Raw genomic sequence first — 72,089 nt, forward strand, 5'->3', positions numbered from 1 at the left:
CGACAACAACACTTTTCCGGACACGTTCGTGGGATCTTTCTTCCTCCTTTTGCAATCAGGAATTCGTCCCCGCAGATCGTCGGTTTTATTAATGTTCATCCTGTATATCAAACTTTCACAGTTCGACAGTCAGGCTTATGACTTCTCATTGTATGTGAAAAAACTTGAGGTTCTATAATGAATTGATAGAAACTAATTAATTAATATGTGATGCAGACAGCCTTGTAGGTGGGGCAACCATAGCTGTTAGTGTTCATCTTGGATATCAATAATCGCTTCAGCTGTATTTTGGTCCTTTATTACTGTACCACTACCGTTTTCGTAGCGTTGAAGCCACATCTTCAGGTCATATGTAACGGTATAAAAAATTTTTCGTATTCAGTATTCGTAGATGTTTGTATCAGCGTCGAATATTTTACGTGGAGCTTTCCTGATGATAGAAGTCGCCAACAGAGTATAGTAAGTTTGGCAGTCCTCATAAATCATAATGTAATTAGCTACACACTACAGTTTCATTAATATTGCTTTCAGTTGCGTAAGGTTTCGCTCTATATCTCATATGATATTCTTTGAAGTTTCTTTGGTGACTGAGGGTCAATGTCGATAGTTTACAACAGCATATTTTGATATCGTTATTTGCGCATTTAGTCGACCCGCCAGGATAGCCGAGAGCGCCAGTGCACTGCTTCCTTGACTCGGGTAGGCGCTCCGGTCCCACATCGAATCCGTCCTCCGGATTAACGACGAGGGCCGGTGTGCTGGCCAGCCTGGATGTGGTTTTTAGGCAGTTTTCCACATCCTACTAGGTGAATGCCGGGTAGGTCCCCACGTTCCGCCTCAGTTACATGACTCGCCGACATCTGAACACGTTCGAACTATTCCATGAATTACACTAAACGCAGACAGCTGGGGTACACTAATTCTATCCCAGGGGATGGCGTCAGGAAGGGCATCCGGCCAGCCCTTCATCCTAATATTGGCAAATCCGTTTCTAACAATGCCGACCCTGCGTCAGTGCGGGACATGACACCAGCGAAAGAAAGAAATTTGCGCATTTAGTCGAAGTTTTACTGATTTATATAAGAGAAATGCCGGATTACGTGTGCAAATAACTTAGAGATGCAGAATGACTGCACGACACGTGTTACAGCACTCTTCACGGCAGTGGAATAAACTCAAAATATTTACAATCAATAAAAAGTCATTGCAACATATAAAATAAAGATTACCTTCTAAGGCCTATTAATGACGATGACAGACGTGAAATAGAATTGACATGCTAATGAGTTAGCGATTAGGCGCTTGTGCATCACTATGAGCTGGGTGCAGGATTTTCTAATTTTCTGTCAGTTTTGTTGAATACTGAAGCAGTCCATAACAGATTAACTGAAAAAAAAATTTTTAGTATCTAACAGGGTGATGCAACTATTGTTTTGGAATATTGCGTTAATCCCCTGAAGGAATTCATTTGCTTCGCAGATTTTTGCGGAAAAAGTGGCTCATGTCTTACAGGTATAATGTTAAAAACCTGCTGAAAAATTCAAGCGGGGATTTTACACATGTCGAAGGAGAATTGTTACAAATGCATTCATGGCCGATTTTTATTGAACGCGATGTTGGATTTGTTGCAGGTTGTCTCTGTGCACCAAGCTGTTATAGGAATGTGCAGTTACTATCTGCAGGTCGTTGTATCAAAATAATGCTACTCTTTTCTCAATATGTGTTCAAATATTCTTATATTAACGCTGTAAAATATTTGACTTAGGGAAGCATGATAGCCTCAGTCTGATGAATGCATAATTACATCTCTCATTTTTACTTTCATTTAGACACATGTAAGATTTGTCCAACACCTACTGATCGATAGAGTTGGAAATGATATACAGGAGAGGTTTAAAAGCATTTCTTAGATTCGTAATATAATGGGGTCGGCTTGCTTCTGGGGGAGGATAGAATTTACATTTAATATAAGAAAAGCTTTTGACGTTTTTTATTTCGAGTTGTCATTTGTAGACTCAGAATGAAACTGCGTGGACGACGAATAACGAAATCACAATTTGATTGAATACTGTTTAACAAATGTTGACTATATTACTTGGTTACCTAACCAGCTATTGTTTCAACTACAGATAAATAATAGGAATAGATGCAATAGAAATAGAAAACTAATATGAAGCTATGGCCCTCAGCTTAGAGAAACTAATATAACCATCTTCGTATTGTCATCCCAGCTTCCTTTCTCTTTAAGTATTCACCATATAAGTAATTATTTTGGTGCTATAACCATTTAAAAATAATTCATGGCATTTCAGGATTTAATAAATTTAATAATACTTATTAGAAATGTTTGTGGAACTGTAGTTTGATGAAAGTGTGTTGTCATTCTAATAGAATATGGAAGACATATTTACTTTAGGAATTACATTACTTTACGAAGTTTCATTATACTTCTCAGTGTGATGTCGGTGAATCAGTAAATAATAACTTAAAAATTGTACTTCCGAGTCAATAACTACTGTTAACAATAGCTAAAGTCAACAATAACCACAAGATTAAATCCCTTTCGAACAGGTCTCGGAAGGCCCAACGGTACCGACCGACCACCGTGTCTTCCTCACCCGGTAGGCGTTACTGGATGCTGATATGGAGGAACATGTGGCCAGCACACCGTTCTCCTGGCCGTTGTCAGTTTTCATGACGTGAGCCTCAACTTTTCTATCAAGTAGCTCCTAAATTGGCCCTACAAGGGCTGAGTGACCCTCCTTGACAACAGCGCTCGGTAGACCTAGATGATCATCCGTCCAAGCGGTAGCCAAGCCGACAAAGCTTAAATTTAGTGGTGTGATGGAAATCGGTGTTACAACTACGGCAAGTCCGTTGACTCAGTGAAAAACACCAAATTATTATTCCAGTGTGTTGCATTGTACGATCACAGAAGGATGCTTGAGATGAAGTGAGTGTCTTCTGCACTTCCTCAGTTCCTTCACAAGTTGATATTTCCATCTCTTTGAACCTACTACAATCAAACCCATCCGTAAGCCGTTTTACTTCTTCTAAATACGGTTACCTGTTTCTGAATACAGTTACAGTCTCTCTTCAATGGTAAGTTAATCATATCTGGATGCCTTTCAACACTTGCCACTTACTATGGTAGAGACGGCATAAGTTCATCCCAAACAGCTCGTAGTCCACAGAACTGTGACAACACTGAGGTGGTGCCATAGAGAAGTTAACAAAATCATGTTACGTTATTGGCTGATGCAGGCGCGCAGGGCTGCCGCTCCCAGCCCATTGCAATTATCAGGTACCAACTTACACCGACTTACAGACGCCTTTCCAAGCATATCGACTGTTCTCTACACTTCTGTCCTCTTCATACTTCCAGTTTCGAAAGAAATGCCCAGCTCCAGAGCAAGCGTGCAAATAGCTTCGATCCATACCATGTGTCACTTCATCAGTCATCGGATTTAGACAAATAGCGGAATTCTGTTCCTTGGTTCTGATCCGACATCAGGCCAGTAGGTTCTTTCTTCAAAGAACTCTTATTACCAATGACAAATACCTTTGCAAATGATAGATAAGTGGATGTAAGTAATATGAGTTATTTGGTCGCTAGAGAATCTGTTGTAGCTGTAGCAGTTTGAACATCAGAGATGCGAGATTATTAGAGTGTACGTGATTCATCCTTGCTACACTGAAGAAACCTTAACAGGTAAAAGATACGCTCTGTTTCTTGTCGCAGTTCTACCAGCTCTCCTTCAGGTATTTCCACATGAAATTCGTGGATATATGTAACACCAAGGTGATTGGTACCAAGATCACTAGTCTCTTGCGAGCAGGAAATCGCTAAACCAGCTCTTTCCTGAGCGCTGGATAACACACTGTTTGCCTGTACATTTTCCGTATTTGACGCCACTGTTTTTTTTTCTTTCTCTGGGCCAAACTCTATACATGTGCTTGGACGACCCAAGAGGATTTAAAACATCGCACTGCTGCAGAGTGTGCTATGATATCGAAGGAATCTCTTTAGTCTGTCCAACAACTACAAACGTGTACTGCAATAGACGCTGAGCGTTCCGAGCACTTGATAAAATGAATGGAACTTTAATGAATTGTTAATGGCGAGATTCGGCTGTGATTTCTTTTTCGTTACTCCTTTGGATGAAATTTTGCGGTGTAAATATATATATACCGGCATTAAACATTGATGCGGACTTATTTAACAATCTTTGTATATCTATGTGTAGCGTCTTTGATTAATAACCGAAACGTTCCAGCTTGAAACGCAGATTTTCGGAATAGGAAGTCACCAACACTCAGCCAACGGCCTTGACAAAGAAGGGGGAGGAGCTGGCAGAGGTTCAGGGGCCTTGGGTGGAAACCTGCCTCTGGAGCTGGAGAAAAGCAATGATCAACGTCATGAGAATGCAAATGGCAATGGAAATCACTGCATTAAGAACGTATCTCGTCTATCCGCAGGACGTGTGCCCTGTAATTGTAAAAGTAGCATGATGATCTTTCCACTGGCAAAATGTTTCGGTCTTGTCCCCCGTTCGGATCTCCAGGAGGGGACTGCCAATGGGGAGGTGACCATGAAAAAAAGATTGAATAATCAGTGAAAGAGTGTAACGTTTCACGAGTCTGGGTGTGGAATGTCAGAAGTCTGAATGTGGTAGGGAAGCTATAAAATATGAAAATGGAAATAATAATTCTCAGTCTAGACATAGTTGGGAAAGAAATGGAAATAAGAGAAGTGATTTTAGATCAGATGAGTTTAGGGCAATGTTTACAGCAGCAGAAAATGGTGTAACAGGAGTAGGATTCGTTATGAATAGGAAACTAGGGCAGAGAGTGAGTACTGTGACCAGTTCAGTGACCGGGCTGCTCTCATCAGAAAAGGCAGGAAACCAGTACCGACAAGCATAGCTCAGATACACATGCCGACGACGCAGTCATGAGGTGAAGAGAAATAGAATGAGGATATTGAACGAGTAGTTCAGTATGAAAAGAGAGAGAGAAGTCTAATAGTCATAGGGCTTTGGAATGCAGCTGTAGGGGTAGGAATATAAGAAAGGATTACTGGAGAATATGGGCTTGGGACGAGGAATGAGAGAGGAGACAGACTAATTGAGTTCTGTAAAAAATTTCAGTTATTAAAAGCGAATACTCTGTTCTCACAAGAGGAGGGTGTATACTTACAAAAGACCGGGTGATGCGGAAGACTTCAGTTAGATTACATAATGGTCAGACAGAGATTCCGAAATCAGATATTGGACTGTAAGACGTACCTAGGAGCAGGTATGGACTCAGATCACAGTGTAGTAGTGATGAAGAGTAGGCTGAAGTTCAAGAGATTAGACAGGAAGGATCAATATGGAAAGAAGTGGGATAGGAAAGACGAAAGTTCTAAGAATGAAGAAATACGCTTGACTTCTCTGAGGCTATAGATACTGCGCTACTGAACAGCTCACAAGGCAGTTCAGTTGAAGAGGAATAGATCTCGTAAAAGGGCTATCACAGAAATGGGAAGGAAAGACAGTTGTACATTCAGGGAAACACAGCAATACAGAAATAAAAGTAACTTAATAGTGAAACAAAGAGGAAGTGCAGGAAGACTAAAGCGAAAGGACTGCATTGAAAATGTGAAGAAATCGAATAATAACTGAATTCCGGAAGGACTGACTCAGCATATAGAGAAGTAAAAGCAACCTTCGGTGAAATTGAAAGCATGGGTGACAACACTAAGAGGGCGATGGAAATTCCACTGTTAACTACAGAAGAGAGTGTGGAAATATGAAAAGAGTACATTGCAGGTCTATGAGGCGGAAGACTTACCTGATGACGGAATAGAAGAAATAGGAGGCGACATAAAAGAGATCGGCGATCCTGTAATAGATTGAGGGCTTTGGAAGCCTTGAGCCGGCCGCGGTGGTCTCGCGGTTCTAGGCGCGCAGTCCGGAACCGTGTGACTGCTACGGTCGCAGGTTCGAATCCTGCCTCGGGCATGGATGTGTGTGATGTCCTTAGGTTAGTTAGGTTTAAGTAGTTCTAAGTACTAGGGGACTAATGACCACAGCAGTTGAGTCCCATAGTGCTCAGAGCCATTTGAACCATTTTGGAAGCCTTGAAATCGAAAAGGCAGTAAGGATAAATAACACTGTAGTGGAATTTCTAAAATAATTGGGAGAGAAAGCAACAACACGACTGTTCATGTTGGTGTGTAGAATGAATGAGTGTCGAAATACTATATTGCTTTAGGAAAAACATCCGCCACACGAGTTAGAAGACTGCACGAGCAGAAGTTTACGAGAGTTAACAGCTCATGCATCCAAGCTGCTGACAAAAATTATACACAGAAGAATAGAAAAGCAAAATGAATTTGTTACGGTTGATAATAGAAGCAAGACAAAAAAAAAACATACATACTTAGGATTTGTCGATCTGGAAAAAGCGTTCGACAATGTACAGTGATGTTCGAAATATGTTAGAAATTGTTAGAAAACTAGGGGTAAGCTATAGGGAGAGACAGGTAATATACAATATGTACAAGAGTCAAGAGGGTACAATAAGAATGGAACATCAAGAATGAAGTGCTAGAATTAGAAAGGGCGGAAATGTAGTTTTTCACCAGTTCTGTTCACCTGCACATAAAAGAAGCAATAACGGAAAGAAAAAGAAGGTCAAGACTATAACTGAAACTCAGGGTGAAAGAATATCGATGGTAAGATTCGCTGATGACATTTCTATCCTCATTGAGAGCGAAGGAAATTTACAGGATATGTTGAATGGAAGGAACCATCTAGTAAGTACAGAATATGGACTGATAGTAAATCGAAGAAACACAAATGTAATTATACGTAGCAGAAACGAGAGTAGCGAGAAGCTTAACATCAGGATTGGTGATCATGAAGTAGATAAATTCAGGAATTTTGCTAAGTAGGCAGCAAAATAATCCATGACGTACGGAGCAAGGACGGCAAAAAAGCAGAATAGTACTGCTAGAAACGGCATTCCTGGCCAAGAGAAGTCTGCTAGTATCAAATATAGAAAGAAAGTTCTGAGAATGTACATTTAGTGCACAGAATTGTATGGTAGTGGACTGTGGGAAAACCGGAACAAAAGAGAATCGAAATATAATGCTACAGAAGAAGGGTTCGTGGACTCATAAGGTAAGGAATGAGTAGTTTCTCCGCCGGCCGCGGTGGTCTCGTGGTTCTAGGTGCGCAGTCCGGAACCGTGCGACTGCTACGGTCGCAGGTTCGAATCCTGCTTCGGGCATGGATGTGTGTGATGTCCTTAGGTTAGTTAGGTTTAAGTAGTTCTAAGTCCTAGGGGACTAATGACCACAGCAGTTGAGTCCCATAGTGCTCAGAGCTATTTGAGTAGTTTCTCCGGAGAATCGGCGAGGAGAGGAATATATGGAAATACTAACAATGACAAACGACTGGATGGTAGGAATATGTTAAGACATCACGGAATAGCTTTCATGGAACTAGAGGGAACTGTATAGGGTAGAAAGTGTAGAGGAAGAGGTTGGCACAGGAGACGAATTCGTGGCGGGTCGTATGAGAAGATGCATGATTAAAAAGATAAAAAGAGAGAGAGTAAGAGAAAGAGAGAGAGAGAGAGAGAGAGAGAGAGAGAGAGAGAGAGAGAGAGAGAGAGAGAGAGTGAGGGAGGGAGGGAGTCCTCTTTAGGTACGCTATACTTTGCCTTCCAGTTGATGTATGTCCCAGTATGTATAACCTTGGGTGTTCAGTATCAATTTTAAATTTCAGGTACACTCTTAGTAGCGTCAAACTTGAGATCCACATAGGTTTAACCCGTCATTTGCCTATATCAGCAAGATATTTTGCAGAACACAACAATCGATCACATGTTCAAAGCAGATAAATCCTAAGTTATAAATCCTGTAATATTTGTGCTACGGCAGCAATGTCATTTGTAGAGTATGTAACTGAGCCACACCCTACAGAAACAACGCAGTCCTCATGAGTGGGGCAGTGCTGGAAAACCTTGCGACACTGTAACTAACGGTGGGTCTGTGAGACTGTACACCGCTGTTATTAGTCCCACTAAAGACTTGACTGCATCCTGTCTGATCACCTGCATCCTTTCATATCCATTGTGCATTCCGACGGACTTCGTCAATTCCAGCTGGAAAAAAAATTCTTCCAAAATTGCGACGTAACATTCACTACTGATTGTTTCTCGCATGAGAAAGGGCCAATAATACCTCTGCTATACATCGCAGCCCAAACAGTTACTTTGGGAGAATACAGTGATTTTGCTTCGCACAAACTTGGATTTTTGGAAATCCAGTATCGCCAGTTTTGTTTGCTGACGACTCTATCCAATTGGAAGTGTGGAATCAGATGCTGTCAACATCAAATCCTTCCTTATCAGTGATTGTGAGAATCCGTTCTGCGAAGCCAGCCTTCTGTCGCACAGCTAGTATGGGTATGACCTGGTGGCTTTGGAAACATGTTAGGCCCTGTCTCAGTATTTTATGAGTGCTGGAACGCTTCAAACCAGTAATGTTTTGTGCTGCAGCAACAATGTCACTTGTAGAGTATGTAATCGAGCCACAACCTATAGCAAATCACAGTCCTAAGTGTGTGTGAGTGCTGGAACGGCTTGGTGACCCTGTAAGTAACTGAGTGTGGAATCATACACCCCTGTTCTTAATCCCGATAAAGAATCCACTGACTCAGTCAGAGCAGCACACACAAGTAATAAATAATAAAACTTCATCTCCGTCAACATAAACAAAATATATGTGAAGGAAGGAAGTAGTTATAGTCTTCTGAATAAAATTCCGGAATTTGAGTGTTTCACCAATTCTTCAAAATTGAAACGAATGTTAGCATTAGAAAGTTCATTTAACAACAGGACCCTTCTCAGACTGAAGTGTGTACACAAGCGCTCTTGAAATTTGTTCACAATATTTGGATGCGTCAGTCTATTGAGAATGAGGAGGGGACCAAAGGATAGATACATGCGCGAGGCACACATGCTGATACAACTGGCAAGTTATATCAATCTGCTATGCAGTTAGCATAATTGTCTATTTTCAGAGCTATGCAATTTCTACCAGAATTTCTAGATAATGTAAGAGCACAGTAAATATCAGGTAGTCGCTAACCCTACTGTGCCTTTTTTACGCAGTCCTTACGAGCCTGGAAGCGATGTGCTCTTCTCTCTCTTTAACGAGAATCAGCGTCGCAGAATGGGGTGAACTGGTAAACAGCTCTGTTAACACTTGCTTCATAATTGACGTCCACGAGGCGTACGGCGTGCCGGTAATGCGTTTTGATACAAGACGGATTTCCACCCACCGTGTTTGTTTACTGCTGGGTGTCAGGAGGCAGAACTGCGCCGCCGTGCTGTCGCCCACAGCCATAAAGCACTGTCAGGCCGCTGCACTGTATTCATAAACCGAGAGTAGACCGACAGTTTGGTGAGCGACTACTACGAGAACTGCAGTACATCCACCGTTAATAAAACTTTTCGATCACTTTTCAATAGTGGCAACAAAGGTACTGCCGTACACAGATCATTACAATGATGATGATGATGTGTTCAGCCAATTAGGCAGGTCTGTTATTCAAATTCAACATTCTACTGTCTTCCTGGTTTTTCGCCATTCTTTTTGTAACTCCATATGATCCATATGTCTAGATGTTGTTAATTGACTTCTAACTCGCCTTCCTTTATTCTGTATGGAGTATCTCTGTATTGTCCCGTTACTTGTGTTTGTTCACCGTATACGCTGCTCTGGGAACTATTTACTCTTGTACTTACTTTGTGAAGATGAATTTTTGGCCCATGCTACCGGATTAACAGGGAAAAGTGGTAGGTTGCCATTATCTACATCTACATCTACATACATACTCCGCAATCCACCATACGCTGCGTGGCGGAGGGTACCTCGTACAACAACTAGCATCTTCTCTCCCTGTCCCACTCCCAAACAGTACGAGGGAAGAATGACTGCCTATATGCCTCTGTACGAGCCCTAATCTCTCTTCTCTTATCTTTGTGGTCTTTCAGCGAAATGTAAGTTGGCGGCAGTAAAATTGTACTGCAGTCAGCCTCAAATGCTGGTTCTCTAAATTTCCTCAGTAGCGATTCCCACCCGAGTTCCTGAAGCATTTCCGTGACACTCGCGTGATGATAAACCTACCAGCAACAAATGTAGCAGCCCGCCTGGGAATTGCTTCTATGTCCTCCCTCAATACGACCTGATAGTGGTCCCAAACGATCAAGCAGTACTCAAGAATAGGTCTTATTAGTGTTTTATAAGAGGTCTCCTTTACAGATGAACCGTAGCTTGCCAAAATTCTACAATGTCCCTAAGACGACTATCCGCCTTACTCACAACTGCCATTACTGCTTGTCCCACTTCATATCGGTCTGCAATGTTACGCCCAAATATTTAATCGACGTGACTGTGTCAAGCGCTACACTACCAATGGAGTATTCAATCATTACAAGATTCTTTTTCCTATTCATCTGCATTCATTTACATTTATCTATATTTAGAGTTAGCTGCCATTCTTTACACCAATCACAAATCCTGTCCAAGTCATCTTGTATCCTCCTACAGTCACTCAACGACGACACCTTCCCGTACACCACAGCATCATCAGCAAACAGCCGCACATTGCTATCCACCCTATCCAAAAGATCATTTATGTAGATAGAAAACAACAGCGGACCTACCACACTTCCCTGGGGCGCTCCAGACGATACCCACACCTCCGATGAACACTCACCATCGAGGACAACGTACTGGGTTCTATTACTTAAGAAGTCATCGAGCCACTCACATACTTGGGAATCAGTCCCATATGCTCGTACCGTAGTTAGGAGTCTGCAGTGGGGCACCGAGTCAAACGCTTTCTGGAAATCAAGGAATATGGCATCCATCTGATACCCTTCATCCATGGTTCGCAAGGTATCATGTGAAAAAAGGGCAAGTTGCGTTTCGCAGGAGCGATGCTTTCTAAAGCCGTGCTGATGCATGATCAGCAACTTCTCTTTCTCAAGGAAATTCCTTATATTCGAACTGAGGATATGTTCGAGAGTGCTGCAACAAACCGATGTTAAGGATATTGGTCTGTAGTTTTTAGGATCCGTTCTTCTACCCTTCTTATACACAGGCGTCATCTGCGCTTTTTTCCAGTCGCTCGGGACTTTACGTTAGGCAAGAGATTCGCGATAACTGCAAGATAAGTAACGAGCCAATGCAGTAGAGTACTCTCCATAAAACCCAATTGGAATCAAATCAGGACCTGGCCATTTATTTATTTTCAACCCATTCAGCTGCTTCATAACCCCAGGGACGTCTATCACTATGTCCTCCATACTGGAATCTGTACGAGACTCAAACGGCGGTATGTTTGTACGATCCTCCTTCGTGAAAGATTTATCAATGCTCAATTTAGAATTTCAGCTTTCATTTTGCTGTCTTCCCTTGCCAGGCCAGACTGATCAGTGAGTGACTGGATAGAAGCCTTCGACCCGCTTACCGATTTTACGGAAGATCAGAATTTCCTTGAGTTTTCAGCAAGATCTTTTGCTAAGGTATCCTGTTGGGGAAGGGAAATCATTTTATACTATATTTATGTATTTATTATAGGGTCACTGCACAGTTTCATGTATGTGAGATGCAGAAACAAGTGCATAAAGAAAAATGCAAAAATTATTTTAATTTGATGTTATGCTAAATAAGACACGAACAGTTGGGGATAACTTGTACTGAATTAATGTATATTTCAGCACGTAAATGAACAAATTAAATGAGTTTTAAATTCCGTTTTGGGCTGATTAACCAACAATGTTTAGCAATTTTCCGATACCTTGTCGAAGGGTTCGCAAGTTATCACAATCAAAGTCGCACAATTGGTAATTAGTTTTTCACACGCAAGACTGTTTACGTCTACTTGTCAAGCTAGTCACTTAGAGCTGAATGAAAGCAGCAAGGTTTTAATAAAATCACATTGAACCGTGAAGAGGTGAATGCTTTCGCCTTGTAGCACTTTGAACTACGCCTGCTACAGTTTACGGAATTTTTCTTCTTGGTTCCCCTTCAAACTTCTTATGGAAGGAAAGCCAGAGCTCTTTGATTAGTCCCTCTGCTCTCATCATGCCTGGCTCTCATCATTGTCGAGCGGTTCTAGGCGCTTCATTCTGGAACCGCGCGACCGCTACGGTCGCAGGTTCGAATCCTGCCTCGGGCATGGATGTGTGTGATGTCCTTAGGTTAGTTAGGTTTAAGTAGTTCTAAGTTCTAGGGGACAGATGACCCAGATGTTAAGTCCCATAGTGCTCAGAGCCATTTGAAGCATTTTTTTGCCCTCATTATCCATGCAGAGCGTGCCAACATTCGCATAGCGGTCACGTCTTCCTGGAATGGGTCCCCATTGGTCGTTGGACGGCCTCTGTGTTGCTCGCTACGAGATTAACGGTTCTTCAAACTACCATATTCAGCCTTCACATTTCGACCCCTGCGAAAATGAAATAGAAAGTCGCAATATCCAAACACTGAGCATATTCATCTGACACTCACACTAAACCTAGCTATGGCCGATGTGATAGGAGAATCACGACGAGATATAAAGCAGCATACAGTCCTGCCAAGTAGATCGTTTCTCAGGACGAATATCAGCGTCCTCTCCTGACGAAATTAAATCAACGGTAAAAAAACAAAACTTTTCCAGGTTATAGAGTCGTACCTTATATATTCAGTGATCTACTATCAAGTATCTACCTTCGTTAGGAAGCAAGATATGAATTTTAATGAAGGTCTTAAAAATGTATGTAATTAAAATATATTTTAATAATTAAATTATGAGTGCTACCTCTACCATTGTAGATCCACATAAATATAATACCACTCTTAATAACAGGTAAAAATTTCAGAACGTTAGCTTAAGCAGTTTTTGAGATAATGGGAAGACCGAAAAAAATAGTTTTTGAGAAATCGCGGTTGAAAGCTGTAATGAAGGAAAACTCAGTATGGAATGAAGAGACTGCATAAAACTCTCCAGCTTTGTATTCTTTATCTACTTGAGGATCAACCAACTGCATCTCTCTCTGTCACTCTCTGGGATATTCTGCATGTGTTGTATTTTTTATCACAGTTTCTGCTTTGAAGACTCGCTGCTCGCTGAGTATCCAGTTCTTGTAGGACTGCTTCTGCATTGTGGCCGGACTTTTGCATTTCCTTCACTGAAGTTCATCACGGCTTCATTGACACCAATCTTCAGTGTTTTCAAGCCCACAAATACATTTCTGGGCATCCTGGCCCATACAACATTGTTGAAACAGCCATTTACTTTTTTAGTTTTTCTTGTGGAGCATTTATTCGGAAGATCCAGATGTGCTAGATCTCTATAAATGGCCTTATTACTGCCCCAACAGCATCAGGGATGTTGTTTCTACGCATGTATTCCATTCCTGCTACATCAGCTTTGAGGTATTTTCACCAGTGAAATGAATATAAGTTGTCTAGTGATTTCTCATCACCTTACTTCTTGTGGAAAAACGTTGCCGGTACTGCTCTTGTCATTTCTTCCAGAGTGTTTGTGTTCTTTCTAATGACTTGGCCATACTATTCACTTACCTAACTGATCGTTTTGTCAGTCAAAACGTCCTCTAATCGTCTTTTCATCTTCAAGCTTGTTAGAAGCGTTTTGACTGGTACCCGTTCGTTTTTGCTCATGACAGACACATCCTAACTTTTGCGGTGTTAGATCATCATCGGGCCTGCAGCCAATCACGGACGTGAATGGAATGGAATCACCATCACCAATATAGCGAACACTGCGTTGTCCTTGAGAGCGCTGTAAGGTCATTCGTCCACTGGATCCCTCATGTGTTTCCTAATGGTTATGCAATAATTTCTATTTATTATTGGTACCCGCTTCTCTAAATCCCTGGCAGTGTTTTGAGAATATTTCAACATCAAACACCTTCCCAGTATCAGTACTTATGACAGCTGCACAAGAATTTTTAGATTGATGACCCTCTTTCCTGCCATGAGCCGTCAAATGCTACGAAAATGTCGTTGTTACCGTCATTTTCTTCAATTGCTTCCACTGGTTTGGATTTCATTCAGTCTTCTGTAATTACGTTTACTGTTTCCTCTAAATCGCCTTTGTATCTTGAAGAGGAAAAGAGCGATTCATAAGAGCACACTTTGTTTTTCCAGCCCTGGAGCCTTCATTGATCCATCTCATCCCAAATTCTTTGTTACTCTCAGAACTCGACTTCCACACTAAGAACTAAACGGTTTGTTTTAAAAAGACTGTCAGAAATTTTTATCTCTACACCACTCAAATTACAGCATGCAACTTGATTAAATATTGTTTCTAGTCAACTTTGCTGTTCCCAAGCTTCTTCTTGGAAACCCTTGCTGTTACTTGTCCGAACTCCATCTGTGGGTGCAGACTTCGTACGGGACATGTTCTGTAGAATTTATTTCCCTCATTCCTTTTCTTCTTGAATATTCTCTTTGGTGGAGTAATGTTGAAAAGAGAAATACGACTCAATGAGCAATAAGTCAAAACGGAAGGTATAATGAGCATCAAAAACGGTGATGACACCATGCATTGTACCATAAACAGGAAGTGATGCCATAGCAACCAATGTAGCCAACCTATGTAGCAGGATTTATACGATAAATCAACACAAATCACTGCCTTCTAAAACTAACAGTTCCCGAGATACACCATGTGATCAAAAGTATCCGGGCACGGTCAAAACAATACGTTGCTCATATTAAGTGCATTGTGCTGCCACCTACTGCCAGGTACTCCGTATCAGCGACCTTAGTAGTCATTAGACATTGTGAGAGAGCAGAATGGGGCGCTCCGCGGAACTCACAGACTTCGAACGTGGTCAGGTGTTTTGGGTGTCACTTGTGTCATACGTCTGTACGCGAGATTTCCACACTCCTAAACACCCGTAGGTCAACTGTTTCCGATGTGATAGTGAACTGGAAATGTGCAAAGGGACACGTACAGCACAAAAGCGTACAGCTTGGCGTTGTCTGTTGACTGACAGAGACCGCCGATAGTTGAAGAGGGTCGTAATGTGTACTCTATCCAGACCATCACACAGGAATTTGAAACTGCATCAGGATCCACTGCAAGTACTACGACAGTTAGGCAGGAGGTGGGAAAGCTTGGATTTAATTGTCGAGCTGCTGCTCATAAGCCACATTGTAACACCATGGCTCTAATGCTGTACTGATTTATTTAGCTTCTTACTTTGGTTTAATGTTACATCGTTGAGTTTCTGTAAATGTGTTTGATTGAATAGATAACCCAAAACTGTATACTTCTTTCGTAGTACAAACTTTGATGTCATGCTTTGATTCTATGCAAAGTAGTTATCTGTCATTTAAATTCTTTGTCCCATTTGGAGGGAACAAAACTTACTGTATATAATTGTAATTTCTGTGTGAATAATTTTTGGTAGAAATGTCAATATGTGCAAATATTCTGTTTTATTTAAAATGTTTGTTTGCTGTTATGTAAACTGCTGATCGTCACTTTGGGTTCTTAGTTAGTTTGTATGTAAATGGTGTAGTGGTTCCCCTGGGGAACGGAACTGTGTAGCGCGCGCAAAATGTGGTTGGGCTAGGTATAAAAGGTGGAACCAAGAGTCAGTCGGGGATGAGTTACCAAACTGTGCACTCCCTTGTAAAAGTTGTATATTGTGCTGGTTTCGAGAGAGGCTTTTTCTGCCACTTTCCAGTGCCTCTGATGGATGGATAAATAGCTGGAACGATTCTGGAATTGGTATCCATCATCGCCACCAAGATGGGACAGAGTCCAGCAATTCTGCCTGCAAATCCACCTACCAACATGCAGTTGCCACCACATTGCGCAACCACTGTAACGGAATACTATAAAAATGTACAGTGAAGGATCAGCTTATGGGATGTGTTAGTGTGTTCAAATATAAGGTAATTTATAACAGAATTTATATGCGTACTTTTGATTTTTTCCTTATCATAACACCTCTCGTGTTCCTCTCCGTTTGAACTAAAGTGATTACCGAGTTTCCCTACCGAAAGAACATTAAAGCCCAGTGTTTTGCTAATTAATGGATCTTGAACATAGTAAAAAGAAAGTTAATGTTAATGTGGCAAGAGAGTGAGTTAAAGTAAATGATGCTTACTGAAAATAGTTTTCCTATTAAAACTGCTTATTAAAGTGTTGTTGCCAACTTCAAAGTTAAAAGTGCTTCAGACTGAGGCTTATAAAGTTTTCCTTAGTAAATGATCACAATGCTGCCTGTAGAAAATTCTAAAAGATGAGCCAGTTTCTTGCAAATCTGTCAACATTGCGTTTCACTGTAGTAAAAGTGGAAATCAGCAATAGTAGAAAATTATATGTTCATGATTGCTAAGCACTTGTTTCTTTCGGGTATTGAAAGTGCATATTAATAGTGTAATAAGATCCACGGGTTATCCTTTACCACTATTTATGAAAACAATAATATCTTTATTCGAAAGACAGAGAGAAGCAACCTGTTAGTGGATTCCAATTAACTTTCATTTTAAATAGTAAAGTATTTAACAGAGACACACTTAACCTATGTCCAACTAATGAATCTGTAGTGAATAGTAATAATAACGTTATAACTACCATTCAGTATGAATAATCACTGAAAGTAGTGTGTTTCGTTATTTGTTACATTTATGCAATTAGTATGTGCTGCTCTAGCTGCTAGCTTCAATCTTACCGTAAATGTAAATGTATGTGTCAGAGTTCATTGCACTCACGTGTGACCAAGTATAGGTTGTGTTTATCCGTTAAAGTTACTCATAACCACTTTCTTAAACGAGAACGTGAATTTTTCTGTTGCCTAATTAGGCTGGCGACCGTTTTACTTATTCTTTAAACAGTATAGCTAGGCAAAAATATTGTTTGTTACTGTTCGAATATTTACGTAATTCTGACTTTCATTTCCGATAAGCCATTTCCGTTAGGTACAACACGGTCAACCTAGCAAAATTCCTCTCAGAGGGTAACACTGTTCTGTTGCGTTATACCATAATTATCTTAATAAGATTGTTTTATTTCACAAACTGTCTCCAACTTCGAGGTTATGGTACAGCAGTAGCGGACAGGAGTCTTATAACATCATCCCAGTAAATGCCAAACGACACCTCGCTTGGTGTAAGGAGCGTAAACATTGGGCGATTGAACAGTGGAAAAACGTTATGTGGAGTGACGAATCACGATACACAATGCGGCTATCCGATGGCATGGTATGAGTATGGCGAATGCCCGGTGAACGTTATCTGCCAGCGTCTGTAGTGCCAACAATGAAATTTTGAGGCTGTGGTGTTATGACGTGGTCGTATTTTTCATGGAGGGGGTTTGCAACGTTTGTTGTTTTGCGTGACACTATCACAGCACAGTCCTATATTGACATTTTACGCACATTCTTACTTCTCACTGTTGAAGAGCAATTCGGGGATGGAAGTTGCATCTTTCAAAACGATCCAGCACCTGTTTATAATGCACGGCCTGTGACGGAGTGGTTGGACGACAATAACATCCCTGTGATTGACTGGCCTGCACAAAGTCATGACCTGAATCCTCTAGAACACCTTTGGGATGTTTTGGAACGCTGACTTCGTGCCAGGTCTCACAGATCGACATCAGTACCTGTCTTCAGTGCCGCACTCCGTGGAGAATGGGCTGCCATTCCCCAAGAAACCTTCCAATACCTGACTGAACGTATGCGTGCGAGAGTGGAGGCTGTCATCAAGGCTAAGGGTGGTCTAACACCATACTGATTTCCAGCATTACCGATGGAGGGCGGCACGAACCTGTAAGTCATTTTCAACCAGTTGTACGGATACTTTTGATCACATAGTGAATATTTTCGCAATTTAACAAGCGCTCGAGGAATCTACAGAAATTACTTTTGCAGTACATTATATGAATGTAAATTAAAAATATCAACGAAAAACTCGTCAAGTTAAAAAGAGCACTCCAAGCGACGATTTTCCATAAAAACAACATTCGAAATTTTTACAGCCACACCTCACTTTGTACTGACATTAAGCTGTGCCACTGTTCGGTCCACGTCTGCAATGAGACAGCAGGAGGGTAGGTCAGGTCGACATTCGGTCAGAAAGCCGCTAACACCGACCGTTGGTCGGCGCTAGATAGCTCATTTACCTATGGGTGTGGGTTTGATGCTGTCTTTTACAAAGCCCCTAGGAAAGCTATAGAAATAGCAACACAGAAAGAAAAACGAATTAGTGGAAACGCCTCTTCCGACTCAGCGGAGTGAGACTGCAACGAGCTGCTTTGTAATGAATGACGTCTTAGTTTTAATGGGACTGTTAACCACGCAGTTGTGTTTGGGAAAGACACCACAATAGCCGTGGTCAATGAGTGCCGCGTCACGAAATTGTAGGTACGAGTTGCTATTTCACAATTTTTTGTGTCATGTGAGGAACAGTAAATAAACGGTAAAGGATACCCGGATCGAAGAACTGACATTTGTCCAGTGATGAATGACTACGTTACGAAGTACACCGACGGAAAAAATATATGTGTTAATTTCCTCCGTGAGGAATTTTTTAAACATAGAAGAGCTATGATAATTCTCCTGTCTCCGTGCACGGTAAATTGCGCATGTTTGTTTAACTACAGTGCTGTCTCTGGGAAAATAATTTTCTGATATAGACTCTTTAATTTTAAATATATGCGGAAGAGAATTGTTTGTCTGTAGTATGAAAGAAAAGAGATGACTGGAAATTGTGTATTCCGCCAACCTTTCTCTTTAAATAAGGAGTATAAAAACGAAACACTGTTTGTATGAGATTATGCTGGATGAAACACTCGCTCAATACGCAAGAAGGCTATAAAAAATGTATACAGGGTCAGTCACTAACTATTGCCACCAAGAATAACTCCGAAAGTATGGCAGGACCTGAAAAGTTTGTGGGGCAAAAGTTGCATGGGACAACGGGGGCCATGATATGACGTTGGTTTTCTGTTGCTAGGTGGTGTTCCTTCAGAGACATGAAGGTCCACTTCGTTTTTTTATTTGTTTTTTTTTTTAATTGGATGCTATAGTTTGGCATCAAGATGAATCTAGTGATGTGGAACAGTAAGGTGTTTGAATGTCAAGGAAGGTCAGAAAGGTGGCTTAAAAATCCATTTACAGAAGGTGTTCGAATTGATGACCATGGATATCAATGCAGTGCTGCATTCTTTTCATCATGGATTGAGTGGTATTCCTTATCACATCGGCAATTATCGAAGCACATGCTCTGACAGTTCTCTCTCGCATATCTTCAGATGTAGATGGAACGTCTATATAAACACTGTCCTTTACGCAACTAAAAGCTAAAAAAACTCCTCCCTAACAGGCCATGAAGGCCCAACGGTACTGACCGGCAACCGTGTCATTGTCAGCTGAAGGTGTCACTGAATGCGGGTATGGATGGGCATGAGGTCAGTATACCGCTCTCCCGGCCGTGTGTCAATTTCCTTCACCCGAGCCACTACCTTTCAATCAATTGGCTCCTCGCCGCGCGGGGTGGTCGTGCGATCTAAGGCATCTTGTCGCGGCTCGCTTGGTTCCCTCCGTCAGAGGTTCGAGTCCTCCCTCGGGCATGGGTGTGTGTGTTGTCCTTAGCATTAGTTAGTTTAAGTTGAATTAAGTAGTGCGTAAGCCTAGGGTCCGATGACCTAAGCAGTTTGGTCCCATAGTCCTTACGACAAGTTCCCATAGTAGCTCCTCAGTTTGCCTCACAAGGGCTGAGTGCATCCCACTTGCCAACGACGCTCGGCAGGCCTGACGGTCACCCATCCAAGTGCTAGCCCAGCCCGACAGCGCTTAACTTCGGTGATCTGACGGGAACCGGTGTTACCACGGCGGCAAGGTCGTTGGGCTTTTGCGAATTCCCATAAGAAAAAAATCAAGAGGCGTCAACTCTGGCGAACGAGCCGGCCACGACACATCTCCTCCGCGTCAAATTCAACGGTATGGGAATTGTCTCTGCAAATTATTTCTAGCCATCAGCGAAAAATGTGCCGGAACCCAACGTGTTGATACCACTTTCTGTTTCTCGTTCAAATAACAGATCTAATGTTTCTTGCAGGAATGTGGTGTACTTTCTACCATTAAGGTTTCCTTGGATGAAGTAGGAGTCTATAATTTTGTCCTCCAGAATCCCACACCATACATTCACCGACTACGGTTTTTGGTGTGCAACGTGCCGCAGCCAACATGGATTTTGAGTTGCCCAATAATGCACGTTACGCAAATTAACATTTCCATGGTTCGTGAATGTAGCCTAGTCTCTAAATAAAATCAAATTAATAAATGTCTCATCCCTTTCAACATGAAGTTGAGCCCATGGGCAGAATTCAGTGCGATGCCTACAATCAGTACCAGTTAATTCTTGGTGGAGACTGATATGGTAAGGGTGATGTTTATGGCGATGCAGAACACGAACAACACTACTCTGGCTAATGCCAGATTCCCTTGCGATTTGACGCGAACTAACACAAGGATCTCGAACCACAGCGGCATGAGTACCAATTTCCGTTTCTTCGTTAGTAACTTTCCTTTGCCGCATATGTTTCGGATGCTTTAAAGATCCAGTTGTTCTCAATTTATCACACACATATTTTAATGTACGACATGTAGAGCGAGTACGTTGAGGATATCTTTCAGCGTTTAAGTCTCTAGCTCTCACTGAATTTCGTTGACGTTCTCCGTAAATGAGAAGCCTATCGACTTCTTCTTCGAAGGAATACATCATTCACATTTGCTTGATTTGACTATACTAGCCTCACCGTTTCTTTTAGTCCTGTATTTCTAACATGCCAATGGCACGTTAGATGGATACGACATATTTGGCGAATATGTACTATTTGCACGATATACGAGAGAGAATTGTCAGAGCATGTGCTCCGATAAGTGCCGAAGTGATAAGGAATACCACTCAATCCATGGCAAACAGACTGCAGCACTGCATTGATGCCAATGGTCATCACTTCGAACGCCTTCTGTAAATGGACGTTCATGGCACCTTTTTGACCATAGTTGACCTTCAAAGACCTTACTGTTGCACATCATTGGATTCTTCTCGATAGCTGCTATCAGAAAAGAAGTACCAAGCTATAGCATCCAATTAAAAATACCGTATTTGACCTTTATATCTCGGACGCGACATCACATAGCAACAAAAAACCAAAGTCATAGTATGGCCGCCATTGTCTCATGCAACATTTGTCGCACAAACTTTTCAGCTGCTATCATACTTTTGGAGTTATTCTAGGTGACAATAGATACTGACTCACCCTGTAGAATTGTCAAAGTTGGCTTCGAAGAAGTTCCCTAAGTAGCAGATAACGATTGTTGTCCATACAGGCGTACGTATGTAGGATATCCGCTTTCTACAGGAAACCAGAAATGAAGGTTATGACGTAAGGTCCTCTCGACTTGCAAGTCAACACAGAGGGAGCACAAGCTCGGATAGCAGAAGGATTGGAGGGCATATTATTGGACGTGTCTTTTTTATAGGAACCTTCCCGCAATTGCCTTAAAGAATTTATAGAAACCACGGGAAAACTGAGATTGAACCACTGTCGTCCCGAAATATACAGGAGTTGGACAAAAACACAAGGAAACAATGTTATGCGTTACAAGCTGCAGGAAAACCGTTGGCATTCAAAAGAGCTTCCAGTCGTCTCGGAATGGAAAAATACAGTTCGTTTAAGGCTTTTAAGGAATTCATATACCTTTCTCCCTGCAAAATAGTGGCACGTTCAGCTAACCATTCCCGAAATGGATAGCGGTCACCCATCCTTCTCTTCGAAGCAGTCCACAAAGACTGAATAATATTGAGATCTGGTAACTGTACTAGCCAAGAGAGATGGGACATTTCCAGCACTAATGTGAGGTTTTGAAATTCTAGCTCCGCCTGCAATTACAAGATTCTCGCGCTCTATTTGTACTAATGGTTACTATTAAAATCAGTCTTGATCACAAATTTATTTATTCTGGTAACGAGAAGGAGGCTCCAGGTAATACAGAATTTTGGTGTGGAGATGGCCACAGGCGTATTCGAAACTGGTCACCAGAATAAATAAATTTGTGATAAAGGCTGATTTTAATAGTAACTATTAGTAATAACATTGATCACTATCTTCTCTCAGGATGTATTCAAAAGTAATTCCCTTTGTACAGTTTTGATGCTGACTGGGTTCGCGAGTGTGACATTTTCCTGCTGTCGTCTCTTTATTTTTCGCTACAATCCTCTTCAACTACCGCCCATTACGACGACTCAACACACACTTTTGTTCGTGTTGTGACTTAGCAGACGATGTTTCTCGGATTCCCGTGTACGCGGTATAAGTCTTCGATATGGTTCCTATTGAAACACCAAACACCTTGGTTCAGGAAGCACTCACAACACGATCAACAACAATTTGCCAGCGTTCGAAGTCACTTGATTCTGACGGAATGCAATCACAACTACAGAGAACACTGTTCCGACCGCAAATGACACTTGCAACATATCGAGTGCTTTGCAAAGGTGCCGTTGGTGTTCAAATAGAAAAGAGCCACCTGCAGACTTGGCTGGCATCTACACTCCTGGAAATTGAAATAAGAACACCATGAATTCATTGTCCCAGGAAGGGGAAACTTTATTGACACATTCCTGGGGTCAGATACATCACATGATCACACTGACAGAACCACAGGCACATAGACACAGGCAACAGAGCATGCACAATGTCGGCACTAGTACAGTGTATATCCACCTTTCGCAGCAATTCAGGCTGCTATTTTCCCATGGAGACGATAGTAGAGATGCTGGATGTAGTCCTGTGGAACGGCTTGCCATGCCATTTCCACCTGGCGCCTCAGTTGGACCAGCGTTCGTTCTGGACGTGCAGACCGCGTGAGACGACGCTTCATCCAGTCCCAAACATGCTCAATGGGGGACAGGTCCGGAGATCTTGCTGGCCAGGGTAGTTGACTTACACCTTCTAGAGCACGTTGGGTGGCACGGGATACATGCGGACGTGCATTGTCCTGTTGGAACAGCAAGTTCCCTTGCCGGTCTAGGAATGGTAGAACGATGGGTTCGATGACGGTTTGGATGTACCGTGCACTATTCAGTGTCCCCTCGACGATCACCAGAGGTGTACGGCCATGTAGGAGATCGCTCCCCACACCATGATGCCGGGTGTTGGCCCTGTGTGCCTCGGTCGTATGCAGTCCTGATTGTGGCGCTCACCTGCACGGCGCCAAACACGCATACGACCATCATTGGCACCAAGGCAGAAGCGACTCTCATCGCTGAAGACGACACGTCTCCATTGGTCGCTCCATTCACGCCTGTCGCGACACCACTGGAGGCGGGCTGCACGATGTTGGGGCGTGAGCGGAAGACGGCCTAACGGTGTGCGGGACCGTAGCCCAGCTTCATGGAGACGGTCGCGAATTGTCCTCGCCGATACCCCAGGAGTAACAGTGTCCCTAATTTGCTGGGAAGTGGCGGTGCGGTCCCCTACGGCACTGCGTAGGATCCTACGGTCTTGGCGTGCATCAGTGCGTCGCTGCGGTCCGGTCCCAGGTCGACGGGCACGTGCACCTTCCGCCGACCACTGGCGACAACATCGATGTACTGTGGAGACCTCACGCCCCACGTGTTGAGCAATTCGGCGGTACGTCCACCCGGCCTCCCGCATGCCCACTATACGCCCTCGCTCAAAGTCCGTCAGCTGCACATACGGTTCACGTCCACGCTGTCGCGGCATGCTACCAGTGTTAAAGACTGCGATGGCGCTCCGTATGCCACGGCAAACTGGCTGACACTGACGGCGGCGGTGCACAAATGCTGCGAAGCTAGCGCCATTCGACGGCCAACACCGCGGTTCCTGGTGTGTCCACTGTGCCGTGTGTGTGATCATTGCTTGTACAGCCCTCTCGCAGTGTCCGGAGCAAGTATGGTGGGTCTGACACACCGGTGTCAATGTGTTCTTTTTTCCATTTCCAGGAGTGTATATTAATGTGCAAGCATTTATTTCTCGCGGTGTTTCCATATTTTTGTCCTACTCCTGTATGTTCAAGTGGTCTAGACTTACTGAAGAAAACAACTTTCACTGAATGAGGAAGAGACTAGCAAAAACAGATAGTGCCAAAAGGATATGCAGTGATGTGGAGTGGCTCACTAGTATGAGTCTTGAATCGTTTTCAGGAGGACGGTGTGTTTCAAATCCGCGTTCATTCATCGAGATTCTGGTTTTCCTCAGTTTCCTGTTAAGGAGATGGCCAGATTCCTTCAACATTCTTTATACAAGCCGAACTTTTACTCCGTTTCTACTGACTTGCTCTTCTATGGGACGCTAAACCCTAATTTCCTTCCCTGCATCGAACGTGAATAGAGTCTTAGCCGAACACTACCGCATCACATTCGATATATAGAGAAACTGTCGCTGAGTGAATTGAGCCGTTGGCAGATTATAGTACGTTGCCGAAACCAAGATGACTTGTTACAGATGAAAAACTTTGCTGCCTGTATCAGAAAATGGTTCACGACGTGCTATCATACACACTCTGGCCCTCTTCGTATATTTAATCCCCAGGATAAGGTCGTGACTGTGCAGCTAGTGAACAATGATCCCAGCGATTACGCTGGCAGTGGGAACGGAACGTTCACAGTCATACGAACCGGAATGTGTTAAGAATGGTCCCAGAATCACTGTCTTGTGACCCTCCTCAAACTAAGCCAACCACATGAAACGGCTCAAGTTCACGTAGGAGTTGGATAAATGAACTAATATTCTTAAAATGATAGATTTGGAGCGCTGTGTAACTGTTAACGATGCTATCGTATAGCCCTCCTCTGCCGACCTGAGTCATGCCAATAAAGTGGTGTGCATTTGCCAATCATTTGTATGAACTCAGCACACAAAAACTGGTCGACATGGAGACGTCTCAGACTGACAGAAAGGAACTATCGCATCTGGACGTAGTCATGACCACACAGCGAATCAAGTTGTTCGTGTATCAAGACGGACTGTCCAAGAACGGTCTGCTTCTCTCAGGCATGTAACAAGGCGTATGGACAAAGGAAGTAAAAAGATACAAACCAAATGTGACTGGAAATATCACTCCTTGTCGATTAGGTTACCTTGCTATAGGAACGTAGGTGTACTCAGCGGCCGTAATATGATTTGAAAATGATAGAGCACAGCAATCAGTCGTCCTTTTTTTACATTTTGCAGGTTTTTTTTTGGAAAATCTAGATTTCGGCTAGTGCCTAGCCATTATCGATGCACTATTTCTTACTATCAATGCATGTCAGTTCCCTGTTGTCTGGTAACCTATCACAGTTTTCTCAAGACTACTATACTGATACGATAATTCTGAAAGATCTGTGACAGATTCCCAGACAACAGAGAACTGACTAGCATCGATACTATGAATTAATGAATTGATAATGTCTGGGCACCAGCCGAAATCTAGATGTTGTTGTTGTTGTGGTCTTCAGTCCTGAGACTGGTTTGATGCAGCTGTCCATGCTACTCTATCCTTTGCAAGCTTCTTCGTCTCACAGTACCTACTGCAACCTACATCCTTCTGAATCTGCTTTATTCATCTCTTGGTCTCCCTCTACGATTTTTACCCTCCACACCGCCCTCCAATACTAAATTGGTGATGCCTTGATGCCCCAGAACATGTCCTACCAACCGATCCCTTCTTCTGGTCAAGTTTTGCCACAAACTTCTCTTCTCCCCAATCCTATTCAGTACTTCCTCATTAGTTATGTGATCTACCCATCTAAGCTTCGGCATTCTTCTGTAGCACCACATTTCGAAAGCTTCTATTCTCTTCTTGTCCAAATTATTTATCGTCCATGTTTCACTTCCATACATGGCTACACTCCATACAAATACTTTCAGAAATGTCTTCCTGACACTTAAATCTATACTCGATGTTAACAAATTTCTCTTCTTCAGAAACGCTTTCCTTGCCATTGCCAGTCTACATTTTATATCCTCTCTACTTCGACCATCATCAGTTTATTTGCTCCCCAAATAGCAAAACTCCTTTACTACTTTAAGTGTGTCATTTCCTAATCTAATTTCGTCAGCATCACACGACTTAATTCGACTACATTCCATTATCGTCGTTTTGCTTTTGTTGATGTTCACCTTATATCCTCCTTTAAAGACACTGCCCATTCCATTCAACTGCTCTTCCAAGTCGTTTGCTGTCTCTGACAGAATTACAATGTCATCGGCGATCCTCAAAGTTTTTATTTCTTCCCCATGGACTTTAATACCTACTCCGAAATTCTGTTTTCTTTCCTTTACTGCTTGCTCAATATACAGATTGAATAACATCGTGGAGAGGCTACAACCCTGTCTTACTCCCTTCCCAACCACTGCCTCCCTTTCATGCCCCTCGACTCTTATAACTGCCGCCTGTTTTCTGTACAAAATGTAAATAGCCTTTCGCTCCCTGTATTTTACCCCTGCCACCTTCAGAATTTGAAAGAGAGTATTCGAGCCAACATTGTCAAAAGCTTTCTCTAAGTTTACAAATGCTAGAAACGTAGGTTTGCCTTTCCGAAATCTAGGTAAGCCAAATAAAACCTGCAAAGAAGGACGACTTATTGCTGTGATCTATCATTAATTCCTTGTCGATTTCAGACCCGAAGGAAATTTTTGCAGTCAGTGAATGCAGATCTGTCTCAGTCAGTTTCCCAGAAGAAACTTCAATCCCGCTGTGTGTGGAGCATGCAGTTCAGCCAGAGGTGGTGCTGTAGTATTATGAATGCATTATGGATGTGACTTTATCCCACTCCTTCAGTTTATCCATGAACAAGAACCAGGATGTTTATTTCAACATATGTTAATGCAGGGAAGGCAACAAATTACGTCGAACCGTCTTACACTTCCGTAACATTCCGTATCCTGGCGAGAACATCTAAAATCGCTTTACTGGCCTTGTCACTGCACAAAAACAGATCTTCCGCTCTGCAGAAAAGCTCAATGCCTCGGCACGTGAGCAAATGTACAATCGTCTGTGTTTCTTCACGTTAGCGCTCGTCATCTTCACAGAAGTCCTAGTAGTTGTTGCCCTTGTGTGATTTACTCTTTGGGCTGTGGGTTTGTATTTTCAGAGTGGCCAATCATAAAGATAGGTGGCTGGTGTCATGTCGGCCTTGTAGCAGTACGGTCTGTTGGATAAAGATCTTCCTTGACAAAAGAAAAAATGTTTCAAATGCCTCTGAGCACTATGGGACTTAACTTCTGAGGTCATCAGTCCCCTAGAACTTAGAACTACTTAAACCTAACTAACCTAAGAACATCACACACATCCATGCCAGAGGCAGGATTCGAACCTGCGACCGTAGCGGCAGCGCGGTTCCAGACTGTGGCGCCTAGAACCGCACGGCCACTTCGGCCGGCATGACAAAAGACGAAATGGTGACCATACACTAAGTGCCAAGAGTCGATTTGCTGCTTTTTTCTCTCTATTTCACCGGCCTTACCTCTGACATTTCGTGGTGCAATGGCCACAAGTGGGTAAATCTTATCGATAGGATGCCTCACACATGCGGTGACAATCGTCACAGTCCCACTTAAAGTGACACGTACTTGTTTGGAGTGGCCCGATGCCTTCCATACTGGTACAGCATATTCTCAGGCTGCAAAACACGCTGCTGATGATTGAAGAACTTTCGGTTGTTGAACTAGTCAGTTTGCACATAACATTGTTGTTTTTTGCAAAAATTTATCCTCTTACGTAGGTGCAGCGTTTTTTAAGCGACAATATACCATCTAGGGTGACTACTAAGCATCTTGGTTTTGTGCGTTGTTATAGTCTAACCCCTCTCAGTTTTATTTCAAAATGACATGTGACTTCTCTATTAAGCATGTGGAATGCACTCACTTGTCTCTTTTCTGGATTATCTCGTATGTGACATTTTTCATCGTAATTTTACAGGTTATGCAAAGCTTGTCTCACTTTCCTTTCAACATCTTTAGATATTTTTTTCTTGAACAGAGATGGCAGTGTCGTCTGCATGTGTGAATATCTCTATTTCCGTGCGGTGTGCTTGGTTATTTGTGTATATATTGTACGAAACACAGAAAAGAGCACTCCTTTGTGGTAATCACTTCTTTTGGTTTCCTCACCTACTTATCCTCCCTTGGAACCTTACGTAGAATCTTCAATTTTGTTACATGCCTCTCAACATCTAAGTCAGTCGAACGTCTATTGTTGTTTCGTAGACTTTCATGAGGAACCGCTGGTGGTTTACTGTATCGCAGGCAACAGAAATGTAAACAAAGACAGCACCCGTTATCAAATTCATTATAAAACCGTCTTCACTGTGTTGAATCAGATGTAGTATTCGAGTACAACACGCTTTCCGTTGTCTGAATACAGATTCTTTAGCGAAAAATTTTGTGTCTATTTTGGCTGCTATTCTTGAAAGTATAATTCTTTCAAATAACTTATTTAAGTGCTGGTTAACATTTTTTGGCTCAGTCTACTCTTTGCCAGGCTTTAGAAGTGCTACCATTTGTGTTTTCCTACACAGTTTGGTTGTATGAAGTATTTTCAAACTTCATAATCCTCACCAGCCATTCATTAGTTTTGGACTAAACAGATTTATTTGCTCAGTTCGGGGACAATCCTGACAATATCATTTAAAGCGACATCTACTTGTTGACAATAGATAGACGCCTCCCATACTGGTGCTGCATATTCTGCGGCTGCAGAACAGTTTCATTGCTGATGATCGAAGAACTTCAGGTTGAGCTCGTTATGTTGAACCATTCAGTTTACTTATATTATAATTTACTTCTCAGATTTTTTTCTTTTAGGTCAGTGTTTTTATACTGACAGAGGGTAGTGTAGGGTGACTCTCAACTATTTTGAAGCCCCCCGCGAATGATTGTTGTAGAGAGAACACAATGGGCCGCAACCTGGAAGCGTTGAACTACCATCAACGGCTAATCCTTCTACCACTGAGAAACATCGGAGAAAAATGGCTAACCAGCTTATGTGAAAAGTCAATCAAGCATCTTTGAATGTTCGTGATTCGTGTATTGTAACAGACACACCAATTTATAATAAATTTGGATCGACCACTACAGAATTGCGTCTTTTAGGTTATATGTTCTAACATTCTGCGTGGTGTCTGTTTGTTCTAAGTCATGTCTCCCTACCACTTTCACGGAACGGCGCTCTGAGCGTGTTTTTTAGGGAATTGACTAGTTTGAACCTGGGACCTGTTGCTGGTAAGGAGACGCCAGACCACACATGAAATGTAGAGTTCAGAAGAGTTCAGTGAGACTAGCGATGATACAATCAAATACTTAATGATTTCAGCGTCTGCTCCACTGCACTCCCTGTAAAAGAATCTTAATACTAACTAAATTTAGTGGAAGAGGTTCAAGGCTTTCCTATTTTTAGTTAGCTGGTAAAATAACGACGAAAAAGCAGTTAAGTTTACCATTGGAATTTTTATTCTACTCACAAAACATTGTTTATAAACTGCGCTATTGATGAAAGGAAATATTTTAATGCAGGATGATAAAAACCAACTATGTTCAACAAAAATGTGAACGAATATTCCCTGAATGGGATGCCTATGCCAGATCGCATCTATAATCTGGGTTTAAATTAAGTTTCATAATAGAGAAAAGTATCAAAAATGGTCTACAGTGACCCTCAATTATCTTTAATTACTTATTTAACTTGACGTACATTACATTGGCTGATATGGCTTCTCAATAATTATATAACAGAGAAATCATTGCGCTTCAGATTTTTACTTTAAGTAGCAAATGCGAATACCATGAGCTTTAATTGACGATCGACACTAGTATTACGCAAAAAGGTAATGTAACATATGAGACTTCTGCAGTTGTGAGTGAAGCCTTATGCGTTCATATGCGGCATCGCGTGCTTTCATTACCTTGTCAGTGGTTAGGCAGCGTCAGCGGTGGTGGGCGGCGCAGCTCCATACAGCTCGCCATCTCGGAAGCAACTCCCTCCTAACTTCTCCTTACTACAGTTTACCGAAGTTGGTTAAAAAAAGGGTATCTGGCTGTGTTTTCAACTGACCAATCAGGGTCTCAATGTTAACCTTAAGCTCCACCTACAAAAATTCTGTCTATCCAATGAGAAACGTTATACTTTTCGTGGTGGGGCAATGTTTGTAATGTTTGCAACGTAAAAGAGACGCGTATAGTCTCACGCTAAAACTTGCAACTGGCGTGGCCCCTTTAGTGTATTCATAACATCTATACTGTTCTTCTAGAGGGCTCTGCCTTTTAACATGGGCTGGGAGGTGGTCTTGGCGGTCGGCGGGCGATGTGGGTGTCCCTTACCGTAGGACCTTCTAGTTTACACGGCTCTGCTCTCGGCTTCTGTTCTCGTTTGTCCCCTCAGAACTGCATCTGTTTTACGGTGGGAAGGTATGACATGCATTTAGGCATTCTTGTGTTAGTCTGTGGTATTCGATTTGCTCACTCCTTGATCGTATTACTTTGGTTAATTTAATGTCAGGGTTTATTCAGAGCTATGTGACATACTGCCGGATTTGCTATCATGTCAGAGTTTTCATGGAAGCTGTTGGATTTGTGTGACACTTACAATGTTATTATCTTAAATTAGGGTAACATCATGAACAACCAGTTTTGGAGACGAGTTTACTTTATTGGCTGATTTTTCAACAACTAGGAGAAATTTTGTGGAAGTAATATTTTATACACTCCTGGAAATGGAAAAAAGAACACATTGACACCGGTGTGTCAGACCCACCATACTTGCTCCGGACACTGCGAGAGGGCTGTACAAGCAATGATCACACGCACGGCACAGCAGACACAAGAGGAACCGCGGTGTTGGCCGTCGAATGGCGCTAGCTGCGCAGCATTTGTGCACCGCCGCCGTCAGTGTCAGCCAGTTTGCCGTGGCATACGGAGCTCCATCGCAGTCTTTAACGCTGGTAGCATGCCGCGACAGCGTGGACGTGAACCGTATGTGCAGTTGACAGACTTTGAGCGAGGGCGTATAGTGGGCATGCGGGAGGCCGGGTGGACGTACCGCCAAATTGCTCAACACGTGGGGCGTGAGGTCTCCACAGTACATCGACGTTGTCGCCAGTGGTCGGCGGAAGGTGCACGTGCCCGTCGACGTGGGACCGGACCGCAGCGACGCACGGATGCACGCCAAGACTGTAGGATCCTACGCAGTGCCGTAGGGGACCGCACCACCACTTCCCAGCAAATTAGGGACACTGTTGCTCCTGGGGTATCGGCGAGGACCATTCGCAACCGTCTCCATGAAGCTGGGCTAGGTCCCGCACACCGTTAGGCCGTCTTCCACTCACGCCCCAACATCGTGCAGCCGGCCTCCAGTGGTGTCGCGACAGGCGTGAATGGAGGGACGAATGGAGACGTGTCGTCTTCAGCGATGAGAGTCGCTTCTGCCTTGGTGCCAATGATGGTCGTATGCGTGTTTGGCGCCGTGCAGGTGAGCGCCACAATCAGGACTGCATACGACCGAGGCACACAGGGCCAACACCTGGCATCATGATGTGGGGAGCGATCTCCTACACTGCCCGTGCACCTCTGGTGATCGTCGAGGGGACACTGAATAGTGCACGGTACATCCAAACCGTCATCGAACACATCGTTCTACCATTCCTAGACCGGCAAGGGAACTTGCTGTTCCAACAGGACAATGCACGTCCGCATGTATCCCGTGCCACCCAACGTGCTCTAGAAGGTGTAAGTCAACTACCCTGGCCAGCAAGATCTCCGGATCTGTCCCCCATTGAGCATGTTTGGGACTGGATGAAGCGTCGTCTCACGCGGTCTGCACGTCCAGCACGAACGCTGGTCCAACTGAGGCGCCAGGTGGAAATGGCATGGCAAGCCGTTCCACAGGACTACATCCAGCATCTCTACGATCGTCTCCATGGGAGAATAGCACCCTGCATTGCTGCCAAAGGTGGATATACACTGTACTAATGCCGACATTGTGCATGCTCTGTTGCCTGTGTCTATGTGCCTGTGGTTCTGTCAGTGTGATCATGTGATGTATCTGACCCCAGGAATGTGTCAATAAAGTTTCCCCTTCCTGGGACAATGAATTCACGGTGTTCTTATTTCAATTTCCAGGAGTGTTGTATACAGGCAACATATATATGAAGGGCTAATCTCAACAGTGGTACAAGTCCATTTTTGTTCACTTTGAAATACAGAGTCCTAATGTTAAACGACCGCTGAAAAATCTGCAGTTGAGATACCAGACATATTAAAGCACATGGCTTCTTGCTAGAGATGAACCTTTCTTTGTTTGTTTGGATCATTAATGTCAGAAGCATTATAGACAGAAAAGAGGAGGTAATTGACTTGTACCACTATTGATATAAGTCCTTCATATATGTGTCAAGTAATAATCGTATGATGCACTGAGCTTTCAAACATCTTTCTGCCTTCCTCTGGAAGGCGAGTACTAATTACACCAAGTGAACACGACACCTCAGAACTTCAACTTGTCACGGGCTCCCCTCAGAGTTAGGAAGGAAAGAGGAGGAGCCTGTGACAAGTTGAAGTTCTGAGGTGGCGTCTCAGATGTGATCGGCTGTTAAGTTTCAGAGAATTTGGAAACTAAGCTGTCAACACTACGAATGGTAAAGGAATTCTGTATTTTATACATAATGTCTGTTGGAACAGCGATCAATACACTTTAGAAATAATATGCGTTTTAGTCTACAGTGGCAATTTCTTTTATTTTGCCTTCTGGCTACCGGTTTAGGTGTCACTACGATCCTCAGCCCATCCTCTGGCACGTAGTCGTTATGCTCGCTTGCCAAGTGGGTGTGTAGACTAAAACATACGAGGGTCGAAACTTTAATAGCGGCAACTATTTATTTACAGCTCGCACAAAACAGATACGTGTTTCAAAGTTTTACTGACCTTCAATGTAGTCACCAGCATTGTATACAACCCGTTGCCAGCAATGTGGAAGATCTAGGACACTCTTAGCAGTGCCATTTGTGTTGACAGTTCGAGCGGCGCTGTCTATTGCCGAACAAATTTGTAGCAGTTCTGAAGCGAATGCCGTGAAGTGTTTCCTTCTGTATAGAAATCGAGTTGAAGTCACGAGGGTTCAAGTCAGGGGAGTGCCGTTGGTGGAATAGCACTTAGCAGCCCCATCAGTCAAACAAATCTGTCTCTAAGGTGGTCGTATGTTGTGTTCCAAAAATGAACAGCAAAGAGACAGAAGTGATGACACTATACGCGGGACCTGACCATCATTTTGCAGGACAATGATCAAGCACCTACAGAGCAAGCTGTTACGGATTTGTTAGACTGATGGGGCTGCTAAGTGATATACCACCTACTGCACTCCCCTGACTTTACCCCTCGAGAATTCAACTCTATTTCTAAACTGAAGGAAACACTTCACGGCATTCGCTTCAGAAATGCTACAAATTCGGGCAGTAGACCGCGCCGCTCGAACTGTCAACGCAACCGGCACTGCTAAGAGTATTCTAGGACTCCCACATCGCTGGCAACGGGTTGTACAGAATGCTGGTAACTACTTTGAAGGTCAGTAAAACTTTGAAACACGTATCTATTTTGTGTGAGCTGTAAATAAATAGTTGCCGCTATTTAAGTTCCAACTATCGTATTATTTCTAAAGAAATTCCACTCGTAAACCCAGAGAGGGGACTGGCGGAAAGAGAATATTGAGGGTCCTACGGGGCAGTGCATTGGCGGAGCTGCCATTTTTATTCAAGCGATTCATGTGAAAAGGTGTCCGACGCGATTATCGCCGCTCGACAGAAATTAACAGACCTGAAATCGTTAGGGAATATAGTATTCGAAGATTCTCAGTGTCAAAAGTCTGCCTAGAATACCTCTCACTGCGGACAACACAGTGGCTGACGGTCTTCAGTCAACAACCCAGGCCGTGGCGTTCGCTTACAGATGTTATTACTAACAAACAAGCAGCACTGCGTGAAATAACCGCGGAAATCAATGTGGGACATACGACGAACTTTCTCATTAGAACAGTACGATGAAATTTGGCGTTAATGGGCTATAACAAGAAACAGCCAACGCAAGTGACTTTGGTCGTAGCACTACATCGCCTGCAGTGCCTCTTCTGGGCTTGTGACCAATGTTGTTGTTGTGGTCTTCAGTCCTGAGACTGGTTTGATGCAGCTTTCCATGCTACTCTATCCTGTGCAAGCTTCTTCATCTCCCAGTACTTACATCCTTCTGAATCTGCTTAGTGTGTTCATCTCTTGGTCTCTCTCTACGATTTTTACCCTCCACGCTGTCCTCCAATGCTAAATTTGCGACCCTTTGATACCTCAGAACATGTCCTACCAAGCGGTTCCTTTTTCTTGTCAAGTTGTGCCATAAACTCCTCCTCTTTCCAATTCTGTGCAATACCTCCTCATTAGTTATGTCATCTACACATCTAATATTCAGCATTCTTCTGTAGCACCACATTTCGAAAGCTTCTGTTCTCTTCTTGTCCAAACTGTTGATCGTCCATGTTTCAATTCCATTCATGGCCACACTCCACACAAATACTTTCAGAAACGGCTTACTGACACCTAAATCTATACTCGATGTTAACAAATTTCTCATCTTCAGAAACGCTTTCCTTGTCATTACCAGTCTACATTTTATATCCTCTCTACTTCGACCATCAGCAGTTATTTTCCTCCCCAAATACCAAAACTCCTTTAATACTTTAAGTGTCTCATTTCCTAATCTCATCCCCTCAGCATCACCAGACTTAATTCGAATACATTCCATTATTCTCGGTTTGCTTTTGTTGATGTTCATCTTATATCCTCCTTTCAAGACACTGTCCATTCCGTTCAACTGCTCTTTGAAGTCCTTTGCTGTCTCTGACAGAATTACAATGTCATCGGGGCGAACCTCAAAGTTTTTGTTTCTTCTCCATAGATTTTAATACCTCCTCCGAATTTTTACTTTGTTTCTGTTACTGCTTAGACAATATACGGATGAATAACATCGGGGAAAGGTTACAACCCTGTCTCACTCCCTTCCCAACCACTGCTTCCCTTTCATGCCCCTCGACTCGTATAACTGCAATCTGGTTTCTGTACAAATTGTAAGTAGCCTTTCGCTCCCTGTATTTGTGACCATAAAGGACTGGAAAACCGTGGCCCCGATTTCAATTGTAGGAGCTGATGGTAGAGTACGAGTGTGGCACAGACCCCACGAAGCCATGGACCCAAGTTGTCAACAAATAGCAGTGAAAGCTGGTGGTGGGACGTAGTTGTGTAGACAGTGTTTACATGGAATACACTGCCTCCTCTGGTCGAACTAAACTGATCATTGATTGAAGATGGTTATGTTCGGCTACTTGGAGACCGTCAGCAGATATTCATGGACTTAATGCTGCCAAACAAGGAAGGAATTCTTGCGGATGACAATGCGGCGTGTCACAGAGCCGCGATTTTTCGTGACTGGTTTGAAGAACATTCTGGACAGTTCGAGCAAATAATTTTGCCTTCCATATCACCCTACATTTAACCCATCGAACATTTAAGGGACACAATCGAGAGGTCAGTTCGTGCACAAAATTCTTCACCAGATACACTTTCGGAATTATGGCTGGCTATAGAGGTAGCGTGGCTCAATATTTCTGCAGGGAACTTCCAAAGACTTTCTGAGTCGATACCACGACGAGTTCCAGCACTACGTCGGGCAAAAGGAGATCCGACACTATTTTAGGTGGTACTCCATGAATTTTGACACCTCAGTGTAAGTCGCTGGCGAGGTTCAAAGAATCTCTATGCATGGTTTCCGAGTGCTTGGGAGGTTGATGGAGGTCCCGTCATTGACTGCATAATAAATGAATTTCGTTAAGTGCTACAATGGCGTCCATACGCTACTGACCAATGTGGTAACAAGACGGTTGGGATTTGAATTAGTTTAAACACGTGGATGAAACGACAAAGCACACTTGCGTTTCCTCAGACCGCTGAGGCTAGTACATTGCATGGACGGAGGCCCCAATTTCGTGGTTCTCTTTGCTGAAATCCAACGCCTTAGTCTAAAGCAAGGTCGACCAAGGCGTGCGAAACTACTCCTGCACACTGTACTGCCTGCTTGCGGTCCGAGGCTCGGTCTGTCCCAACATCACTCTCTTCGTCTATGCTTTGTTCGATCCTTTTGGGAGGGGAGGTGGGAGGGAGAATTCTGTTGCGAGATATTTCCATCCACCCATTGACCCACAGATTTTTGACTTATTGATCTTATTACAGTTATATCTATCTCTTGTATTTTTATATTAATACTGTTCGCATATTGAAAATTCATTACAGGGTGTTACATAAATTTTATATTGTAGTTATTTCTATTAAGTATGAGACCTCTTAGGTACACTAGGTTGATATATGTTTCTGATCTCCGATGTATATATTAGTTTTTAGTATAACAATGACTGCAGTCTGGCTGTTGGCAAATATTTGCTGTTAATTCCTTTGAACCGTCTTTTTACTAGTGAGTTCGTTAACGTGAGTGCGTTGTCATTAATATTTCTTACGCACTGGCCGTAAGACGGTGTAATGGAACAGCGAAACTGATTGTGTAAATAAATTAGAATCAGAAGAGACGGCTGCAGGTTTTTTAATTTTCATTTCCTATGAAACAGCCAAAGTTCTCATAACCAACTATTACAAGTATGGACAAACAAAGATTTCATTTAGCAGTACAATGTAAGATTATGTTCCCTCATTTGGCGCGGCTCAATTTGACCGTCATGTCTTTCGACATCTTCGCGGTTAATCGTTCTGTGTTTGTTCGAGGTATAGAGGAAGTTCGCGGATCCAATGACTATTTGCGTCAAAACGGCACTTTAGGCATCTATCGTCACAATCCTTTAAAAGTGAAAAGGGATACAGAGGAGAAGGATGATAACTGCAAATATATATAATGTAGACGTACAGTTGACAGGGAACTCAGATTTGCTGTGAAACGGTATTGCAACACCAGACAGAAAGAATTTAAAGACTTAGTTGACGACGAGGAGCTAAAAATTATAACATCGACAGACGAGTTGAAATCACACTTACTATAACTTCGTCAGTTGCAATGGTTTTTGATGGAAACGAACGAAGAGTATGGTGAAATCATATACTACAAAAAAGTCCGTTTATTAAGTCAAAGGACATGCCTGTAACAAGTTTTCGATTTAAGGCTTGCTACTGCTAAATTTCTGAAGTAAAAAGGAATGCAAGATTGTATTTTTAATGGCGTTGTCTGCAGACTGCTCTTAGTAGAACACTGCTCGATGACAAGCAACTTATTTCCGATTTCATGGAGAAAGTGGATGAATTTAAAAAGAAAATCGCATTGCAGAAGGGACAACTTCTGACGAGGAATACCATCCATTCCGGAACACCCGCGTTAAAAGAAAAGCGAATTTTGAACAATCTATCGATGTGCTGAAAGAGTTGCAGGAAGAACTTCCTAAACTTTTGAGGAGACTTGCAATCGTATATCCGATTTTCAGCCGTTTTCAAGACGGTTTGCCATTTCAGTTGAAAGCGCCCCTGTGCATATGTTTTGCAACTGATAGATCTGCAATGTAATTCCTACGCAATAGACGAACTGTATTACCTTAAAGGAGTTCTACATTGTTTACTCGGGAAGAGCTCTCACATATCCACAGGTTGCAATCGTGGTATTAATGTGTCGACCAACTTATGTGTGCGAAAGGTGACTTTAGATTCTAAATCAAAGTAAGTCACGATTACACGGCAACCCGTGTGACGAAAATCTGTGAAACGCTCTACGTCAGTGCGTATGCTGACAGTTCGTGCTAGACATTTTTATTAATCTTCAACACGCCAAAAAGAATTAAATGATAATTATTCTTGTTTATGCTCTATGTTATTGAGAAACATGAATGAAACAAAGCCTCATGCCACATGCCGCACTTTCACAGCCCCCCCCCCCCCCAAAACTCATCACCATCTTCCCATTCAGCATGCTGTGATAGAGGGGGAAGTGTGCCATTGGGTGAGAAAGAATGACACTCGTGAATGAGCGAGAGCAGGGCTCTTTGTTACACCTGGTCTAATGTGGAGACTATTTCTTCGATCCACATTTGTAATCGTCATCATACAAGAATTCATCATAATCATCACTGCCTGTTCCAATTTCATGTAGACTGCACCTGATATTTCCATGTCTTCTTAGGAGGCCCGACATTCCCTTTCCCTTGAGGTGTATATTTGCGTACCATTTTAGGTATTAGGTCTTTTGTTATCCTTTGAATGTGTCATATAATTTCTTGCTGTACTCCCCTGTTTTCTGAAATATGCTTTTAACACCCAGTTCATTCCTTATTTCCCTATTTTTTATCCAATCTATGAATTTGTAAAGATCTAGAGGGCTTAGAAGTCTCATCTCTGCTTCCTCAGTGCTCCTCCTTTGACTGGCGGTTAGAGTCCAATTCTCTTACCCATACATTAGATCTGTCACCGCGATCTCATTAGAAATTTTAGTACTGCCTGTTTTCCAACTTTCTTTAGGATAGTGAAATTTATAGTATCCACCAACTGCTGTATTTTTGCAGTTTTCATTCTTGATCATTTTGTTTGATATCAGACCTCACATCCCAGGTATTTAAAACTATTTATTTCTTCTAGTGACTCATTGTCAACTACCATTTTTGCTCTTAAACGCTCCTTACCATGCAATGCCATTATCTTACTTTTACTTTTAGGTATTGTCGTTTTATAATCCTTTGCCTCCTTGTGAAAGAACCAAATTTCTCTTTGTAATTTATCTTCTGAGTCTGTTAAGATTATTTGATCATCTGGAAACAGCACTGTATTTATAACTTTATTCTGCCGTACCTTAATGACGTTGTGTATGTATATATTAAATGTTGTGGGTGATAAAGGACATCCTTTTCTCACTCTCTGATTGATGTTTCTCCCAAATGGAGTTCCTTATTGTCCTTTGATTTTGTCATGTATATACATGCTGGAGTATACGATGATTTCGTAAAATTTCCTATAATATAACTCTGTTAACTATCAAAAGCTTACTCATAGTAAATAAAGGCTTCATATGTCGTATGATTGTTGTGTTCCCTACGTTTTTCAATAATTTGGCAGATTGGAAGAACAAGATCTTCTCATTCTAAACCTTATTTGTTCATCAGTAAAAAAACGTTTCCGAAAGTACCTTATTAGTACCTTGTTATTTTTCCATATATCTTGTATCCAGAGTTCATAAAACGAATACCTCCGCAAGTGTCACATTTCCTGCGACCGCCTTTTTTAAATAACTTGATAACAGCTACAGTTTGTCAGTTCCCTGTAGTTTTTCTGTGTTTCCAACAAGTATTCACAAATTCCAGTATTTTTATGAGTAATGATTCTTGAGCATATTTAAATAATTCCACATTGAGGTTCTGTTTTCCAGAAATTTTCTGTTTTTATATGTTTTTAACACAACCGTTAGTTCTTCCATTGATAGAGCATAAACATGCTCGTCACTATACAGTTTTCAAATTCTCCTCATCAACTGTCCATTTATTTTGCAAACAGTCCAGCCACTCACTATCTGAAACATAATTAATTTGAATCATAAGTCTTTCATGTTTTTGAAGTTGTTTCTGCATCCTGTTTGTTTCCCATGTCAATCACGCTCCATTTCACTCAGAAAATGTTCCCAGCTCTGTTGTTTTACTTTTCTTGTCTCTCTGCTGACCACTGCTGAGTGTCGCTTACAGTCGATATAGTCTTCATGTTTCTTGGACTGCAGATATTTCAGGTAGGCCTATTTCTCACAAGTTATGATGTCCGCTAGTTCTTGGTTCCAGATTGTGAGTCTGCTTTTCTTGTTATGTTTGATACTTTTCCCTAAAGCTTTACCAGAAACTATACGTATTGTTATTATTATTTCTTTCTACTTTTCGTCAATGTTCTGTTTTCTGGCATATGTTTCAGTTCTTCATCTAAAAGTTTGCTGTATAACCATCTAATAGCATTGATTATTACTTTTGATATTACCAGAAAATCGTCAGTACTGACATTACATCTCCTGTAGACTCTGGTGTCTTCTGTTAATGGGATGGCTTTCCCATTTTCAATAACACAATCTAGTACCCCTAGCTTTCAATGTAAAGTTATGAATATCTTTATAGGGGATAAACTATTTACTATCCATAAACTGTTGAAGGCAGAAAAATCTCTTAACTGATATCAATTACAGTTTTTGTATGTTTTTTGTGTGTTTCCATTATTCCTTTAATGGTAATTTGGCTATCCCAGCTCTGAAAACTGTGATGCGTGCATAAAATCTGTCACAAGACTGATGACGAAAAAGTGTACTTTGGTACCTGCGATAACAGTGGTGATGCACACAAAGATATTACTCCATATCTGTGAGGCAGTATGTGTTACAAAATCTAAAACGAACCCTGAATCCACTGTAGTCATGGATGCTAGAGACGGGAGGCTAATTCCTTCTACAATAATTTACACTCTTGGGCTGTTGCTTCTCAGGAAGCTGTAGGATTAACTACTCCAGTACCAGAGCATTCATGTGTAACAACACTTCTCAACCACTAAGGCTCTCTTATTTTGCAGTCTTCCCTGTCAATGACTCACTGTCATACAATGAAGTACTTTATGCATATATTCTCAGAATTATTTTTTATTATTTTTTATAATCATGTCCTATATTTGATACTAGAACTCTTGTTTCGACGAGAGACGCTCGCTTTGCCTGTGCTAATCTGTTCTTTACATTCTTTTTGTTTTTTTTCTGTCATGTGTTAATTGAATCCAAGGTAGCGAAATTCGTCCACTTCACCTACTGTATTTCTGCAACATTCTACGTGGCGAGGCGTGGGATTTCAAAAGTCTGAAAGTGGTAGGAGGGTTAGAAAATCTGAAAAGAAAATTGCCAAGTATCGATCTAGATATGGTGGCGGGGGGTCTATGAAACGAAATGGAAGGAAAATAAAGACTTCTTATCAGACGAATATCGAGTTAACATCAACAGCAGAAGAAAATGGAATGCAAGGGGGGGGGGGGGGGGGGGGGAGCATACTTTTTCACCATAGTTATTACTGATGTGTGACATGGTGAGTTATCCTAGTTTTGCTTGCAACCTTGGTCTTCTTTAAGCCAACGCAAATTTCAAACGATCCGTTACGAAGCAAAATAGGATCCACTTATGGTTCTGCCTTTTCTTCAAGTAATCTATTGGATTATTCCTTTGAAATCCCAGGAAAAAGTACATGCTGACGTCGGAAGCAGAGGATGATATAAAGTATATAAGGATATTGAGATATTGAACGGGTAATTCAGTACGAGAACAGAGACGAAAATCTAATAACCCTGGAGAGTGGAACACATTTGTGAGTGAACTGCTAGGAGAAAGTGTTACGGCAGATTATGGGCTTGGTAGCAGAGGAGAAGGATTAGTTCTGCAATAAATTCCACCTAGTACTGGCGAACAGTCTGCTGAAGAATGGCTAGAGAAAGAGGTATAAACAGCAAAGGCTCGAAGACACGGCACGTGAATCTTCGAGCTGGATTACATCATGGGCGGGCTGAGAATTCGAAACCAGATATTGAATTGTACGGCATACCCAGGAGGAGATATAGACTTAGATCACAATGGAGATCGTTAAAGATGTGGATACAATAGACAGTTCAATTGAAGAGAATTGGAAAGCCCAAAAGGAGCTATCATATATGTTGGAAAAACAGGAACGTAGTTGCGAAGAAACCTTGGGTAACAGAAGACATACTTCAATAAATAGACGAAAGAAGGAAGTACAAAAATGTTCAGTGGAAGTCAGGAACATAGCAAGATAATTCACTTAGGAATGTAATAAATAGAACGACAAGAAGTTAAAGGCAAATTAATAAGGAAAAATGTGAAATTAAAGGCAAGGGTGGCAATATTAAAAATGCAATGGGAATTCCACTGACAAACGCAGACGGGAAAGTGGACGGGAGAAGTTGTTTGATGACGTAACAGAGTAAGAAATGGAACAGGTACGGGAGTGAGTATTAGCATCAGAATATAAATGACCGTTGGAAGACTTGAGATCGAAAGGGGTGGAAGGGATAGGTAACATTCTTCGGAATTTCTAAAATCATTGTGGGCAGTGGTAACCAACGACCGTTCATAACCGCTTGTGCAATCTATGAGACTGGCGACATACCATCAGACTTTCGGAATTCCGAAGATAGCAGGCAGGGCCTGATAAGTGCGAAAACTATCGCACATTCACTTTAGCATCTCATGCGTCTAAACCGCTGACGAGAATTATGCAAAAGAAAATTGAGGATATTTTAGATAACTGTCAGCTTGGGTTTAGCTATGGTAAATGCATCATGGATGCAGTCGTGACGCTGCGATTGACAATAGAAAGAAAAATGAGGATAAGTGAAGACATGTCATAGAATTTTTCGACCAGGAAAAGCGTTCGACAGTGAAAAATGTTTAAGATGTTCAAAAGTCTGAGAAAGATGGGAGTAAGCTGCAGGAAAAAAGGGGTGATGTACATTATGTACAATAACCAAGGGGTTGATTGGCAGATAAAGGAGGGAAAAGCTTGTGAGACGGGGATGCTGTCTCTCGTCCCTGCTGCTCAATCTATACATCGAAGGAGCAATGGCGATAATAAAAGAAAGGTTCAAGAGTGGTTTTTAAATTCAGGGTGAAAGGATATCAACATAAGATTCGCTGATGACATTCCTACCCTCAGTGAACATAAGGCAGAATTGTAGGATCTGTTGCATGAAATGATTAGTCTAGTGAGCACAGAATATGGACGAAGAGTAAACCGAAGGAAGACAGTAATGAGAAATATCAGCAATGAGATCCCGAAGTAAAAAAAGTTAAGGAACTCAGCAACTTTGTAAGCAAAATGTCACATGACGGTAGGAGCAAGGACGACATGAAATGCAGACTAGCAGAGACAAAAAGTTCTTTCCCCGTGAAGGAAAGTCTACTATATGCAAATATAGGCTTTAACGTAAAGAACAGGGCTTTCCTGGTTCAGAACAGCCTACTAGTATCAAACGTAGGCCTTCTTTAGAGGAAGAAATTTCTGAAATGTACTTTTGGAACACAGAATTGTATGTTAGTGAATCACGGACAGTGGGAAAACCGGAAAATAAGACAATCGAAGAATCTGAGATGTGGTACTACGGAAGAATGTCGAAAATTAGTTAGAAGGAGAGTAATTAATGAGGACGTTCTCCGCAGAATCAGCGAAAAAACACTGACGGACAGATTAAGCACGTGAAGGTTGCTGTGTGTGGAGATCTCATGATTCCACGATGGACTGCCATTTACTGCGAATTGATCTCTCCCAAAGTCCCTCTTCCACCCTCCTTCGTGGAAGGAATGATCATCCCCATCCACAAACCATCTGGCGGCACAGGGATACAGGCCTACCGGCCACTGACCCTTCTTAATTGCGACTACAAGATCTACGCCAGGATACTTGCAGCACGCTTTAAACGCGTAGTACGCCAAGTGATTTCAATCGACCCAACCCAGCTAGGAGGAGATAGCAATATACAAACGGCACTCAGCGACTACCGCGATGTTATCGCACTGGCATCAACATGTCGTCACCGGGGTGTATTGGTATCGCGCATTTGACAGGTTGAGTCATGCTTATCTCACAGACGTAATGACGAAAATGAAGTTTCCGGAAAGTTTTGTCACCGTCGTTATGAGACTACTCCACGGAGCCGCATCCAAAGTGCTCATCAATGGACGCTTGGTGGGGCCCATCACCATCTCACGATCGGTCAGACAAGGGTGCCCGCTGTCAACGATATTGTATGCCATCGCTGTCGAGCCGCTGCTCTGCGGGCTCCGGAATCGACTCCAAGGAATGACGATAAGGCACAACAAGTTTATATGCCGAACATACGCAGATGACCTAGTGTTTTTAGCACGGTCAGGCGACGAGGCAAGAGCGGCCTTGCATTGGATTAATTTGTATTGCATGGCTATGGGAAGTCGCCTGAACATGGCCAAGTCGGGAGCGATGAACATCGGGAGAGGACTCCCGACAGGAAGTGTAGCACCATTACAAGCGATCAACAAGATGAAATGCCTCGGAATTATCTTCACTACAGACGTTCGACGCACGGCGGCACTGAGTTACAGACATATTCTGCAAACAATTCGTGCGAGTGTCCGAAGTCACAGGTTAAGGGCACTGGATATGATACAACGGGTCACCTTTGCCAACACTTATCTAGCCTCTCGCATCCCCCACCTGGCACAAGGTCTTCCTATGCCAGTGGTGTTGGCCAGCCGAATCCTGGCGGCACTAGGATATTTTGTGAGCACAGGTCTGCTTTTTAAGGTAGGATACGAAACCCTCACCCTTCCTCGAAGTCGTGGAGGGCTTGGACTAGTCCACGTACGCGACCGAGCAGTGGCTATTTATGTAACCACAATGATAAAGATGTGGACACGACACCAGACAAGTCTGACGGGCACCTTGATAGACGTACTCGCTCTACCTACTCGTTAGGCTCCAGTAGCGGTGACTCACATCTCATCATCGCTTACCCATATGCGAACCTTTTTTGTGGAACACAGTTATGTACATATGGAGCTACCGACTACCAGGACGGCAACGGCACGTGATATATATCACATCTTGACTCGACGACAGCCGAATAATGCCGTAGAGCGCCGCCAACCAACAGTTACGTGGTCAGTGGTATGGCGTACAGTGCACCATCCACATCTTGATACGTGACCGCGCGCACTGTGGTATCAGGTGGTAAATGGGAAATACGTGACTCGTTCCAGGTTGCATACAATTCATATGACGGACGAGGCACTGTGTCCGCAGTGCAATGTTATAGACACAGAGGAGCATCGCCTGGTATGCGGTCCTTCGGCGGACGTATGGTGTTTGGTCAAAAAAATGATCGCCTTCCTCCTTCGGGTGGGGCCGCAAACAATAGAACCACGCACACTACTTCACCCAGATAGGACATATTATCCCCGAACAAAGACAAACGCAGTGACTTGGATTCGAGGTTTGACTGTGCATTATCTTTTCCGAGACGGCAGTAAGTATGTGCTTGATTTCTGGGCCTTACTACAGGAACATCACTCACAGCTCATGAGACATCCGAGATATCGAACATATTACGCAAATTTTTTAGGGAGTGCCTTGCTTGATCCCCCACCCAGTTGGGGTGTCCCGGGTAGGAGAATGTAATTATTGTCTACAAGTATCAGAACAAGAAAGGACCAGGACAGTGGAGAGGATCCACAAACACACGTAAAGACGTACCCGACACCAACGCGAGGTATGACGGGATTAGCGAGGTACGCGCCTGAAAGAGGAACGTAGACTGTTATTGTTTTGTCCTGACGGAAGCAGGATATTTGTTTTCACTATTATGTGAAACAAATTTACGTTTGAAACGTCCCCTTAGAAACATTTATACAAGACTGTGCTTAAACTGACACACAATATTTTTTTAGCGCAACACAATCTGACTTTCAGTAATCCCTACAAGAGAATGGCCCTGACTAACATTAACCTATATGTTTCACAAATCACTTTCCTCACAAAAATCTTCGTTACTCAAGCTACTGCAATACAGCGAGCACCACTGCTGCCAGCTAAATAAAAGATTCAAACTACTGAAGGCACTAACTACTGATAGGCATAGTTAGCAAATGAAAGATTTTAATACAGAACAAACAATGTATTTACCTTTATAGTAATAATATATATAGCAGTTCATGACATCCAGTCTTACAAATTTCAAAACTCCGCCATCTCTCTCCCCACGTCCACCACTGCTGGCGGCTCACCTCCAACTGCGCAACGCTACGCGCTGTTAGCATCCAGCTGCCGCTGCCCGACACTACAATGGCAGACAACAATGCAAACTAGCCACAGACTGCGCTCAGCACAGCCAGTGATTTTTCATACAGAACGCTATGTGGCGTTGCGTCTGAAGTTATTCCGTCTCCCTTGATAATAATTATTTTGGTTCCCATATTGTCTGTTTCTCTGATTGTCTCTGTGATATTCATTACTACGGAAATGCGATCTTTCTCTGTAACTATTACTCTGCCAGTGGTTGTCATACGGGTGGTGTCTGTTTTGGTCACGATTTGTGTTGTGAGAATGGCCTTGTCGTGTCCAGTTATTGTTTCTTTCATCGAGGAATTGCGACGGATTTGACCTGTAGTGATTTTTTTCCTGTTTTCGCATCCCGCGACTGTCTGCGTCAATTTCTAATTCTTGTAAGAGTCCCTGAAAAGCTTCAATGTCGTCTTTGGAACGCCCTGCCAAAATAATATTCCTTAAATGTTCAGGCAATTTGAATAAGCAAATGCGGATGAGTTCTGACGGGCTTTATAGGTTTGCAAGATACTGGTTCTTATGCAACATGTCTTCAAAATATTTGACAAGACTGGAAAATTCAGATTGTTCAAAGTGTTTCATCATCATGATGCTATGTTTTACTCGGTCTTGTGTAGCTTGAGACCAATATGCTGAGAGGAATGCATGATAAAATTCTCCTTCACTGTGGCAATCGTGAATGACCAATTGCATTCTTACAGCTGGTTCATTCTCTAAGTAGCCACACATAAATTCTAATCTGTGTTCTAATGACCAGTTGGGAGGAAAACAATGAGAGAATTGATGAAGCCACGCTTGTGGATGAATGTCGTTGCCAGAATTTTTAATGTTTTGAATTTACGTGTAGTAATGATAAGCTTATAGTCAAAATAATCATGTCGGCGAGTCGCATGTCGGTCATTGTTATGTCGTTTCGGCGGTTCCATCTCAAAATTCGGTGCACTTTGCCAATTTCTTTCATAATCTCTGAAGTGTCCTGTGTTATTATTTTGTGGTTGTTCTGTATTGCTATGTCCCTCTTCCTGTATTGGAGTGCGAGTGTCCTCTGAAATATGTAATTCTTGTATTACTTTGCCAACTGATCTTGTACTTCCCGCATTTCTCTTTTGTACTGTGTGTTGATTTGATTTTGATTCTGTTTTAATTTTCTAATTTGTTCATACTCTTCAGTGTCAGTGAAGCCTACAGGTTTTGTGTCATTCAGATCATCATCTACCTTTGTAGATAAGTTAGTGAACTGATCTGAAAGTTCGGCTACTTTATCCGATAGTGAAATTATTTCCTCTGTGTGTTTTTCTGAACCAAGTTTCAGAGTGTCCATTTATGTTGAAATCGTATCTACTGTATCCTTTAAGTTTTGCTGAGTTTTTGCAAGTTGCGTAACTGAATCGGTAGATGCAACTGAGTCAATTTTAGCTTGCAACGTCTCATTATTTTCATGAACAATGGTTTGCAGTTCTTTTATGGCTGATTCGTGATTCTGTAGTGTATTTTCATGCCGCGAAAAAATAGGTTGGAAATGCTCACAAATTTGTGTTTTTACGTCATTACAGACTTTTTGACATTTTGGTTCAATTTTATGCAACTCAGTAGTTAAATCTTCACGTGTTTGTTCAAGCGTATGTTCCACTCAGTCTAACTTTTGAAGCTTTTGCTCCATTGTGTCTAACTTTTGAAAATTTTGTTCCATTGTGTCTAACTTTTGAAGATTTTGTTCCATTGTGTCTAACTTTTGAAGATTTTGTCCCATTTGCTTCTGATTTTGTTCAAGCGTTGTGTCTAACTTTTGAAGATTTTGCTGTGTTTGTCTCTGATTTTGTTCCATTGTGTCTAACTGTTGCTGTGTTTGTCTCTGATTTTGTTTCATTTGTTCCATTAATTGTAATAATAATGTATTAGAGTCTGGAATCTGTTCCTCTATGCTTTTTGGCAGTGCATTTGCACCAGCAACATTCGCATTTTGACAAGCAAAAAATGTGTCTTGACTTATTTGAGAAAACGGTGAGGACGCTAAACCTGATTGTACAGTACTTGCAAGATTGTGTCCTATCATTTCGGATTCCTGACGCGAGCTGTTGCCAACCGATCGATCGATAATGCTTCCCTGTTCACTAATTGTTTCACTGTCTACACTATTGTTTGCAGCCCACTTCATTTCCCTATGTACAATTACCAAATTACTACTTTGAACATTAGTTAATTCAGTACTCGGTGGCGCTAACACATTGCTTTCGTCATCACTGTCATTTCTCAGTTAACTTTGAAGCCTAGTATTACGTTTTTCACACGTTATTATTGTCACAATATTTCACACGATAACACAGGAAAGCACAATGTGAAGAGCAAAAATTAGAGAACACATTAACATAGCACTGAAAATAATATCTAGTTAATTGCAAGCGCAGCTGCGAAACACACTCCTGGAAATGGAAAAAAGAACACATTGACACCGGTGTGTCAGACCCACCATACTTGCACTGGACACTGCGAGAGGGCTGTACAAGCAATGATCACACGCACGGCACAGCGGACACACCAGGAACCGCGGTGTTGGGCGTCGAATGGCGCTAGCTGCGCAGCATTTGTGCACCGCCGCCGTCAGTGTCAGCCAGTTTGCCGTGGCATACGGAGCTCCATCGCAGTCTTTCACACTGGTAGCATGCCGCGACAGCGTGGACGTGAACCGTATGTGCAGCTGACGGACTTTGAGCGAGGGCATATAGTGGGCATGCGGGAGGCCGGGTGGACGTACCGCCGAATTGCTCAACACGTGGGGCGTGAGGTCTCCACAGTACATCGATGTTGTCGCCAGTGGTCGGCGGAAGGTGCACGTGCCCGTCGACCTGGGACCGGACCGCAGCGACGCACGGATGCACACCAAGACCGTAGGATCCTACGCAGTGCCTTAGGGGACCGCACCGCCACTTCTCAGCAAATTAGGGACACTGTTGCTCCTGGGGCATCGGCGAGGACCATTCGCAACCATCTCCATGAAGCTGGGCTACGGTCCCGCACACCGTTAGGGCCGTCTTCCGCTCACGCCCCAACATCGTGCAGCCCGCCTCCAGTGGTGTCGCGACAGGCGTGAATGGAGGGACGAATGGAGACGTGTCGTCTTCAGCGATGAGAGTCGCTTCTGCCTTGGTGCCAATGATGGTTGTATTGCGTGTTTGGCGCCGTGCAGGTGAGCGCCACAATCAGGACTGCATACGACCGAGGCACACAGGGCCAACACCCGGCATCATGGTGTGGGGAGCGATCTCCTACACTGGCCGTACACCTCTGGTGATCGTCGAGGGGACACTGAATAGTGCACGGTACATCCAAACCGTCATCGAACCCATCATTCTACCATTCCTAGACCGGCAAGGTAACTTGCTGTTCCAACAGGACAATGCACGTCCGCATGTATCCCGTGCCACCCAACGTGCTCTAGAAGGTGTAAGTCAACTACCCTGGCCAGCAAGATCTCCGGATCTGTCCCCCATTGAGCATGTTTGGGACTGGATGAAGCGTCGTCTCACGCGGTCTGCATGTCCAGCACGAAAGCTGGTCCAACTGAGGCGCCAGGTGGAAATGGCATGGCAAGCCGTTCCACAGGACTACATCCAGCATCTCTACAATCGTCTCCATGGGAGAATAGCAGCCTGCATTGCTGCGAAAGGTGGATATACACTGTACTAGTGCCGACATTGTGCATGCTCTGTTGCCTGTGTCTATGTGCTTGTGGTTCTGTCAGTGTGATCATGTGATGTATCTGACCTCAGGAATGTGTCAATAAAGTTTCCCCTTCCTGGGACAATGAATTCACGGTGCTCTTATTTCAATTTCCAGGAGTGTACTTGGTGCAACTCTACATGCATGCCACAACTGTTTTAATGCACAACAATGAAAGACTACAACTACAAAGGAGATTCTCTCTACAATTACGCGCTAGCAATAAAGAAAATCTACACTAATTACACAAACAACAAGAAAAAAATCAGAAGATTCCAGTGAGGTATCCTCGGCTAAGGGTCGAAATATGAAACGTCAACTTAAAAAAAACTTATAAAAGACTGTGTTTAAACTGACACACAATATTTTTTTAGCGCAACGTAATCTGACTTTCAGTAATCCCTACAAGAGAATGGCCCTGACTAACTCTAACCTATACGTTTCACAAATCACTTACCTCACAAAAATCTTCGTTACTCAAGCTACTGGAATACAGCGAGCGCCACAACTGCCAGCTAAACAAAAGATTCAAACTACTGGAGGCACTAACTACTGATAGGCATAGTTAGCAAATGAAAGATTTTAATACAGAACAAACAATGTATTTACCTTAATAGTCATAATATATATATCAGTTCATGACATCCATTCTTACAAATTTCAAAACTCCGCCATCTCTCTCCCCACGTTCACCACTGCTGGCGGCTCACTTCCAACTGCCCTACGCTACACGCCGCTAACAGCCAGCTGCCGCTGCCCAACACTACAATGGCAGACAACAATGCAAACCAGCCAGAGACTGCACACAGCACAGCCAGCGATTTTCATACAGAGCGCTATGTGGCGTTACCAATAAGAAAACCTAAACAGCCTACTTACACGTTTCCCAGAAAAATTTTATTTTATAAAGTCATTCTCTTATATATTTAAAATAATGCTAGAAGTAGTTTATGTTTGTTATTGTTACACCATTAAAAAATTAAAAAAATGGTTAGCGTGACAGGATGTCAAAAAAAAAGTTGGTAGAACAATTGTCCGCGAAAAAAAAAGAAGAAACGGCGGTTAAGGTGATCGCTCGTGTAAAGCGGGGAATTAAAGCTTTAACCGTTCCCACACAAACAATTCGGAGGCATTGCTTTTCAGCCCATCTTCGGATATGTGCACTGGGGTGAGAAAAGTCATGCGATACCTCCTAATGTCGTATCGGACCTCCATTGCCTGTCGCACGGCAGCACATTGACGTGGCGTAGTATCAAAAAGTCGTTGGAAGTCCCCTTCAGAAATATTGAGCTATGCAGCCTCTATAGCTTTTCATAACCGCGAAACTGTTGCCTGTGCAGGATATTGTGAACAAACTGATTTCTCGATTATATGCCATAAATGTTCGTGGGATTCACGTTGCGCGATCTGAGTGTTCTCTCGAACTGTCCAGAATGTTCTTCAAACCAATCACGAACATTTGTAGTCCGATGACATGGCGCATTCTCATCCGTAAGAACTCCATCTTTGTTGGGCAGCATTAACTCTTTGAATCGCTGCAGATTGTCTCCCAGTAGCTGTACATATTTCCAGTCAACGATCGGTTCAGTTGGACCAGAGGATCCAGTCCATGTGTTATAAACTCAGCGCGCATCCTTATGGAAACACCACCAGCTTGCGCAGTGCCTTGTTGATAACTCGAGTCCATGACTCTGCTGGGTATGTGCCATACTCGAACACTACCGTTAGCTGTTACCAACTGAAATCGTAACTCATGTGACCACATCACAGTTTTCCTGGCGTCTACGGTCCAACTGATTTGGTTATGAGCCCAGGAGAGGCTCTACAGGCGGTGTCATGCTATTAGCAACAAAGGCACTCGTGTCGGTCGTCTGCTGCCATGGCCGATTAACGCTGGATTTCGCTGCAGTGTCATAACGGGTACGTTCGTCGTAGTCCCACGTTGATTTCTGTGGGGGTCTTTCACGTAGTGTTGCTTGTCTGTTAGCACTGACAACTCTACGCAAGTGGCGATGAAATAAGTCGTTAAGTAAATACCGTCAGTAACTTATTTGTCCATAATCAAATGTAATGCTTAAAATTTATTATTCTCGCCACACTCTTGACGCTGTGGATAGCGGATTAACTGAATACCCTAATGATTTCCGAAATGGAATGTCCCACGCAACGAGCTCCAACCCACCATTCCGCGATCGAAGTCTGTTAATTCCCGTCGTGCGGCTACAATTGCCTCGGAACCCTTTCCACATGAGCAAAAATGACGGTTCCGCTAATGCTCTGTCCTTTTATACCTTGTATAAGCAGGTATTATCACCATATGCATATCGCTGGCTCATGACTTCTTTCAACTCGTGTGTATCTTGCTCATAGCATATTTTGGTGCATGTGAGAAGCATTTCCTTTTCTCTCTGTAATTTATCTATATCTGTAGCTCTAACTCGCCACCCACATTTCATTGCCTCGTATTATGTATACAGAAATTACGCTCTCCTTATTCCCCGTCTCGTCGATGTCTTCTTGTCCTAAAGCGGGGAATCATAAACTCGTGAAATTTAATTTACTGTGATGCTTGTGTTTTCATTGATAACAGCTATTTATTATGACTGATAACATTCTTATCTATAATAATTGTTCACAGAATGTCGTTGTTAATATCACACACACACACACACACACAACACACACACACACACACACACACACACACACACACACACACACACACACACACACACAACAGATGAAAAATATCGAACCACACACACAATACAAGCAAAAGACGACAAATAACCACACAACTACAGTTGGAAACTGTAAATAGCGAAAACACACATACTTTGATCACAAAATGGAAAGTAAAAGTGATGTACGCAATGTGTTGAATCAAATGTGGCTGAAAGAACGCCGGAAATAGGCCAACTGAAGCATGGAACCTAACGAATACGTCTCGAGGACTAAACGCAAGAGCTGACAGCGCTGGAAATCGCAAGTAACAACGAACAAAAATTTCACATCACGATATTTACACTACCCAAAACAAGAAACACAAAAAATATAACAAAGCAACATATCCTAACTCCCATATAATACGTTTATTATTTGTATAAAGAGAAACATTTATTACAGGCCACTGAACATGCTTCACAAATGAAGGATGCCAATTGCGTATGGCAATAAACAAAAAGCGTTCAAATACACTCCTGGAAATGGAAAAAAAGGACACATTGACACCGGTGTGTCAGACCCACCATAGTTGCTCCGGACACTGCGAGAGGGCTGTACAAGCAATGATCACACGCACGGCACAGCGGACACACCAGGAACCGCGGTGTTGGCCGTCGAATGGCGCTAGCTGCGCAGCATTTGTGCACCGCCGCCGTCAGTGTCAGCCAGTTTGCCGTGGCATACGGAGCTCCATCGGAGTCTTTAACACTGGTAGCATGCCGCGACAGCGTGGACGTGAACCGTATGTGCAGTTGACGGACTTTGAGCGAGGGCGTATAGTGGGCATGCGGGAGGCCGGGTGGACGTACCGCCGAATTGCTCAACACGTGGGGCGTGAGGTCTCCACAGTACATCGATGTTGTCGCCAGTGGTCGGCGGAAGGTGCATGTGCCCGTCGACCTGGGACCGGACCGCAGCGACGCACGGATGCACGCCAAGACCGTAGGATCCTACGCAGTGCCGTAGGGGAGCGCACCGCCACTTCCCAGCAAATTAGGGACACTGTTGCTCCTCGGGTATCGGCGAGGACCATTCGCAACCGTCTCCATGAAGCTGGGCTACGGTCCCGCACACCGTTAGGCCGTCTTCCGCTCACGCCCCAACATCGTGCAGCCCGCCTCCAGTGGTGTCGCGACAGGCGTGATGGAGGGACGAATGGAGACGTGTCGTCTTCAGCGATGAGAGTCGCTTCTGCCTTGGTGCCAATGATGGTCGTATGCGTGTTTGGCGCCGTGAAGGTGAGCGCCACAATCAGGACTGCATACGACCAAGGCACACAGGGCCAACACCCGGCATCATGGTGTGGGGAGCGATCTCCTACACTGGCCGTACACCTCTGGTGATCGTCGAGGGGACACTGAATAGTGCACGGTACATCCAAACCGTCATCGAACCCATCGTTCTACCATTCCTAGACCGGAAAGGGAACTTGCTGTTCCAACAGGACAATGCACGTCCGCATGTATCCTGTGCCACCCAACGCGCTCTAGAAGGTGTAAGTCAACTACCCTGGCCAGCAAGATCCCTGGATCTGTCCCCCATTGAGCATGTTTGGGACTGGATGAAGCGTCGTCTCACGCGGTCTGCACGTCCAGCACGAACGCTGGTCCAACTGAGGCGCCAGGTGGAAATGGCATGGCAAGCCGTTCCACAGGACTACATCCAGCATCTCTACGATCGTCTCCTGCATTGCTGCGAAAGGTGGATATACACTGTACTAGTGCCGACATTGTGCATGCTCTGTTGCCTGTGTCTATGTGCCTGTGGTTCTGTCAGTGTGATCATGTGATGTATCTGACCCCAGGAATGTGTCAATAAAGTTTCCCCTTCCTGGGACAATGAATTCACGGTGTTCTTATTTCAATTTCCAGGAGTGTAGTTGCATAGACGGAATCTATCTCCACGATTTTTAAAGCAACTAAGGAAAGACGGTAAACAGAAAAAAAGTGGTTCAAATGGCTCTGAGCACTATGGGACTTAACACTTAAAGTCATCAGTTCCCTGTAACTTAGAACTACTTAAACCTAACCAACCTATGGACATCACACACATCCATGCTCGAGACAGGATTCGAACCTGCGACCGTAGCGGTATCGCGGTTCTGGACTGAAGCGCATCGAACCGCTCGGCTACCTCGGCCGGCTAAACAGAAAAAAGTTACGATAGTTACGTACATGAAAGAGCATCCATAGCATAAGAACTACGTATATTCAAAGAGCTACAAGGCATACCTATAGAAAAAGTGGTGTTTGCCCGACCAAGGCTGCTCGATACAGGTTACAGGAACTGCGTGATAGTGACCTACTTCGTTATGCACATCAAATTGCGAGTGACATAGATTGCAGTGATTCCAAGGGAAGCTGTGTACAGTTGCATTACTTCAAGCAATGCTACAGTTCTGGAAGATGTTGTTGTTGTTTTGTGGTCTTTAGTCCTGAGACTGGTTTGATGCAGCTCTCCATGTTACTTTATCCTGTGCAAGTGTCTTCATCTCCCAGTACCATCTGCAGCCTACATCCTTCTGAATCTGCTTAGTGTATTCATCTCTTGGTCTCCCTCTACGATTTTTACCCTCCACGCTGCCCTCCAGTACTAAATTGGTGATCCCTTGATGTCTCAGAACATGTCCTACCAACCGATGCCTTCTTCTAGTCAAGTTGTGCCACAAGCTCTTCTCCTTAATTCTATTCAATACCTCCTCATTAGTTATGTGTACTACCCATCTAATCTTCAGCATTCTTCTGTAGTACCGCATTTCGAATGCTTCTATTCTCTTCTTGTCCAAACTATTTATCGTCCACGTTTCACTTCCATACATGGCTACACTCCATACAAATACTTTCAGAAAAGACTTCCTGACATTTAAATCCAAACTCGATGTTAACAAATTTTTCTTCTTCAGAAACGTTTTCCTTGCCATAGCCAGTCTACATTTTATATCCTCTGTACTTCGACCATCATCAGTTACTTTCCCTCGCCCGGGTTCCCGGGTTCGATTCCTGGCGGGGTCAGGGATTTTCTCTGGCTCGTGATGGCTGGGTGTTGTGTGTTGTCCTTAGGTTAGTTAGGTTTAAGTAGTTCTAGGGAACTGATTACCATAGATGTTAAGTCCCATAGTGCTCAGAGCCATTTGAACCATTTGCCATCAGTTATTTTGTTCCCCAAATAGAAAAACTCCTTTACTAGTTTAAGTGTCTCACTTCCTTATCGAATTCCCTCAGCATCACCCGATTTGATTCGACTACATTCCATTATCCTCGTTTTGCTTTTGTTGATGTTCATCTTATACCCTCCTTTCAAGACACTGTCCATTCCATTCAACTGCTCTTCCAAGTCCTTCGCTGTCTCTGACAGAAATACAGTGCCACGTCTCCATGGATTTTAATACCTACTCTGAACTTTTCTTTTGTTTCGTTTTGATGTAAGATGACGAAATTTCAAACAAAGAGTCAACTTGACGATGCACAGTAAACTGCGGAATCGCCCCCTAAAATTTGTAGATGAGACAAACGAAACTATCCTATTGTTCAGTAAGAAATTTGTTTTCAACTCCGATCAGTCAGGATCTGAAAAAAACGGTTCTGAGCACTGTGGGACTCAACTGCTGTGGTCGTCAGTCCCCTAGAACTTAGGAGTACTTAAACCTAACTAACCTAAGGACATCACACACATCCATGCCCGAGGCAGGATTCGAACCTGCGCCTAGAACCGCGAGAACACCGCGGCCGGCAGTCAGGATCTGAAGAGGAAATTCATGTGAAAGGAACACTGGAAATTAGAGGCACCAAAAGAGCTGTCTGAAGATCAACTAACGTAAATGCCTTAAGGCATTCATATTCAATTATGCCGACTGTAAATCTGGATGGGATATTGGATGGAAAATTATTTATTACTGTGCAGGAACTTGGAGATGCGCTGCCCCCTACTATTTTTTCTAATGTGGGTGATCCTGCAAGAGAATTAGGGAATATTTACGTCATAGCAAGCAAGAGTGGGAAATGGGCGTAAGAGACCTGCAGCTGTGGTATGAGCAGTGCTTTTGACCAGTAGCTGGTCAAAATAACTTGCTTTTGCTCGATTCCTCGTCTGTGTATGAAAATCATGCTCCTTTAGAGCAAACTATTCTCCTGAAAGAAGTGTGATATTGCTGTTCTTCCTACCTGGAACCACTGACAAATTCAGCTTCTGGATTTTTTTTTTCTTCTGTGAGTACAGAACGTATTACTCGACTATCTGCAGCTAGGCCTTGAAAGACAGTCAGTTTGACGATAAGCTACACGATAGACCGTTCTACATTTTCTGCTTGCCATCACATGCAATCAGTTCTTATAACCCCGTTACAACATGATTCTATACGCATTCTTTAATAGTGTGAACCAAGCAGAACGTCTTGCACGGTTTGTAACTCACAAGGAGTTCGCTTTCGTCTTGGTGGTGCCAACCTTTATAATCAGTGTGTCACGCCATGTTTCTATCGGTGTTCATGATGAAAGTTAATGGTTTGTTTTTGACATTATTTAAATGTCAAGGATGTCTGTTTTGTGAAGTGTAATAAATCCTATAGAAGGTTGACCCTTGCATCTCCAAAACACTAATTTTCTGTCGCCCTCCTGGTGCACATGGTAAGTCATTAGCAGCTAATATTTTTCCAGGCGTAATTGTTAACACAGCATTTTCAAATGAGCCTTACTGAACGCTGAACGTGTGACCTCACACTCAAGGGGTTCCTTCAGGTATTGCTGCTACCTGTGCGAGTAGAACAGTCGCACCAGAGGAAAACAAGACATTATGAGGGAAATGACTCCAAGAGCAGCTCTGGTGCCTGGCTCAAAAAATGTTGTCGAACAACCTCTAGTGTACTCCATTAAAAAAGCACATTAATATGGGACTCATTACGGAATTTATGAAGGCTGCACACAGGTACGAAACAGCGTTTCAGTATTCGTGTAAGAAGTTCTCTTGATTCAGCGCAGAGAAAATCACAAATGGGATATTCGTTGGTGCACAGGTACGTTAGCTGATGGGAGATGTATGAGTTGCATTGTTTACGTAACGTGACAACATTGTCCTTGGAAAACAGGTCAGGCGAAAATTACAGGAAGCTTGTAGACGAACTCATTCATGGTTATAAGGTCACTGGCTGCAACACGACCCTGAAGGAACACTTACTTTACTACCATTTCGATGTATTTCGAGAGACCCGTGGTGTATTCGGTGATGAAAGCGGCGAGCTGTTCCTCCAGGACGTTTAACTCATGGAACAGCGATCCAAAGGATTGCCGACTACTGTTATGTTGTCTGATTTCTGCTGGATAATACAGAAAGTTGCTCCAATCAGAACCCACAAGAGGAAGGCAAAGAAACGGTACCAATAAACCAGGTAACTTCAATTAATGTATACATCCTATTGGTTAGAGCACCAATGTGTGTGAAACGTGAAGTCACAGCCTACATGTAAGCCTGAACTAGATGACAAATTTAATCGTTAATGGAGACAATCAGCACGGAAATTAGGTAATGGTTCAAATGGCTCTGAGCACTATGGGACTCAACTGCTGTGGTCATTAGTCCCCTAGAACTTAGAACTACTTAAACCTAACTAACCTAAGGACATCACACACATCCATGCCCGAGGCAGGATTCGAACCTGCGACCGTAGCATTTAGGTAATGAATAGCAGTGTCAATGTGTGCATAGTTCTACTGTTTACAGATACCATACAATGATTAGTAAAGTGAATTTGTACGTTATGCTTCTGTTGCCACCTAGAAAGAATGGAGATGTCTTTCATTAAACATACTGCATTTTCAACATCTGTCTCTGCCAGTTGATTAACGAAAGTGTAGGCGTTTGGATTTAGAGATCAAGGACACCTTCCTGCCTGTGTATAGAACGAAGCTGGCTGGGAATCCCGTGGACGTGGCTGAGCGTTAGCGGAGCAGCAATGACTGTTCACCAGCCACACTGAGGAGATAATTTGTCGACTCAGTCAGTGAATCAGGCGACACCTCCGGCGTAACTCCATTGCGTAACAAGTGATCGCTCGACCGTCGTGCCCGAGAATCCCCAGAAATTCCAGTACCGCTCAGCCAAGCTAAATTACGTGGAAAGTGTTGGTATAGCGTAATTCTTAGTGCGCAGTTTCGTCAAAAGTGGAAATTCGTTAGTGCTGGACGGAATTTAAGCTCAGGCTAAATTACCATTCCACGTACTTCCGTCAATAAAGGACGGTTCAACGTCTCGTTGGAAATGAACTAATTATAAGTGTTGTTTGCAAGTTCTCTTTTGAACTGCCTTAACAGGAACCGGAAAACATTTCGAAGCAACATTGTGCAATATAAGGTTCAATACCTGCATGTTGTACGGCTTCAGCTATAATATTTAAGCTGTTGTCTATTAATTGTCAGTTTTACTGTTTGTTTGTGCAAAAGAATTTATATTTGTTCATATGATGTAATCTGAATGAAATGAAATGTTAGTGACAAAATTTGCAGCGTGCAGTGTTTAACTTTAAACAATGAATCTCATAGCTTTCATCTCGAAAGATAAAACTGGTTGAATGATTCGATGTTTCTTTAAGATGAATCCAGTAAAATGATTTAAATTGGCCTTATTATTTCCTTTGGCTTATTATTTTCACTTTGTTTGGCGACATCAACTGTTAACGTACAAGATTAATACCGACTGCACGATGCTGTTTAACGATGTTCAACATTTCGTGAGATAAAACTTTTTCTGTTATCTTTCAGATGCTGCTAATCTTGAACCTTCATTTTCTCAGTATTTCTGCACTCAGTCCCACGCTATTCCAAATCTTCCACGCTACCACCCAATGCTTTCGGGTTAGCGTCCATGCGTCGTACCTTATGCGTACGTAAACCTCTCGCTGGGTTGTCACCTCCAAGAAACACATACGCACTTCACGTGATATGCCGATGTGTGCAATATTCTTTCAAAGAACTCGTTTTTCCTAACAGATCTTTATCATCATCAAATTGGTCCATACTGGTCCATTACATTGTGGCTCAGTTCAAGATGAATATAAATATTACTTCACTTATACATAATTTTAATCATTTATCAATTAATAAAACGAAGCTAAAACGTAAGTTTCTGAAAATCGAAGATCGTTCGTTTTTAGGTGGTGATTTCTCTAACTCATCAGTTACTGGTTTAGTTTTTCAGATACCGGCCGTTAGTGCACATCTAATGAAAGCTGATCCATACTGTAAATAATCAATGTTAACTTCTTACACTGAAAGCAAACCCTAAAGAAATATTTTTTTCTTTAATAATCAGACACCTTATCGCGAATTTTATAATTTACTGGTAGTCAAGCTGAATTTGTTTACACTTAATTTTTCCTTTGCCGTAGCTTGACACGTCTTCTAATCTTAGTACAGTTTCGATAGTAACATTGACAAACTATTTCACAATATGCTATGATTTTGGTCTATATTATGCCATTTCATCCACATCGTAAACGAAATTCTAATCTGCTACACAACCAAATAGGATTTATAAGTCGTACAGGGATTAAAGTGCCCTTAAAAGTGCCTTAGTAATTACTTCCATGATGTGTGTCCTGAACAGTAAGCCAAGAAATGAGATGTTTCCAGTGCTGTTCCTAAATTCCCTGACAACATCACGAGTCCACGCACAAGTGCCGTTAATGCCATTGGATCTGATCACCCAATATTAGAAATAAAGTAAGGAAGATTAGATTTTAAAGTCCCGCCGATGTTGAAGTCATTAGATACGGAGAACATGCAGGGATAGATGAAGGAATGGGGAAGAAGATCGTAAACTTCGTCATCAAGGGAAGTATCTCACTACTTGCCTTAATAGACCTTTATAGGCCAGGGGAACTACAGAAAACCTACATATGGATGGCAGGACAGGTATTTGAATCTCCGTTTCCTGGAATGCGACTCCACTTTCTTACATCTGCGCCACCTCGCTCGCTCCACACTTAGAAAGGCTCCACAGGTATTGCATCTTACGTGACGTTGCCTGATATGGTGACAGATCACCTAGTCACGTAGGCGGGCCTACGTCAGCTTTGTTATTGTGCACTGACAGGGCGCGTCAGAACAGGTGCTAACACACCATACATGCGCCTTGGTATATAAGAGCGGGGACTCACTGCTCACGGCAGAAGCTGCCAGCAGCAGTAACCGCTACAGACTGTGTCGCGATACTCGGTCGCACTCTTCGCCAGCAACCACCATGCTTGCCACTAAGGTATGTAGCACATGTGTCTTTCGGTGTGTTTTGGACTTAAGTTCAAAACTCTAGACGAGTGTCTTGAGCGCAGACGGAAGGATATGTTTGAATTCAGTCACTCTGAATTGAGTCGAACAAAGAATGTGGGATTCCTTGTGGCCGCTCTGAGATATTCTAGTAATGAGAACAATGCTTCATATCACTCATATTGCCTCACGTGATTTATGATGATTCATTTTTAATAAGAGTATGGTGTGATAGGTCAACTTTTTTTCTCCCGTCTATAGCTCTTGAGAAGAGTATTTCCGTATTGCGTTGAAAAGTGCAGAAATTGTATAAGCTCGATTCATCTGGATCTGAGCGAAATGAATGAGATACCCCCTTTGGGAATACTTACTCATTTCCTGTGAATCAGTAATGAATCTGTAATAATTGAGTTATATATCCAGTTTTATTCAAGTAGTCTGTTAGTAATGGTGGAAGCTGTTCTGGTGCTCGTTGTCTTAGCAAAGACAAATGTAAATGTCGTATAGAAAGCCTGTAGTATTTGAATTAATATCATCAAATGCTTGAGACAGAAAGAGAACACATTGAAATATATTGTGAAAAGGCTCATAACAGTAGAACAGAAACTTGGAAAACTGGAATCCATTCATGTACGAGACATTTCCCAATTTCCTCTTATCCTCAATTCGTTTTGTAGTGTGTTATATATGTTCTCTCTCAATCTCGCTTTGTCGATTGCTCAGGACTGCTTTTTTTCTAGGAGACATCAAGGATACATACATTGTTAACATTAACAGTTTATACAGTCTGCCTTGATGTCTTGCTTTTTATTCCTTGTTTCGTCGGTATTTCTTTTATTACCTAAATTTTCTTTGTATTTATCTTTATCATTTCTATAGTTCTTCCCCTGACTTCCGTGATTATCCAATTTACAGATGTCCATTAATCTTCACTTGAACTATTATTCACTGTATAATTCAGTACTGTAATATCTAAAGCCTCAGATAACTTCAAAGAAACATTACTCAAAAGTACTTCAGTTCTGCACTTACTTGTGCTTTAGGTCTTCTTAACGATTGTCTTAAACTTCAATCTATTCCACATCAGCAATGTACTGTGATCAGATTCTATATCTGCTGCTGGACACACCTTACAATCTGACTTCGAAATCACTGTCTCATTATAGTGTAACTTTGGTCATACCGTATTTTCATTGGCCTACCCGCCGATTACTGGGTGACTAGAAAGTGTGTTATAATTGTAAAATTCCATTCCTTACGCAATAATGTAGGTAGAGATATAAAAATTAAAACACGCGCTTGAAATGACATGGGGGTTTCATTCAAACCAAAAAAGTGCACAAAATGATCAACAGATAAAGCTTCAAATGATACAAAGGCAGTAATTAGCATAACAATTGATTTTTAGCAAAGATGATGTTCTTTGTAACAAATTCGCAACATGTCGACTATTATTTACTAACAATATCTGTACACCAGGGACACTACAGTAAACAGCATATCCGTAGGCATGGTGAGAGACTGCGGTATTTTAGCATACCTAATAAGACCAGACGTTTGCGATAGACTTGCTACTTTAGGTAACTCCACAATTAGGGATGATCTGACATCCTCTTTCACTGCAGCTCATTTCATACAACGTCAAAGCCATTTTACTGTCCAGTAGTCGTTTTCCGGTGATTATATATATATATATATATATATATATATATATATATATATATATATATATATATAATTTCACGCATGTGTGTCAATTTTTACATCTCTGCCTACATTATTTCTCGAATTAGTGTGTCAATTTTTACATCTCTGCCTACGTTATTTCTTGAATTAGTGTGTTGTCAAAAGTCAACGGATTAACGGATGTTTTGGTCACACTGTATATATTCTCTTGCGTTTCCATCGCGATAAGTAAATATTCTTAGAGATTAGTGGCACTTTAGAAACTCGTAGCCGGCCACAAGAAGAAAGCGAAGTTGTGGAAAATGATGAGTGGGATTATGTTTCTGTATTACCATTTGATTGATAAGTACAAATGTTTGCTAATCTGCGTGACAGCAGGTAACATTAGTGTGCTTCCAGGCGGATTCTTTTGTGCGTAACGACAGCCTGGTTTTGGTCTACAGATGTCCGTGCTGTTCTTCACGACGGCCCTACTTGTTCTGGCGTGCGAGGCGCTGCCTTCTGGAGACCGCCAGCAGGTGCTGCTGGTTCCGTTGACTGTGACGTTGGACAGACGCGCCTCAGAGCCCGCCGAAGGTCTTCCGCGTGAGCCCAGGGCTGTGCCTGTAACGGACTACGAGGACGAGGCCTCAGATTCAGACGGAGGCGACATGGCGGTTGCGGCGACGCTCGTCTTCAGACCGCTGTTCGTGTACAGGCGGCAGGGCAGCCGCTAGTGCATGACTCTACTGATTCCTGACTTTCGCACTGTCTCATCATCCTCATCGAACAATCCTCTCATATTCTCACATATAAATTATTTATTACATCTGCATGTACATCCTCAGAATGCTCACAAAAAGTTCCTCATATGTATTTACATTTTGTAATATTTATTACCTTACATTTTATAAAATAAATATATTTTGTGCTGAAGCTTCTGTTTCATTATTTTACTGGGTGCCATTTACTTTTTTCTTTTTTGTTATGTTACTTGTTTGTTTTCTGGAAAAGACAAAATCATTAACACCGTCCATTCCACTGGAAGTACCGCTAACACAGTATCGGTACCAGACAAAGCAGTCCGTGTACTGTTTACTGTCTGTCTTCAAAGTAATGGCTGTAGTTGCGATATACGATTTCACTGTTACGCTCAGCATTTGACGCTCACAGTGTATCGTATGTTCTGCCCACATCATTTTATCTGGCATAGGCAACATATTCTTGTAAACAACATCTTTTAACTTATCCCCACATGGAAAAAGTATGTTGTACAATTTTCTATCCTCTAAGCAAAGTCTCCTTACTTTTAATAGAATCGTTTTAAAGTTGGCGAATAATGCGATGTTATGAAACAGACTTTTTCGTGTCATTAAGGGGAGTTGGAACGCCCTATCTCGACAAAGCTACATTTAGTGACTTGGGTTCAGTGTATTTCAGGAACAACTGTAGCCACTGACATGAAAATTTTACAGGACGTTAAACTGCATGTTCTGAGTCCAATGAACTACGATATCTGCATTGACACGTGGGACTTAGGGAAAGCAGGAAAAGGTGTGGACGGGGCCTAATCAATTACGTTGGTTGCACATTAAAGACGTACACTCTACTTAAAGTAATATTTTTCAACAATCATTTTCAAGGCATTGACTGTAACACTAACTAAACTGACGACTGAATGCCATATTAAGAAAGAATTCAAATTATTTGTCGGTTGAAGGCCACAAGCAATACCACAGAGCGATTAATGGCTGAAGGCCTGAATTACAAATCAGGAATACAATTACACGTTGAAAATATTAAAATAAATTTTAAAACAATCGTAAAATTACTGACTGTAACATAAGCTACGCTGACGGCTGAATGCCTTATTAAGAAAGAATTCAAGGCCGCAGTTCGAATAATTTTAACAAAATATTATTTTTTAAGCAATTAACACAGTCTGACCAAATAAGAAGGGAATCATCGACAGACACTGTTCCAAGGGTCGACCAGGGAGAGTGCCTTAAACGTAAGTAAGGTGAGACAGGTAGCCCAGTGTTGTACACACTTAACGGAATGGCAACTCAAACCAGTCACAGTTTAAACGTAAGACCAACATTCTCGCAAAATCTAACTTCCGATGCCCAATACAAAGACGGAATAACCTATATCAAGCAGACGGGCGGACTACACTCTTGACATCATAACATGACAAACGTTATACAAGAGAACATGTTCAAACGCAAGAGTAATCCGAGATAATCACAACAAGTTGCCTCCACGAATCCTGTACGCAGACAGCGCTAAAATGACTTCATTCAAAACCACACTAGATACACACGGATCTGCGAAAAAAATTCCTCAACTACTCAAACAATACTAAAACAAGTCACTGTGGAGCAACAAGGACGAATTACAAGTCGACACAAACACAGAGAACCCAGAAGCGGTTGGAAGACCAAATACACGTCGTCCGTTGAGACGACCGACCGAACGACCAACCAATGATCGCTCTCGATCAGGCAAGGCAAACGTCCCAGAATGAATCGCCAACTAACAGGTTGTTACCATGAGGTCACTTCGGCGGACGAACACACACACAATGGTGGCGGTTTCACTACTCGGATTTAACGATCCACACAGCTTAAACTAGCTAAATCCGGTCCTTGGCGTGGTTGTGCACTCTCGCGACCACATCCTTCCATCGGGTAGTGCATGTATTGCCAGCTGTCCAGGTGAGTCGCGGGGATGTTCATACCTCACTGGTGTTCCATCCCAACCGAACTGCCCTGACACACCCGGACACTGAAAACTAGAGGTCGTTCCAAAGATAGTACCACAGTACTCGCTATCAATAAACGCCGCTGCTGCTACTCAAGGACAGAGACATCGAGCAAACGGAATGGCGAGAGTGAACAGACTAAGAAACGAGAGGTGACAATCCCAATATACGATGCCAAACTGTCAATGGCACGAAGGCCAGCCGGAGCATGGTTCATGCATTCCAGCCTCTGCTTTCCGAAATACAATTTTTTAACTACACATTTAAAATATTGTGTATTTTTTGGACGTTATCCTAAATAATTTTAATTATGCATAACATTACGTTCCTCTATTAGTTCAGTAGACTCAGGATATAAGTGTAATTACGCCCAGAAAATTTGAATATAATCTGAGATTTAGGGGAAAATGCAACAGAAAATGTAAATTTTCAGGAATGGCTTCTAAAGTTTCAAAAGACCGTAACTCAACATATGCTCAATTTTTTTACTTTTAGTCACTCAGAAGCACCATACACTATTCTGTATACACCCTCATGATCATTTTCCAAGTTTTTTCTTTCTTTATCTTTCTGGATTCCTTGCTGTATACTTTGCTTTATCAATGCGAACCTTGTCCATCCGTTCAAGCTCTCTGATGCATTTTGCTACAGTGTTAATTCCCTTAATCTGTAGCACTTTCACCCTACCATTGTTGCCGTCATTGAAAACAATAACAACATCACTGTCTTCATTCCAACAAAAACATTTTTTGGTATGCGTGTCCATATAAGATTATAAAACGACTCATAATGATTTTGAGTCAGACCTTACAGACACTTCTTCAGTAATTCAAGATTTTCCAGGTCTCTGTAAATAGGTTTTATGATATGCATGACTGCTGCTGGGATGCAATGTTTATAGCTGTATGAACTGTTTGAGTACTGGGCATTGTGGTAATTGCACTCTGAATCAAGTCCAAAGGTAGTGCACTGATTTTCATGAGTTGAAAGTCTTTGGAAGAGGGTAGCCCATACTGCCTGCTTCATTTTCAACAAATCCTCAGTATTTTTTCTGATAGTCATCCCATAATACTACTGTAGTTCAACAATCATTTTTTCTGTCAGCTCCCTCTTATGGTTTTACCATCAGAAAGTTTCTTGCCTCTCAAACTTTGTTTGAGCTTCCACGATCTGGTGCCCGACCCCTTCCGTACATAACCAACTCTGTTAACCTTCACAGCAATCTACAGCCTTCTATATAAAAATTAGCGATTTTATTAGATCTTGAAGTAATGCACTAAAATTTTAACATTTTCAGCCGGTGTAGATTATATTTAATAAAATAAAATACTTCCCATGTGAGTATATATATATATATATATATATATATATATATATATATATATATATATATATATAGGGTGTTACAAATAGGTACGGCCAAACTTTCAGGAAACATTCCTAGCACACAAATAAAGAAAAGATGGTATGTGGACATATGTCCGGAAACGCATTATTTCTTCCATGTTAGAGCTCATTTCAGTTTCGTCAGTATGTACTGTACTTCCTCGATTCACCGCCAGTTGGCCCAATTGAAGGAAGATAATGTTGACTTCGGTGCTTGTGTTGACATGCGACTCATTGCTCTACAGTACTAGCATCAAGCACATCAGTACGTAGCATTAACAGATTAGTGTTCATCACCAACGTGATTTTGCAGTCATTGCAATGTTTACAAATGTGGAGTTGGCAGATGCCCATTTGATGTATGGATTAGCACGGGGCAATAGCCGTGGCGCGGTACGTTTGTGTCGAGACAGATTTCCAGAACGAAGGTATCCCGACAGGAAGACGTTAGAAGCAATTGCTCGGCGTCTTAGGGAGCACGGAACATTCCAGCGTATGACTCACGACTGGGGAAGTCCTAGAACGACGAGGACACCTGCAATGGACGAGGAATTCTTCGTGCAGTTGACAATAACCCTACTGTCAGCGCCAGAGAAGTTGCTGCTGTACAAGGTAACGTTGACCACGTGACTGTATGGAGAGTGCTACGGGAGAACCAGTTGTTTCCGTGCCATGTAGAGCGTGTGCAGGCACTATCGACAGCTGATTGGCCTCCACGGGTACACTTCTGCGAGTTGTTCATCTAACAATGTGTCAATCCTCATTTCAGTGCAAATGTTCTCTTTACGGATGAAGCTTCATTCCAACGTGATACAACATACTGACGAAACTAAAATGAGCTGTAACATGGAAATTAAGCGTTTCTTGACACATGTCCACATACCATCTTTTCTTTATTTGTGTGTGAGGAATGTTTCCTGAAAGTTTTGCCGTACCTTTTTGTAACACCCTGTATATCACTTTATTCGAAAAGTTGCAAATTTTATAATGAGACAAAAATCCGAAAATGTGAAAAAAGATTTCCGCTCTCACTCCCCTTAAAGCTATTTGTTATAATGACCGATTTTGGGGGGAGGGGGGTTGGGGAGAATAGTAGTGGTAGAGAATTAACTATTTATTTGTTTCAATTATCAGTTCAACGTAGAAAAATCTTTGGCACTGAAGAAAAATTGACAGCGCAGAATTTAAAATAATGGCAATTAGAGTATACCGCACAGGCAAATCTGACAAGCACGTACAATTCATTTGCAAACTGTTAGACTCTAAAAATTTGCTATGTACGTTCATCTCACGAATTACTGACAGAAAATGATTGCCAAGTAACCGCATTTTTTATTTTTATTTTTTTTTTTTTTTTTTACGACGGAGATGACATCCACGACCATACTGGATTGAACTTACGTTGCCGTAAAATTCAACCCATCTTTACAACCAATTCTGGTTCGTGGGAAACTACTAGGCGCAACCAACTCTGATTAGAAGCTTTCACAAACAAACACACACTAAAAAAATTTCGTAGCACCATAAATAAATTAATGTAGAGCTATAGAATTTATGGAATACATTTGTCTGGATAACATACCTAAGTAATGTAACATTGCAAGATCACATGTTAAGGTAACCGCGAGATAATCGATTGCAAATGTGAAATGCTGGTACGATAATAGCCGGTGTAATCGCCAGAATGTTGAAAGCAAGCATGAAATCATAATCCATTATGCTGTACACATGCCGGATGTCGGTTTGTGGCATAGAACTCGAAGCCTGTTGCGCTTGGTCTATCAATTGAGGCACGTGTAATGCTGTACCTATCAAGTATTTCAACAATATCGCAGAAGAAACATTCAGCTTCTCCTAGTCCTATTACACGACCTCGTTGAAACTCACTGAGGTACTGATAATGGCGTCTCTTTCGCCTTAAAGACATTCTTGACTACCATCAATTCACCACTTCCAGTCTCAAAGGTAACTAACACTCACGTCCGTTACAGCGTCTATTGAAAGCAAACCTGATTTGCATTTCCTTAGTGGTGCTATTAGCACCACTCTTATGCGGCTCGCGCGATATCTGAGCAGACATCACCTTTCGGATGTAGAAACACGCCTACTAATTTTCGTTTTTGTCGCACAACGTCTTCTTGGTGTTGCGAGTTTTTCCGTCAGTGTATGTTCCATACATCTGTTTGAAGAAATTAACTCGTAGTAGAGTCCCTAATAAGGGTTTCGCAAGACGATGGACAACTGTTTCTGTCGTCAAACCCTTATATAGAAAGGAGAAAATTCGACTGTTTCGGGCGTTTTGTCATTGTGCATAAGAGGCTTCGTTGAGGAAAACAAAGCCACCAAAAATGAATATGGTGAAACGTAGGAATTATGCGAGTCCGTAATACTGTATTAGTATTGCTGTTTTGTCACTTGGATGATGATGATGTTTGGTTTGTGAGGCGCTCAACTGCGTGGTTATCAGTGCCCGTACAAATTCTCAAACTTTGCTCAGTCCAATCTCGCTATTTGTATGAATGATGATGAAATGATGAGGGCAACACAAACACCCAGTCATCTCCGAGCAGATGAAAATCCCCGACCCCGCCGGGAATCGAACCCGAGACCCCGTGCTCGGGTGCTCGGGAAGCGAGAACGCGACCGCGAGACCACGAGCTGCCGACTTGTCACTTGAAGAGACACTAATGCTTCATTTCTCGTAACAGAGTTAGCACATAACATATATTTTTCATTCATGTAATCAGTAATGTTGTCTCATTCCGTTATATATGAAAACGTGTTAATGGTGGTCTGTGGTACGTATGTCTGAAATCTGTTTCCATTTACACAAGCGAATAACCACTGGAAAATTCATATGCTCTTCCTAATGGAAAGCAGTGAACTATATTTCATGCACTAATGGAATTACTACCTACAACGCTGCCGCGGTTCCAATTTCCTGCCCCCTCCATGAGTAGCTCTCTCTCCCCTCTCTCACTTATTCTTTCTTCTATATGTATGTGCGTATGTGTGTGCGTGTGTATGTGTGTGTGTGACCTGATGACAATGCTGTTGTGTGAATGTGGCTGCAGTCGCATGATGCATAAAGTCCTTTAGAAGAGAACCAATATTTTATTCATATGCACACAGTTCAAGAGTCGGATATCGGCTCAGTGGAGTGGCTGCTTACTATTCGCATTTGTGAGAACGTCTGCCGCCCTGGTGAATCAGCGAGAACATCCAGTGTAGTACGTCAATATAGGTATAGTTTTTATTCATAGTGGAAGTAGTTTTTCAGTTATAGTCGTTATTATAGTAGAAACAGTTGTGTTGATGGGAGGTAATATTGTGTAGGATAAAATTAGGTATTACGCATATTGAGTAATTTCTGTAAGAATCAATACAGCCTGCAATTAAATTATAGCCAACAGGCTACAATGGAATGGAATAAATAAATTAGTTTATATGAATTCCTGATCTATGGCAGTATTGAAGACTCACTGGGTATTAACGCTACCGAGCTTCTTATTATCATTACTACAAAAACTGTGACGTCTCTGCCAGGAGTAGTGACTGGTGATAATGCGCCAGCGGAAGACACACTGAGCCTAGCCTTGTACTCACGTCTCTACTGATGCCCCTTTTTCCATGTCAAATTTTTTCAAGTAACTGAATTGGGATTAGTCGAACGAGACACAACTGAGGAAACAGATAAAGCTATCCAATCATGTACTCCTACTTATTCTTCACAGTATGAGACACTGTTGTTCCGTCATTTGGGAACAGAAGTTATTAACGCTAACCTACACCATTAGGGTAACAAATTCGTTTTTCCACATCAGTACAAACGGTACCCAGTCTCAACGAGAATATTTCATTGAGGGCAGGCGTGAACGTGTCATTATGCAGGGGAACTTCTGAGATTCTACGAAGAACTGAATATTATATTACTCTGCGAGAAACTACTCTGCACTCTGATGTAGTACGAAATGTGATATGCTTACGATGAAGATACAGCGATCCATATGCTTATAACGACGCACTTTTGACGAGCAGAACTGGCCTCCAGGATTACGATAGGAACTATCTATAGATACATTTGTTAAAGAGTGATCATGTTAATATTTGAGGAACTATCAATGGATAAGCAATAGATCATTGGAATTTAGCATATGATGGTGCTTTACCTTGAGAGATGTCGGGTCGTAAGCTGTTGTTATCAATGTATTTTCCTGTTTTGGACATATGTAGGACGCTTTGATGGGAATTTGTCGGGTCGTACTTCCAGTGACCATAACAACATGTATCTGCGAATTGGGTCCTCTTCATTTAGGCACAGCATGAAGAACAAGTAATCGAGCGTCGTGGAGTCGCCTTCGGAACGACAACGGTTCCGTTCCCTGTTCGGCTATCCAGATTTAGGTTTTTTATGTTTTCCCTAAATCCCTCCCGGCATATGCCGGAATGGTTCCTTTGAAAAGTCCGAGATTTTTTCCTTACTCGTTCTTTCATAAGTGGGGCTTATGTCCCGATTCTAATGACTACACCGTCGACAGAACGTTAAACTCAAATTTTCTTCCCTTCCTCTGAAGACAGTGAAAGAGTCAAATTAATGTCCCATATAACAACTGATACAATCACAAGAACCTTACTAAAAACCAACACTGAATACCAGGAAATAAACTGCATCTACAGAGGCAGTGGAATATTATCCCAAAACACGTCATGTCTGATTTTTAATAGAGTCCGCTTGCTTAGCTGGGTAGTAACGTGCTTGCCTCCCATGCAAGCGGGTCCGGGTTCGATTCGCGGGCGGGTTGGAGATTTTCTTCAGTCGTGGACTGGATGTTGTATTTTCCTCACCGTCATTTCACCTCATCACCGGCACGAAAGTCGCCCAATGTGGCGTAGACTGAAATAAGGCCCGCACTTGGCGGCCGAACTTCCCCGGATGGGGCCCCTCGGTCAACAATGACATATGCTTATTTCATTTTTTCAATAGAATGTTTGTAAAAGTTATTTAGAGACTAATGGCTACTAATATTTAGCTAGTAACATTATCAATCAATGTTATCAGTAAAATACCTTAGCAACCCACCAGGACAGCCGAGAGCGCTAACGCGCTGATTCCTGGACTCGAGTAGGTGGGCCGGCCCAGGATCGAATCCGCCCGGCGGATTAACGACGAGGGCCGGTGTACCAGCCAGCCTGGATGTGGTTTTTAGGCGGTTTTCCACATCCCGCTAGGTGAATACCAGGATGGTCCCCACGTACCGCCTCTGTTACACGACCGCCGACATCTGAACACGTTCACACTCTTCACTCTTCCATCAATTACACTAGATGCAGACAGGTGAGGTACACTAATCCTGTCTCAGGGGGTATGGGGTGGCGGCAGGGAGGGCATACAGCCACCCCTTCATGCTAACCTTGCCAAATACGTTCCTGACAATGCCAACCCTGCGTAAGTGCGGGACATGGCACCAGTGAAAGAAAGTAAAATACCTTAGCACTGTTAATAGATATATGTACAGCAAACAGAACGTCTAAATAGAATGTGAAGCTGCAATTATTTTTAGCCGTGCCAGGAGCGAAAT

The 72,089-nt window shown here is 42.5% G+C and overlaps 1 pseudogene; it reads right to left on the reverse strand.

Moving 5' to 3' along the window:
- Nucleotides 1-19,821: 19,821 nt before the first annotated feature.
- On the reverse strand, nucleotides 19,822-19,939 carry LOC126268310 (5S ribosomal RNA; annotated as a pseudogene).
- Between the last annotated feature and the right edge of the window lie 52,150 nt (nucleotides 19,940-72,089).

Source organism: Schistocerca gregaria, chromosome 4 (genome assembly GCF_023897955.1).
Source record: "Schistocerca gregaria isolate iqSchGreg1 chromosome 4, iqSchGreg1.2, whole genome shotgun sequence".
NCBI lineage: Eukaryota > Metazoa > Arthropoda > Insecta > Orthoptera > Acrididae > Schistocerca > Schistocerca gregaria.